Genomic DNA, 64,871 nt, shown 5'->3' with positions numbered 1-64,871 from the left:
CATTAAACATCACCTACATATACAATGGCTTAATATGAGATGATGTTTTCTAAATATATTCTCACATTCCTTCTTTTCTAGGTGTAATAACATTCTAATAATCCGATATTTTAATCAGTTGCTGGTGCAAAGCTAGCTTAAAGCAAAAAGGAGTCAAAAGGAGGAATGCTACTAGTTTCATTCTGTAAAACTGATCTCCACCCCATATCATTTTGAGGTGCCATTTTCATCTTCCTTTTTTGTGTTTTCTTTGTTACTCTCTTGATGTGTGTGCAATCCCAACCATGTCTACTCAGAAGTCAGTTCCACACGCTAGCTAACTAAAAAGCATGCACAAGCAATGAATGAGCTCTGTGCTCATCTTCAATCTCCCTATCCAACTCTAGCTCCATATACCAGGCAAAATACTTTTATTATAAAGAATAAATGACTTCACTTCCTAACCAGTGCAACAGTCTCTCATGTCATGTAAGCGGAAGATCAGGGAAAAAATAAACTATTTTGCAATACAGTGGTACCTCGGGTTAAGAACTTAATTCATTCTGGAGGTCCGTTCTTAACCTGAAACTGTTCTTAACCTGAGGTACCACTTTAGTGAATGGGACCTCCCCCTGCTGCCACGCCACTGCTGCGCAATTTCTGTTCTCATCCTGAAGCAAAGTTCTTAACCCGAGGTACTATTTCTGGGTTAGCGGAGTCTGTAACCTGAAGCATCTGTAACCTGAAGCATCTGTAACCCAAGGTACCACTGTAATAAATCATCGGTGTGTGTGTGTGTGTGTGTTAAAAAAAACCCTCTTTGCCTAATACAATCTGAATCAGGGTTAAGAATCTACATGAAAAAATTCTGTACAGTGGTACTTCGGGTTACAGACACTTCAGGATGAATTAAGTTCTTAACCTGAGTTACCATTGTATTGGATCTTTCTGTTTCTCAGACTCTAGTGGAAAAAACATTAATGTGTCATTTGTTTTTGCTCTCCCAATTGGCATTCCATTTGTTTTACAAAAAATCACTAGGAAACAAATATTTGTGGTGATATATTTATTGAATTATGCTACATAAAATGTGGAATTATGATTACCATTATTGTTTGGTTTTGAATGTGGAATGTGGATTGAACCCTGCCATACGCCACTCATTTGTTTTTTATTGGTGTAGCCACCAATGCTTTCAGTTTGGGGTTTCCCACACCTTTATTGACTGATTGCGGAGCTGATATTCTCCTCACACAAAAATACACTAGTTTTTACAAATAGTCATCCAATGCAATTAATGAATTATAAAATCTCATTATTATTATTTTACAAACACTATTTATTAAAAAATATTTTTATACTATACACTCATCTAAAATAAAGAGGGTGGACAACAATATATAGAAATACAGTAAAACACACAAAAATAAGAATAAAATAAATAATAAGAATGACTGGATTATTTAAACAAGGTCATGATTTTCAATAAAATGTATTATTAATCCTGGAAATGGATGGATTGATGCATCCTTTCAGAGACTGAACTGTATAACACCCCCCTCCAAAAGAGAGAGAGAGAAATGCCACAGAAAATGCTCAGGTTGCTTCTATTACATATTAAGTTGCTTCACCTCACAAGTTTCCTAATATTATTCCTCAGTGAATTTTTTACCTCCTTGTTCCTTAGGCTGTATATAAATGGGTTGGCCAGAGGCGACAGAGCTGTGTACAAGAGAGAAGAAATCTTTTGCATCTCTTTGTTCTCTGTTGACTTCGGTATCATATACTCAATCATGAGTGTGCCATAAAAAATTGAAACCACAATCAAGTGAGAGGAGCAGGTGGAAAAGGCCTTTTGCCTCCCAGTGGCAGAGGGGATCCTTAAAATGGCAGCAATAATGTATACATAGGAAGTTATAGTTAGAACAAATGGAGGGACTGTAAATATGACAGCCACAATGTAACTTGCCATTTCCAACACACTGGTGTCGCTGCAAGAGAGTCTGAGAAGAGGGAAGTATTCACAGAAGTAATGATCCATTTCACTAGGGCCACAAAACATTAACTGTAATATCAAAATGAGTAATATCAAGCAAGCTATAAATCCACTGAACCAAGATGCAGCTGCTAAATGGATAGAAGTCTGGGTTTTCATAGTTGTTGCATAGTGCAATGGTTTACAGATTGCTAGGTACCTGTCATAAGACATCACACAGAGTAAAAAGCATTCTGTAGCTTCCAAGGAACCAAAGAGATACCACTGTGTTAAGCAGCTGTTGTAGGAAATCCTTCTGTCTCCAGTAATGAGAGCCAAAAGCATCCGTGGGAATATATTGGAGCTACAGCAGGCCTCCAGGAAGGAGAGATTCCCCAGGAAAAAGTACATGGGGGTATGAAGGTGCTGATCAAAGACAATAAGGGCAAACGTAAGAATATTTCCAGTTATGGTCACAACATAAATTACCAGAAATGTCAGGAAAAGAAGTGTCTGCAATTCGTAGAATTCCCGAAATCCCAGGAGAATAAATTCTGGCATCTTTGTCTGGTTTCCCAACATTGAGACAAATGAAATCTTTGTGAAAAGAACAATGCAGAGAGAGGAGTCATATGATATACCACTTCATATTTCAGCAGAATTCTTCAAATAGTTTACAGGATTGAGCATGATTAAGAGTGTGAATGATGGTTCATTAATAAAAAGGAAAATCACAGATTTTTTGTATAAGATTTTATCAAAGATCATGAATACAGTTCAAAGATCCTCACGAAGGTTTTTATTTTCCTTTCAATGTAAAACTAATTTCAAAAGTGTTTTTTTTTGGGGGGGGGGCATCTGTTGAAGGCAACTCTAGTCCTTGACACCTGCTGCCATAATGAATTAATCAGCCATTAACAGGTTGCAAAAAAGAGAAGAAAAAATGTAATTCTTTTCCTGCAACAGATTATCATGGTCATAGCTTTGGAAGAATAGTTTGTGGGACATGTTTATCTTATAACTTAGGGACTTAACTGAATTTATATTACTTTGTTATACCTTTTACCTTTACCTTTGATATGACTGTCTATAGTAAAAGTTCCCTGGGCAAGTCTAAAAAAACAAAAAAAAAATGTCACATACAAATTTAATAATAAGAGGAAAGTTAAAATATAATGGAAACAAGTAGAAACCTCAATTTAAACACATGCTAAAAGTAAGCACCAGACTATGAGACATAAGTTAAAGATCTGGGTAAATATATTCACCTGGCACTGAACAGATCACAAAAATAGTGTTGAAGAAACCTCCCTCAGCCATTTCTGAAAAGACCATACTTCCTGATAGTTACCCACCTCTCTTCATTTATGATTTGTCTATAGCTCTACTTCTATTGCTGTTATTCAGCGCAGAGAAATTTTATGATAACAAATGGATCAGTTCCTAGGTCCTTTTCTTTCCCTCATCTCATTCAGAGTCCTTGTGTCTTTCAGTGCTACGAACTAAACACCAATACAACCAGTGATAATGTGTCCTCTGGGTTTTTTTAAAGCAACGAACGGAACCTACTGTTCAACCATTAGGGACATAATATATTGCTAAAACCATGAACGGGGAGTGAGGGAATTCATTACAGCAAATCAAATGTCATAACATTCTGCAACACTCTGAACCCACAGAGCATATGACACCCCTCCAATATTTCCATAGCCCTTATCAATTTTCTTCCCCGGAAAACTTAATTAGATGTCATCTTTATTACTGGACCTGACAGTGGAGTTTAGAGAAATAGGTTTGGTTTTGTTGAATATCCCTTAGTGGATTGGAAGGGACTGGACATGACCTGTGGAGTTGTCATGAAGGAGATGGCTTGGTGCTTAGGAAGAATGGAATGAGTTCAGATAGTTGGAGATAGATGATCCGAGAGCAGGGCCGGATTTAGATGAAGAGAGGCCCTAGGCTACTACACTTGTGAGCCGCCCCTCACAACTAGAAGAAAATGGAAGAGTTTTCCTACTTTGTCATTCCTTTGAATTATTCCTTTCTCCACATTAACAGCAACACCTGGAGCTGCAACCCACCTTCATCCTCCTTGCCCTACTTATGTGTGCCTGTGAGTTTCATAGAATCAGAATTCTAGAGCACTCTCTCCTTGCTACCTTGATGTTCAAGATGGAATGATGATCCTTTATGGTAACTGAGATATTTCCATAGTCATCCCTTTTCTCCACTGAGCCTTCCCTCTCTACTTGCAGGTTAATTCATAGGAGGGGGTGGAAAGCTTTATAATGCTTCCCCTTCTGGAGTTTGGGGTCATTTCACCCCACAAGCTTCCCACCTGCCAATCCATGGGTTAGTGTATTCACTGAGCTATTTGGGTTGCTGATTGACAGGGCCAGAAAGTATCCCCCCCCCAATCTGATTTAAATTTGGTTGGATTCCCCACCACCACCTTTCTTTCAACTCTGGTTTTGAAGCGGACAATTTTGCACAGTCGTTAGAAGATTGTTGTTGCACCTTTTTAAATATCTACATTTTCTCCCCAGACATACCACCATATATCATACCAGAAAGGTAAAATTACAACACACAGAAAATACCTTTGCCTGTATTTGCACGCTGCTCTTTCTCCTTTGCCACCATCACTTTTAATGATTTGGATTAAACTAAATATTTTAAAGGCAACTAAATGCACTTTATGCTTGAGGGGGAAATTGTATAGTGTGCATAGGTTTACTTCACAATACATTGATGATTTGGGAGGGGGGTAAAATTGGGCTGGCCAAACTATGTATGCTGCTCTTACTTTAGGGCTCGTGGATAAGGTCAGCAAAAAGTTACCTGCTGTTTACAGATCCATTATCGTCAGAAAAACTGGGGAGGTCCTTGGGAACATTATTGCATCCTGCACTTTTCTAATGTTAATTTGTACAAGGTTTTTTCAAAGGTTTTTTTCAATGTTTTTTGTTAATTTGTACAAGATTAAGGTGCTCTAAAGGCCTTAATCTTCCTGGAGGATCTAACCAGTTTCATTATGACTTCTGCTATTTCCTTCAAAAGCTCTCTGATGTTTTGTCCAAGGATAAACCTCCAAATTGCATTCCAAATTTTACCATAGATGAAATTCTGTGGCCACATTAATCCTTTCCATTCTTCTTCTAGTGCATCTTTAAAAGACATGATTATGTTACGCCAAGGATCACCCCACCTCATACGGGCACACTTGATGCCTTAGAACAGGGTCAGATTTGGTCTATTAAATTTCATCAGCATCTTGTGTGAGGCCCAAATTTGATGCCCCCTGCCTTCCATTCTGCATGTGCACTATGTCATAGTCATGGCATCCTGCGGTACCCCCTTGGCTTGGTGCCCTAAATTCAACTCTGATTAGAAATTTGGAACTGGCACTTTTACAAGTGCCACATAATGCTCATTCCACACTTACAATAAATCAATCATTTCATGCAGCAGGACATACATTTTGGAACTTCCTGCTTTTGATATTAGACAGGAGCCTTCATGGTATTGTTTCCAGTGCTTGCTAAGCCATTTTGTTCTAGAATGCCTTCTCAGGCATGTAATGTGCTTTTGGCATGTATTTTTAGTAAGTGTTTTAAATTTCTGTTTAATATGTGTTTTCATTTGTATTTTTAAAGACTGATTTAGATTCTGTTGCAAGGCACATAGAAGTATTTTGTCCTAGCAAGTGGTATATAAATGCTGTTAAACAAATAAATAATGTGCTACCACCCAGTTTTCCTATTTCTGTTTCCATAAGCAACAATATATGGTGTTCTGTTCTGTTTGTTTTAACAGGGGGCTGCTTCTGTATCAGAAATGTCCAATCAGACTTCCGTGGGTGAATTCTTGCTTCTGGTATTTTCAAACACATGGGAGCTGCAGCTCCTACATTTTGCCACATTTCTTCTTATATACTTGACAACTCTGGTAGGAAACCTTCTGATCATTACAACTGTAGGCCTTGATCACAACCTCCACTCCCCTGTGTACTTCTTCCTTGCAAACCTTTCCTTTCTTTACATCTCCTACATCTCCGTCACCATCCCCAAATCCATGGTGAACTCTTTGATCAACTCCAGACAGATTTCCTACTCAGGGTGTGTTGCTCAGGTCTACCTGGTCATCACTTTTGCAGATGCAGAATTGTTCTTACAGCAATGGCTTATGATCGCTATGCTGCAATCTGTCACCCCTTGTATTACAGGGTACTCATGAGCTGGTGTGTGTGTGTAGAAATGGCAGCTGGTTGCTGTATTGGTAGCATGCTTTATTCTGTTGTGCATACAGCTAATACCTTCAGGTTATCCTTCTGCAAATCTAACATCATTGGAGAGTTTTTCTGTGATCAAAATGCCTGGAAAAGATCAACATAATCACAGATGACCTATATTCTATGTACTTAAATATATACAGTGGAACCTCTACTTACCACCATAATCCATTCTGGTGACCCGTCCTTTAGGCATAATGGGTCGCTGGTAGAAGCGGCGTTGTGTGCAGGCGCATTCAGCGGCAGCACACTTCTGCGCATGTGTAGACTGCGGCAGCTGCTTCTGCATGTGCGCAAACGGCAGAAGCCGCTTCTGTGCGTGCATGAATCACGGCAAACCTGGTATTTACTTCCGGGTTTGTTGTGGTCGCAACTTGGATCGGGCCCAAGTAGAGGCGGCCGTAGGTAGAGGTTCGACTGTATACTAAATAAAAAATATATATAATAATATGTTCTGTGTGTTTTATTCCTGTATTTGTATGTGTGTATCTGGAGAAGGTATCTATAGATTATATTTATTTAAGTCAGATTGATTTCCTTTGACAACCATGTCCATCTACCGTATTTTTCCGTGTATAACACGCCCCTGTGTATAAAACAACCTCTATTTTTTGGACAAATGGGGGAAGATTGCCCAGACTTGTTGAGCTTTTTTGGGGGAGGGGGGAGTGCCAACAATCATTCACCTGCCTGACTTGATTGCCGCAGCAGCCAATCACCAGCAGACCTTGCCACAGCCACCATTCAACCCCCCCCTCCCCAAATGCCGCTGACAATCTCCTGCTTGCAGCAGTCACAAATCACCCGTCCCATCTCAGCACTATCCATGTATAAGATGACCCCAAATTTGTAGCATTTTTAAAAAATGAAAAACCTCGTCTTATACACGGAAAAATACAGTACTTTCTTAAAGGTCTCTGCCCCCAAAGTGGAGAACAGTGTAATTTCTTAAAGATGGATAGGATGCTGTTTCAGGAAATGCACCTTCTCTACCACGGGGATCATTATGCACTGTCTGAAATAAAAGCTGGCTAAAAAAAAAAATCAACAAATCCCATTTCTGTGTATTTTTCATTCCTTACAACCATACCCATAATGCTCAACATTAACCAAAGAGAAGGAACCAAAAATCATGAACTATTATAACTACTGTTAGAGTTAAAAATAACATTTAAGTATGATGATGCTTAACTATTAAAAGTATTTAGGGTGCCACAAGATTCTTCAATGCAAGAATCTAGCATGGCTGCTCTGTGTTACGTGACCTGTGTTGGGAAAGCATGTAGGTGTCCCTAAACAGGGTTGAACTGATGGGAGCTGAATTAATGCAGCATGTACATGGGATCTGTTATGCAGCTAATCTGCATAACAGGCACAAGAGGGCGGTAGAAGATAACAGATAGCAACACTGAGTGTGGCACAGACAGGTGGACTACATTTTTAGTTGGTACTCATAATGAACACCAGGGTGCAGAAAGTCATATACTGATGCGACTGTATGTTCTCCACTTCATGTAACAGATCAGTTAGGTGTTAATGAAATATGCCTAAACTGTACAGTGAAATGTGGGGGTTTCTTTTCATGCATAATAATCTAAGAATGTAAAGGAAAGCCAAAAGGATTTTAACAAAGGCTAGCAATTTTTTGTGGGGAGGCAAGGAAGTTCAATACAACCGAAAACATATATCCAAACGGGGTGAATGGGTATTAACATGTCGAATGTTTTTTAGTTTAAGCAAGTGTACACTGGGGCAAAAAAAATGCTAACTTCATACAATAGTCATTTGTTGGTGACTGACCTGGAAAGAGATTTTGGGATCATGGTGGACAGCTACATTAAAATGCTGACTCAATGTGAAAGTTGTGAAAAAGGTGAATTCTGTGTTAGGGAACATTGGGGAAAGGGATCAAAAATAAAACTGCCGACATCATAATCTCATTATATATGTCTGTGATGCAAGTGCCAGACTTAATTTAGGCAGCTCGCAGCTGGGGGGGTTTTAATCCCCACCATTTTTAATGTTTGTTTTGTAATCTTTGCTCTTGATTTCTGACAACCAGCAATAAAAATATAAAGAAAATAAATATATCAGGCACATTAATGCCTCTCAGGCCTTTAAACAAATAAATAATCAAATCATTGATCTCAACAGGAATGGAGTTCCACAGAACTGAACACAACTCCTGATGTCTATGATCTATCTGTCTGAACCATGGGGGACTACAGACAGTGAATGAAGACCACTAAACACTTCAGTGAGTGGGCAGGGATATAAGGCATCTATTGCTCCTTATATCAATCTGTGATGCCCCAGTTTATCTGCTACTGACAGAGGCCTCCAATTAGTTCCAGATATCAACCATGGCCACTGATGTGCTGAAAGGAAGCAGACTGCACTTCTGGAAGTGCACTTCTGGTGCAGTGCCAACTTCTGGAAGTATGTCAGTAGCCACGGTGGAGGTTGGTGGCGGCAGTGAACTTCATCAGGCCTCAAGGCAGTGGCTCAGTTTGCTGGGCCTTACAGCAGTGGCGGGCCTCATAGGGCTTCATAGTGGTACAGCAGACCTCAAAGAACTTCATGGCAGTGGACAGTGGTAGCGGGCCTCATCAGGTCTCACAGTGGCAAGGCAGCGGTAGACCTTGCCGTGATAGTGGCCTTGTTGCAGCGGCGGTGGAAGTAATGAGGGAGGCCAGACAACAAAGATAGGCAGTGGAGGGTGCGCCAGTGATGGTGGGACAAAACTGGATGGGGGAATAAGTGGTGAAATCATGTGGGGGGCCTGAACACATGCGGGTGGCAGCATGTGGGGGGGGGGAGTGCCCAGGCTTTTGGCTCAAAGACGTTGGAGGGTATGGAGCTATGAGCTGGCAGTAGTCTGCCCCCACCAACAGTTTGGCCATAGCCTTTTGCAGCAGCTTGAGCTTCCTCAACTGGTCCTAAGATAGCCCCAAATAGAGCACGTTCATTACACATTGATGAATTAGAACATCTGTATAGTTCTGTTCAGGTATTATTATATATAATGTTCGTAAATCTTGGACATTGAAGATTTGTCCTGGTCAGGTGCATGTAATGTCTTTTGTTTTGTAGCTGTGTGTTTCGTGCTCGTACTGTATTGTGCTGACCATTGACTATAAACAATAAAACTGATTGTCTTATTGATGTGAACAACAGCATTAGACCTCAGGCCTTTGTTTTGTGCCATTAAAAAATCATTTGGCATAACATTTGTCTCTCACTCTGTCTCTTTTCCACCTGCCTGTCACACAATCAATGCTGTACCTTGGAGACTCCAAGTTCAACTCCAAACTTTGGTTCCAGAAGGCTTTGTTCCCTCCCTCATCAACAAGGCCTCAAGAGTTTTGCCAAGTTATAATTAGGGCTTTTGTGTTTGCTCAAAGCCCTCAGAGAAACTGACAGAACTCTCACTCCCAGAGGGAGAAGGCTGAGAGACATTTATTCCTATAATTACTTTGGGTAAAACTTTTTAATGACCTGGTTGCTGCTAACTACTAAATACGAAGCACCTTGTTAACCAGGCTGCACATTAATGACATAAGGTTGTCAAGGGGAATAAGAGTAATTTTTAAAAAATCATTGCTCATCAGCAGATGCCTGTGTCATGGTCTGCTTTATGAAAGGGCCTAGGAATTATGTTCAGGATGTGATCTAAAGATAGATTTACACTTCAACACTATTAATTTCAGTGCAGCAATTCCAATTTAGCACCAAGATGTATAGGAAGACAGCCCTACCAAATTCATTTGGCTTAAGCTTAAATTGCCTTATATACTGCCTTCCTAATTGGCAGGCACCGTGCATATATTACATTTCCTCCAACCTGCTTCTCCCAGCTCTGCTTGCCCACCATTATACACAAACATTTTGGAGAAATATTGGGGATACCTTTGCAAAATTATATTGTGAACACTTACTGTCCTTCCAATTTCAATACCCTACTCTGTACCTCCAGACATAAAATATATTGTGTAGTTGGTAGGATGCATCTTTTATACAGAACAGTGAGAAATTAAACACTGCAACCTTTCCTATCCAGTTTCTGTGGAGGGGAATGGAAGGAAGGAAGTGCTTGGGAATGTGTGTCCATTTGCAACCACACAGGAAATAAGGAGGCAAAACACAATCTTGGGTGACTATTAATTTCAACACAATAGATTTGCAGTAGGGGACAATGGTGCAGGATACTAACTGTTCATAACAAACTGTGGTGAATCTAACTAGCCAAGGGTAAAGGGTAGTGTTACATCCAACCCTTTGCTTAAGCCCCACCTGGAGAGGCCTTCCTGCTTCACCCTTTCCTGTTTCACCCTACAGGAATTCACCTGCACTGATTAAAAGGTGGAGGAATGAGTGATTGAAGGCTGTAGGAGACGCAAGTTTCCCTCATGTCAGCCATTCCCTCCAACCTGAGGCAGAGCAAGGTGGGTGTGGTGGGGGCGTTCCACCCCGGGTGTCATTCCTGAGGGGGGTGACATCGCTGCAGGCCCCCGGGACTCTCTCTGCCGCCAGTGCACCCTCTTGGGATGTGTGCTGATGCACCTCAGGATGTGCTCAGACAACAACACACACACACGGGATGCGCGCTGACACTGATGCACCCCCTGGGGCGCACACCGACGCTGCTAGCTCCACCTTTGCCCGCCCCATGGGCATTGGCCCCACCCTTGGGTGCAACGCCCCAGGTGCCCAACAGGCTTCCTCTGTCACTACCTCCAACATTGGCATAACAAACCCTCTAACATCCTGTAGACGAAAATTGGGACGTATGTCTTTCAGGGCCAGGCTCCCGCAGAAGTTATATGAGAGCTTGGCCTCTCAAAACATGTCTTTGGGGGCTGTTCTTTTGCAGGAGCCAGGTGATTTGCTTGAGAGCACCGCCCCCACAAAATGGGTGTCTCTGGGGGGCCACACTCTCTCGGGAGCCAAAACAGTGTATCCCACGATCCAATCTGAAGTCAGGGCAGCTTCTGTAATTCTGGTATATCCCACTCAAAGCAGGGGAGTTGATGGGTATGGCACAGTGTGTGGATGTATGCTGACACCAACACCAGGTCACCCATTCTCTAAGTGGCTGCAATGGCTACACATTTCCACAGCGACACCATACATTTAAAACAATCTCATACCACTTTAAGAGGCATAGCTTTCTCCAAAGAGTCCTGGGAACTATAGCTTAATAAAGGTATCTGGAATCGTTCGGGGACCCATAGCAAAGTTCCGCTACCCAGATTCTTTGGAGGAAACCATGACTCCTAAAGTGTGCTTTAAATGCATGGTGTGGATGTGACCTACATGTGTAGTCTTGCATATGTAAAGGGATCTCCCATTTCCTTTGTGTCAGGAGTGAACCTGCCATAGTAATGACCGGAGGCACCAACTTGGGCCCCAGAGCATGGGTGCCCAGTGGCGTGTGTGCACAACATGTCATGACGTCACCCTAACGTCATGGTGTGCGCACACCACTCTCCAGGGCCATGGTGGCAACTGCACAGGGGCCTCTGCCTCTGCCTCTGCCACGGGGCCTCTGATGGGACCCGTGGTGGCTGTGGCTGTGCTTCCACAGCAGCAGTGGGGTGGAGCATGGGTGCCCTGGCCCAGTTGCCATGGCGGCACCAGTGGTGGAAAGAGGCCAGGCATTCACAGTGATAATTTTGTGTGTGCCCAGGCCCCCAAGACCACCTGGAAATGGTGCCAGGTGTAATAACAGTCCCCTTCTCAACACACACATGGAAATCTCTTACATCAAGAGCCCTAACTTACAGCAGAAAGTCTACATGTATGGCAAGGTGATGCCCCCTTCCATACAAGAGTTTCTGGCCTTTGCTGAACATGGTTTCTGTCTCTCAATGCAAGCTATAATTTGACATAGTTATATGTTCTATTCCCATTTATTGCCGCCTATCTGGTATTGGTTTTCAAAGGACATGATTACTTCCTCCCAAGGCTCCCTGAATTTTCACGTCATTGATCAGTTCCTTCCTGTTGGTGAGGACCAAGTTCAAGAGAGATGACACCCTTGTTGCTTCTGCCGCCTTCTGGGAGATGAAATTGACATAGAGGAATTTGTTGGACCTTACATTCTTGGCAGATTTTGAGTTCCAGCAGATGTCGGAGTTGTTTAAGACTCTCATGAATATTGCATCTCTCCTTTTTGAATGTTTGGTAAGCTGCTTTAGGAAGGCATCATCCATGCCCTTGTGTATTTTTTTAAAACCCACCTCTTTCTTATTTAAGAATCTATAATCTATACATTCATAAAATATAGCAAGTTGAAATGCAACATATAAAAATAATTAGAACCATCAAGAAATACTGGCTGGTTAATTGAGAGAAAAGTCAGGTCGCAAAGTCCCATCTAAACAACAACAGCAAAAGTTTGCAAATGACATCCCAAGGAAGGGAAGGATCAATGGTTCTTGCCAAATCTCTGCTGGTAGGAAATTCCACAGGGTGAGGCCTACACCCTCAATCCCTAGTGAATGCCAATTGAACCTTGAGGCCATGGGGATCCATCAGAATTGCCCCATCAGAGGATTTGAGCAATCAAGTTGAACCATAAGGAATTAGGTGGTCCCTTAGGAAATTGGGCCAAAGATGAACTTGGCTTGGTAGTGAATTGGTAAAAAGTTCAGCTCTCTCAGAAGTGGAGTAACCAGTTGCTATTAATCTGCTCCCGTGAGTAGTCTAGCTGCTGCAGCCTGAAAAAGTTGAAACCTCTAGGCTAGAATCAAGGGAAGTTCCAAATAAAATGTGTTAAGTAATCAAATCTTGAGGTTACCAGTGCTTGAACCACTGTTGTCAGGTTGTCATGGTCCAGGAACGGTCATAGCTTTATACCAATCAGAGCTGGTAAAAAGCACTCCTGGCCACTGAGGTCATTTTGGCCTTGGTGACAGTGACAGAGCAAGGAATATCCCCCCCCTGCATATATTTTCCTTAAGAGGGAGTGCCACCCTGTCAGAATAGGCAGCTGACCTATCTCTGAGACATAGGAACCACCCACCCAAAAGTCTTCCATCTTTCCATATTCAAGTTTGGTTTACTGACCCTCATTTATTTCACCATGCATTTATGCACCAGCCCCGGGTTTGCACACACTTGACTGATTCAGATATAACGGAGAAATAGTCTTGGGTATCGTCAACTTATTGATGATACCTTGCTTCAAAACACTTAATGGCCACTTCCACAGCTTCATTGGGAAAATCATTGGAACAAAATAGTGCTTGTGGCACAACATGTTATAGACACCAGAGAGCCAAAGAACACTCTCCCACTGTTACTGTCTGGACATGACCCTGCATATAGGAATAGAGACAGTGCATCACAAAACCATCAGTACCCATCCCACAGATTTAGTCAAGGAGAATACCATAGTTAATGGAGTTGATATCCACTGTGAGATTGAGCAGAAGTAGCAGGGTTTCATTGCCCCCTCCCTCTCTATATAAAGCTCATCTATCAGGGGCCCCAAGGCTGATTCAGTTGCAAACCCAGGCCTGAGTCCAGACTGCCATGGATCCAGATAGTCAGTTTCATCTAAGAATGCCACAACCAGCTCAACCACCTTCTCCAGAAAGGAAATATTTGCAACCAGGTGATAGATGTTAAAATAAACTGGGTCCAGAGATGGGTTTTTTTAGTAGTAGTTGCACCAATACTTCCTTTAAGGTGGCAGTTACCTGGACCTACCTATTAAACACCCTCCCCAACTCAATTTCATCAGCCATGATGAGCAGGAATTAAGAAGGCATGTAGTTGAACGCATCTCTCTGCAAGCACCCTGCCACATAATCAGGCCTCATAAACAGAAATTGATCCCATGAAGTTGGAGAAGACGTAGCAGTGAACACTTTATCTGGGACGGAACCAAAATGGTTGCGTCTAAATCACTGTGGAGGTGAAATACTTTATCTTCACAGCAGGCCTCTGTTGCTTCCAGCGTCCTATTCACACCACACCAGGTAAGACCAGATTCTGGATGAGCCAGAAGAGCTCTGTGGGACAGTCACAAGCATACCTCCGATATATTGCAGGTTCAGTTCCAGGTCACCGCAATAAAGTGAATATTGCAATAAAGAAAGTTACACACCTACCCACCCCCAAAAAATATATATAAGTTACCTTTACAGTGGTACCTCGGGTTAAGTACTTAATTCGTTCCGGAGGTCTGTTCTTAACCTGAAACTGTTCTTAACCTGGAGGAACACTTTAGCTAATGGGGCCTTCCGCTTCTGCCATGCCGCCAGAACACAATTTCTGTTCTCATCCTGAAGCAAAGTTCTTAACCGGAGGTACTATTTCTGGGTTAGCGGAGTCTGTAACCTGAAACATATGTAACCTGAAGCGTATGTAACCCGGGCTACCACTGTACACTATACTGCAGACTATTAAATGTGAAATAGAATTTTGTTTTTGTTTGTTTGAAAAATGTACATACTTTAATTTAAAATAAAAATAATACTAGATTGCTAAAAAATACTAACCACCACCTGAGCCTTTCAGTGAGTCATAATTTTTCTGCTGATGGAGGGTCTTGCCTCAATGTTGATGGCTGCTGAATGATCAGAGTTGTGGTTGCTGAAGGCTGGGGTGGCTGTGGCAATTTCTTAAAATAAAACAGCAATGAAGTTTGCTGCATTGATTGACTGTCTGCAGCTACACCTGCATCCTTGTAAGGAGCAGCAGGAGTCACTGTGATGCAAGACAGGCACCAGCAGCTTAGTCTCCAACTCAGTAGCTGCAGCAACCCTTCAAAACCAGATTGTCTCTGAAGCTCAGTAAATCAAAACACAATGAAATGAGATATGCCTGTACTTGAGGAGGCAGTAGAGACTATGAAGTAAGATTTATTCACTGCTCTTATTGCCACATTGTTGATGCGATTGTGTGCTGTAACCCATGCTCAGTTGGCCTCGAGCAAGATCTAAACAGCCAGTGCTCTAGTTGACATCCATATCTTATCACATGCAACAATAGAATACCAGGGGGCATTATGGGCACTCGGGAGTGATGATGTTAGTAGCCTTCTACATCTCACCGTTCCACAGTGAGATGGGTGCCACAACAGGATCACCTGCTCTATCCACTGGAAAGTCCCCCAGAGCATTCAGGGATACATTAGGATCCATAAATCTTGAAGGGCAGACCATCTTCATCAGTCCCCCACTCTTGTCATGGCGGATAACTGTCATGAGTCCAAACTTCACCAGGAAGTAGTCTATCTAAAATATTAGATAGTCCGTGTTACAATGATACGTATAGATGGACACTTAATATATTTTAATGGTCAGTGAAAAAGCAAAGCAGTTCTACCTGTGTTTGAGCAACAGATTGTTCAGACAATCCGTTAGCAGCCATTCTAGGCCGAATTCAATTGCTCCTTTCGTCACCTGACATCTTCTGAGTTGGTAGCTGTAATACCACCTTCTGGACATCTCCAGTGCCAGTGGCGCAGCGTGGGGGGTGCCAGGGGTGCCGGCCGCACCGGCCGCAACATCTGGGGGGGCGAGTCCAGAGGGAAGGGACAAGCAATCGAGGCTTGTTTGGGGTGGGGGGTCGTCGTCTTCGTTTGGCCGGCCCCCCTCGAGGAAACGGGAACCTCTCCAAGGCGCAGCGCGCTGTCGGTGGAGGGAAAAGAGCCGCGCAGCAGCAGCAGCAAAGCTGGGAGGAGGAGGAGGTGGAGGCGCCGCCTGCCGCAGGATCCGATCCGAGCCTGCTAATCGCTTGCTGGGAATTAAGTGGCTCAAAGAGGCAAAGGAAGAGGTGGAGCCGCTGGCCCGGCCGGGAGGAAGCTGGAGAGAGCAGCGTGCCTGGGCGTGGCGAGGTTGGGTAGGTGCGCCCTGGCTGGCTACCCGCCTCCCGGGCTCAGTGCCTCCATGACCCCTCCAGCAGCGATGGGAGAGATGGGGGGGGTCTGGAGCAGCCCTGGCTGGCTTGCTCCTGCTTCTCCCCCGCCTCCTTCCCGTTGCCGGTGCCTTGATCTCATCCGGATCAGGGACGAAACATGCCCATCCTTCGCTACTCCTTGTCGGGTCACTGCTTCATTTCTCCAGGGAGAGAGAGAGGAGAGGAGAGGTGCCGGGGATTGCCAAGCGCGCGTGACGCAAAGGGCCTGCCCATGCGCAGGCTGAGCTCCGCGTGGCGGGGGCGGAGGGAGGCGCTCTGCACATGCTTAGGAGGCGCTCGCCAGTGGCGTAGCATGGGGGTGCAGGGGGGCCGGCTGCACCGGGGGCAACATCTGGGGGTTAGGGTTAGGGGGCGCATATCCACGGGTTAGGGGGCGCAAATTACTTGCCTTGCCCCGGGTGCTGACAACCCACGCTACGCCACTGTACAGTGCAAAAGGGTGGCACTAAAAAGTACCACGAACAATTGTTCAACTGAGTGAGGAATCTCACGGTGACTGTTTGATATGTGTATGTGTGATGTTATGTAGATGTCCCAACAGCATGAAGAGGCCAGTCTCAGCACAACTCATGTTACTGTTACCATTTTTAAGGATGATTCATGGAAGTTGTTTGATATCATAGCACTAAAAAAGGATCAAGGTATAATCCAGGCAACTGACACCAAAGGATAAATGGATAACATTTACATTAAATGGAGATTCATTAAAAGATCATGATCTGCATCCATTTTTTTTTTAATTCCCACAGTATACAGTATGTCCAATGGGGGGGGAGAGCTTATTTATCAAATTTAGGGTCCAGATGTTTTAATGTTTCAAGTGGTATAGGTATGTGTGTTGGGGAACTAGCTGGCTTTTAGGACAACCCTGTGGTGTGCTGTACTTTTTCCTTTTTTAAACAGGTTTCTAGGTACAGTGTAGTGGTTCTCACTACCTTCAAGAGGAAACAGAAAATATAGCTTCCTGTGTTGTACAGTTTAGACCCCAATTGTGAAAATGATTAATATTTATCATTTCTAACGGAAGAAGTACTTTCTTCTCCCAAATTATGATTCAACGTGCAACTTCCATGATGTTGCCTATACACCTTTCATATTCCTTTGCTTCAAAGCATTCTTATGCGAACATTCCTGTGATTATTCTCTAGCTTGTGCTTCCATCTAGTGGTTGTTTTAAAGAAAGCATTAATGGGATGCTATCACAGAATCGCAACTAGACACTCTGATAGTATATGTAGTATTCATCACAAATTTGTTGCACAATAATCTCTTATTTTTCATGGTCTTATAAAATAAAATAGTAAGTTTAATTTAGAACTGCCACCACTGAGTCCCACTTAAGGTGGAAAGTTTATGGTCAGAGGCAGCAGAGGAGAATGGCTGCTGGGTGGGTAGAGATCTCTCTTCAGACATTTTGTTGGGCTCCTGTGGCAATTGAAGGAGTGGGACTTTTCATATTCAAATTATAACCTGAAGATAAACTGGAAATTAAAATAATGCTTTACTCCTAATCCTGTTTACTCAAAAGTAAACTTCATAAAAGTTAAAAATAACAAAGATCTCTTTGGAGGAAAAAGTGGTATATAATTGCAATAAGCGCATGTCAGTACCAGGGGCTTCTGGAAGAAAGAAATTACAGTGGTACCTCGGGTCACAAACACCTCGGGTTACAAGCACTTCGGGTTACAGACTCCGCTAACCCAGAAGTAGAACCTCGGGTTAAGAACTTTACCTCGGGATGAGAACAGAAATCGTGCGGCGGCAGCGGCAGCGGGAGGCCGCATTAGCTAAAGTGGTACCTCAGGTTTCAGATTAAGAATGGACCTCCAGAATGAATTAAGTTCATAACCAGAGATACCACTGTATCTAGATCCATTTCAATCTGGTTTCAGGTCTGGTTATGGGACAGATGGCTTTGGTCACCATGATTGATGAATTACACCAGGAATTAGATGCAGAGAGTATGTTCCTGCTAGTTCTGTTGGACCTCTCAGTGGTTTTCAGTACCGTCAGCCATGCTATCCTTCTGGGCCACTTTCCTGAAATGGGACTTGGAGGCACTGTTTGGGGACAAAACCCTGTGTTTTTGTTACTCTGTAAAAGTAACAAGTAAGAAGCCAGGAATAAGAAAGCCAAGAGTCCGAGGGTCAGGAAGCAAGGAGTCACAAAGTCAGGGGTCCGAGGATCAAGAAGCAAGGAGTCAAGGAGTCAAAAGCAGCAAGGCAGGGAAAGTGTTGCTGTGGCAAAGAGCTGAAGGGAAAATGCTGACCTTATATCCCTTCCCAGCTCTTGTCACCAGGTGCTGTGAGTTACCAATTGGCCTCTCCTGTGTGGCTGCACCTTGCCTCTTCAGAACAAACTTAGGAAGGCCCCTAGTCCTGCAGAGTCCTATTGGTCACAGGGCCTGGCTCCTGCACACACACCTGACAAAAAGCTCCATCCAACTGGAACCCCAGCAACTTAAAATCATGTGGATGAACAGGAAGTAAATGGAAGACAGCTTCTACATCACACTTTGCCAAAAGTGCACCCTTCCCAAAGGTCCTGATCAACTTGACTGCTTGGTCAAAGGTGGCATACTTAACAGAACACAAGTCAGGAGGGATGGCATCATTTACTGATGAACCCTGCGGGTAAGATAAATTGTGAATTAAGCAAAATTCACCTGGGGCCTTTTGAGGCAACACACCCAAAGGAGAAAGGTGCAAATCTAGGTAAGGAGGGTGCGCAAATGGGCCAGCCATCCTACCCAAAGCCAATTGCTCCCTGATCTTTCTCCTAGCAACCTCAGGCAACTCCCTGACAGATTTTTGATTTTCAACTTTGGTAGCCCTAGGTGGGAACACCACTGGGATACGAAAGCCTTGAGAAAATCCAATCCAAATAGGAAGCAGAAGCTGCATCATGATAGCTGTGCACCCCCGCCCTCAAGGCGGGCAACATAATGGGAGTATGAGCTAGGGTCAATAAGCCCTCACTTAACAACACAGGCTGCTAAAGGAGAGGATCCTTTCCGATCCTGCTGAGAACCTGTCCTTGCCCCACAAAAAGGCCGCTTAACTCCACAGGAAGCGGTGGATTGGCTCCCAAAACATTTATCACAAATGTGTGAAAACCTGCAACCCTGATGCTTTTGTATACATATACAATGTATACAAAATCAATGGAGTATAAGATACCATAAAAACATAGGTTCATCTAAAAATAAATAAATGACTGAATAGGCCTCTCAGCATAAAAAGGAATTGAGCAGTAAGGATCATTGTTGGAAAAACCATCTCATAGCATTGCACCAGTGACAATAAATGACCAACTTCTATCTGAAGCAAGTCAGCCCTCAGAAACATAACAGGCAGAGGCAAAGATCCACACCTGACCTGAAAGTTTGGTGATTCCCATCCCTTGAAAAGTAATACAATATTTTGAGGGCATTTTTACCTCTTCCCACAAAATCCAGTGAAGACTTCTGTAAAGACCCCCAACTGGAAAAAAGCAAAAACAAAACATAACCCTCCCTCAACTTTATCACCTGCTAATGGGGCTATACAACCAAAGGGGGATTTTTCAAATTATTAATCAAATTTTAAAACAACTGAATCGTTTTCTTATTCACAATTTTTTTTTGAGCATAATTTGATAGCAAATGAAAACATCCCTATATAATGCACAAGGGAAGGGTAAGGGAGAATCTTATCTGTGTTTTGCTCCTGAGAATTGCTCACATTTTTTTAGAAAATTGCAGGAGGGAAATAATACATAGTAACAGTGCACATTTGCAGTGACGTCTTTAGGTAAAGGGTACAGAATATATGGTCTCACTGTAGAACCCTGGGGATTGCTACCCCTGTGTCCTATAGTTAGGTTATGAAGCTAATCCTATAGGACCACAGCTAAGCTTAAGGAAACAAAAAAACCTGAAGAAAGCTTCTTCAGAAGAAACCTTCTTCAAAGAAAGCACAGGGAAGCCAATTCTTCATCTCTAACTGTAATGATGTCAAGATGGTTGTAAGAAAAAGCAGAAATACCGTAATAAAGCTTTATCTAGTGGTATGTATCTGAATTAATATCTGGTTACATCAGGGGTTGTCAACCTGGTCCCAACCACCCACTAGTGGGCATTTCAGGATTCTAGGTGGGTGATAGGGGCTTCTACGGCACAAGCTGAATCCTCCTTCCATCAAGCACTGGTGGGCAGTAAGGAAATTTTACCATCAAGAAAGATGCATTAGTAGGTACTAAAAGTTGACTACCCCTGAGTTACATAGTGTGATAGATTGATAGGTAAGTCATATTTTGTTAACTAAAAACAAGGAAGCAAACTCAAATGCTTCATGGAGTTTCAGTTGCTTGATTATTTTTGTTGCCCTTTTCTGCACATTTTTCAATCGTGCGGAATCTGAAGGACCTCCTCCTATTGCCTTAACCTGCCTCAACCCTTTATTCCTCATCAGCATTATTCTCCATCCGATCCCGTCCAAACACACCCGTGTGTGCATATTATCTCAGTTGGCCAGGTTTCTGTCTGACCATGAAATCCACATGTGGAAAGCTCTCCTTGGAAAAGTTTGCTTGGTTCCAAGCCTGTTTTTTTCCTTAGGGTCTGGCAAACGTTTTTAAAAATTGCACAGGCATTCTTGTTTGTTTCGCAGATGAATTTAATTGTATCTTTATGACTTTTCCTGAGCTTTATCTGCTGCAAGTGCTCCCACCCCAGAACCTGTACAAACCATAGGTTACTTTTATATGCAACAATGTGTGAGAATTACCCTTAAGAGTACAATAATAATAATAATAATAATAATAATAATAATAATAATAATAATAATTTATTTATATCCCGCCCTCCCCAGCCAAAGCCGGGCCCAGAGCAGATAACAACAGTAAAATGATACAACATTCTAAAATCATTTCATTATAAAATCAGTTCAAATCAGATTAATGGCAACCATTGGGCAAGAGTTCTGGAGCATACCAGGGGAGGCGGTCCTGTAGGTACGAGGGCTTTGAAGGTTAAAACCAGCACCTTAAACCTGATCCTGTACTCCACCGGGAGCCAGTGCAGCTGGTATAGCACTGGGTGAATGTGATCCCGCAGCGAGGACCCCGTAAGGAGTCTCGCCGCTGGAGTTTCTGGGTCAGCCTCAAGGGCATCCCCATGTAGAGCAAGTTACAATAATCCAGTCTGGAGGTGACCGTTGCGTGGATCACAGTGGCTAGGTCAGGGCAAGAGAGGTAAGGGGCCAACTGCTTAGCTTGCCAGAAATGAAAAAATGTCGCTGTGCTGGTCCCGGGGGGAAGGTCACCGTTATCGTAGTCAAAGTTCAGTCCTGAGTCACTAGCCTGGAAACAGTTCACAAGGAGCGAGGCGAGGTCCGAAGCAGGAAGCCGGGCGGGAACAGGAACGCTGGAAGGTCAGAAGCAGGAAGCCGGGCGGGGAACAGGAACACTGGAAGGTCAGGTCTGGGTCCGGGTAGGAGCAGGTACTCAACAACAACGTTGCTTCCGCAACCTGGGACCGGGCTGACTGGCCTTTATCTTCTCTGAGGCCAGGGGCGGTCCCGGCCCCGGCCCCCAGGAGACCCGCCTCTCCTGGCCTTAAGGCGAGCACTCCTCCTGGGAGAAACCAGTTCCCTTCGCCTCTCTGCCCTGAGCCTCTGCAGTTCAGGAGAGGCTGAAGGGTTACTGGGCCCAGGGGGAGACTCACCTGTAGGCACTGAGTCCTCAACCATCTCTGGAGCCAGAATGGATTCACCTGGTGCCTGCTGCTGAGGATCTGGCACAGGTGTAGGTGCCTCAGAATCAAGGCCCTGCCCCAGTTCAGCCGGCCCTGGAGGCAGGGACTCCTGTGCAGGCTGGGATTCCTCTGGTTCATCCTCTGAATCGGAATCCCAGGCCATCACAGTTGCCTTTGTTATAGCTGCAATCTGCGTCTCCATGGAAAGGGAAGTGTCAAGATTAAACACAAACTTTTAATGGACGGTGCTGGCACTAATTGCGCCCCTGCAAGAGATGGGAGCTGCCCCCCCATCCCATATCATCTCGACCCAGCCAAAGGACCTCTGTCTTCGAAGGATTTAACTTGAACAGGCTCCCATGTAACCATCCAGCCACAGCTTTCAAACATCTGATCAGTGTGTCTGGGGCTGAGTCAGGATGGCCATCCATCAACAGATAGAGTTTGGCGTCATCAGCATACTAATGGCAGCCCAACCCAAAACTCCAGACAAGCTGGGCGAGGGGGCGCATAAAGATGTTGAAAAGCATCGGGGAGACTATCGCACCCTGCGGCACTCCACACACCAAGGAGTGGCGCGACGACAGTTCCCCCCCCCAAGCGCCACCCTCTGTCCCCGACCAGAGAGAAACGAGCGCAGCCATTGAAGGAATGTGCCCTGGATCCCCACGTCGGTGAGGCGGGGGTCCAGGAGTTCGTGATTGACCATGTCGAAGGCTGCTGACAGGTCTAAAAGAATCATCAGCCCCGACCCGCCTTGATCCAGCTGCCTACGGAGATCATCTGTTAGGGCAACCAGAGTCGTCTCAGTCCCATGACCAGAGCGGAAGCTGGATTGGAATGGGTCCTTTGGTGATGTTAATCAAGGAGTTTTCAAAACTGCTTTTATGGTTGCATTGTTCTTATTTATTGGTTTTATTATTCTAAATTACGCATCACCTTTGGAGTCTTCCACTGTAGTTTATACATTCACAAAAAAATGCCCCCCCCCGTGACTCACATTTCCCCCACAGCTATTGCATGCTGAGTCAATGTTTTCTTCATGACACATATCTCAGCTATGATGGTAGATTATTTCCTGGTTAGTCACTGCCAGCTTAGGCCCCATTGGTATATATTAATGTTAGGACTTTTTGCCCTGACGTGGATGCAACCCATGCATAAATTATCTATGTCTCCCAGTTGGACTGGGGGAAAGTTTCTTCAAATCTTACAAAACACATATAAAACACTTTTTTGTTTTTTGTTTTTTTCCTGTGCTTTCTACAGGAGGAAACACTTTGCACATATGGATAATCAAACCCACATCACTGAGTTCATCCCCTTAGGCTTCTCCAGTGATCCAAAGCTCCAGATCTTACTCTTTCCAATCTTCCTGTTGATTTATTTGATAACTCTGTCTGGCAACCTAGCCATCATTTTGGCTATAAGAATGGATGCTAATCTTCACACTCCCATGTATGTCTTCCTTTCTCATTTGGCTTCCCTTGATATTGCTTTTTCTTCTGTTACAGTTCCTAAAATGTTAGAAGACTTCCTTTCGGCCAGAAAAGCAATCACGGTTGATTGTTGTTTTACCCAGGTCTTCTTTGCCATGGCACTTTCAGTGGGAGAGGGTCTCCTCTTCTCTGTGATGGCGTATGATCGGTACATAGTCATCTGTCACCCCTTGCATTATAACGTGATGATGAGCAAACGGGTCTGTTCGCAGCTGGTGTGCAGTGTGTTGCTCACTGGCTTTCTCTATGCTCTACTGAACACCCTTCTGCTAACAACTCTGCATTTCTGCAGGGCCAATGCAATCCATCACTTCAGCTGTGAAGCCCCACAACTGTTCAAACTTTCCTGTAGCAGCACTTTTGCAAACCAAATGGTGATTTTCACCCTTGGTTCATTTTTAGGGATGGGGGCTCTCTTCATAACACTGGCTTCCTATATTCACATCATCTCCGCTGTCTTGAGGATATGCTCCATAGAAGGGAAACGCAAGGCTTTTTCCACTTGCACATCTCACGTGACAGTTGTTGTGCTGTACTATGGAACAATTTTCTTCAGGTACTTGAAGCCAACCTCAAAGAACTCTCAGGATCAGGAAATGGCTCCCTCTGTCATTTACTTTATTGTGATACCCATGTTAAACCCCATCATCTACGTAACCAAGAAGTGAAGAGAGCGCTACACAATATGGTGTGCAGAAAATTTAACAAATGAAGATATTTAATTCTTTTTCAAAGTTCATGTAGTTGGTGTTTTCAAATGACAAACTGGCATTTGCTCACCAAATACATTTTGAGAAGCACCTTCTGTCTTCTACCTGTAGCGTAGAGCAATCCCTGGCATCACCAGGTGAGGCTGGGAGAGCCTTCAGTCTTATATGCAAAGTATACATATAAATCAGTATAAGAATGTAAACAAAAATGCATTATTGCACAGGGAAATGCTTTGCGGGGAGGGGAAATAAGTCTGTATTTGAGAAAATCACATATAACAATTATATAGGGAGAGATTTATGCTACCATGCTGGTGAATTTTCATGAGGCACTGTTGTTGTTTTTCCATCAAAAACTGATGTGACTATCTGCATAACAAAATCAAAGTTTGGAGAAAATGAGAAACTGGTAGAAACTGAATTTTATGTATTCCCTCATTCCTAGCTGCTAGTCAAGGTATAAAATACTAAACTAGATTAAGCTCCCTTGCACATAATCTGATTATGAATGAGAAGTGTTATCTACTCTGTCAGTGAGATCTGGTGGGTGAGCAGGGTGGAGTTAGTCTTACTGAGCTGTGCCCCCCTGAGTACTCAGTGCAGCTTCAGGATTGGGGAAGGGGAGTTGCTGTAGTCTATAGAGATTCCATCTCTCCCACCAGGCTCCCTGTCCAGTTTCGGAGCAGGCAGGGGGAACCTAGCATGTGTGTTCCTGATATTGGGCAATTAGGACAGATTATGGATTATGCTGGTTTACTGGTCAACTCACTGCCCAGCAGTTTTCCTGCCTGTGCTGACAAAGCTGGTCTCAGAGGTGGTGTTGAGTTCTGCTGGTTCTGGGGGACTTTAGCATCCATAACGAGGCAGCTGGCTCTGTAGTGGCTCAGGACTTAATGGCTGCTATGATGACGATGGGACTGTCCCAACATGTCACTTGCCCAACACAAGTGGCAGGCCACACTCTGGACCTTTTTGGTCAACTGGGCAGCTAGAGTGAGATCTGAAAGTGGGGAACATTGACATCAGTCCCTTTCCATGGTCAGATCATTTCCTGTTGAGCCTTAGGCTTCCTGCACCTTTCCCCCTTTGCATAGGCAGAGGACCTAAATGGATGGACTTCCCTCAGAGGCCAGTGGATCCAGTAGGCTTCCAGATGAGACTGGGGAATTTTCTGGCTGATATGACTGGCACTACTGTTGAAATCCTGGCCAACCTCTGGAATATCGGGCCATTGACACAATCATTCCTGAGCACCCGCTCCCTATTATACTCCAGAGTTTAGGGCAAGGAAACAAGCTGGGAGATGGCTCTCATGCAAGGGGAGGAAAGATCTGGCTGAATGCAAGATGGTGTGAGCATATTACACTGATTCTGGCCCAACTGCACTGGCTGCTGATTAGTTTCTGGGCCGAATTCTAAGTGCTGGTTTTGACCTATAAACCTTAAATGGTTCAGGATTGCAATACCTCAAGGACCACCTCTCTCCCATGAACTGACCTAGACCCTATTATAGTCATCTGAGGCCCTTTTTCATGCACCTTCTCCATGAGAAGTCTAGAGGGTGGCAAGGCAAGAATGGGCCTTTTCTTTGGTGGTTACCCGTTTGTGGAATTTTGCATCAGAAAAATACTATATAAGCAGATAAAACCAACACCCAACACCCACTGACAGGAACAGTGAATTCATTTCTCCTTCAGCCTATTTTTGTTTCATGCCCGTTTCAAATGTGCTCTACCATAGGTCTGTCCAGTCCTAGATTTTGTGGATGCTTTTTAAGTGTTTTTATGTACACATGCGTGCATTCACACACACACAAATACGGTTTGTACACACTTTTCTCTAAAGTATTTATTTTGTATACACCCTCCCACTAAAATACACATTTTTGTATGCTTTAAAAAACAAACAAACCTGAGACTGTATTTCTAAATTTAGAGAAGTACATAACTCGCTTGATAGATGTTTACAAGTCTGGGACCAGCAAAAGCCTCTTTGTTTTAAACTGCAGATGGAACAATTCCCCCCTCCATTTCTTTTCCTACTAGATCTGTCCGTACCATGTTCATAAATTACAGAAAGAGGCTCCTACTTAAGCTTCAGCAGGAGGAGCACACAGGGAAGAACATGCTCATAGCACAATAAGAATCTAAATAAAGGAGCTATGCTCATCCCTAACACAATAGAACTTAATCATGTTCCTGACATGATGCAAGTGACAAGAACTAATTCTAGATAATAATAAAAAGAAAAAGTGGTTGGTTATGCTACTCAATTCTGTAGATGCTGGGCAAAGGGTTACAATTTACCCTTTCCCCATCACGTAAAAATGAACATGTATGTGTTCATTGTCATCAACTTTTGAATATTTATTTGGTTCTTATCAAAATAGAAATTGATTATTTAATCTTCACTAAAGGAACGATATTTGGGCTTTCTGCCTCAGACATCAAAATAAATTGGGAGAAAAAAATGTTATCTAAGAATGCTTTTTCACACATATCATACTCTCCAATGCAACATGGCCCCAAACTGGGACATCTCCTGGGTCTGCACTCCTGCTTCAGTCATGGACCTGGAAAAATTATTATTTTCAGGCACAGCATCTCAAAATGCACATTTTGGAGCACTGAGATCATGGACCTGAAAAACACACATTTGGGGGCACTGTGTGAGATTGTGGACTAGAAAAAATGTTGTTTGGCTGGAGGAGATCTCGGCTCTAAATTGCGCAAGAGTGTGGCGCCCAAAATGGCCACATGCTCTTCTGGAGGAAAATGGGATGTCCCAGTTTTCAGGGACAGTTGATGGGTATGACACTCTCTCTGACATACTTCTTCCAGCAAATGAAAATTGAAAAGGTCCAAGGATATTTCTCAATGAGAAAAAAATAAATAAATCTATCTGTGCCATTCAGCATTAGTGAGGGGTGCTGAGATTTTGGGGAGGGCACTTGTGCTACAGAAAGCTTTTCTTAAAGCTCCCTTGACCTCTTGATTTCTCAGACAGTAAATGAATGGGTTCAGCATTGGAGTGACAATGGTGTATATGACAGAAACCAATTTGTTTAGATCAAAAGGGTGGATCCTCTTTGGTCTTGCATACATGAAGAGAGTGGCTGAGAAGAAGATGGTGACCACAGTGAGGTGAGCAGCACAAGTAGAGAAGGCCTTCTTCCTGCCTTGGACAGTTGGGATACGCAAAATGGTACCAATGATACACACATAGGAAACTGTTGTAACTGAGAGTGGGACCAGCAGAATTATCAATGCCAAGACAAAGTCCACTATTTCAGCCACTGTCATATCCTCACATGCCATATTTAGCAAAGGTGAAATGTCACAGAAGAAGTGGTTGATGATGTTAGGGCCACAAAAGGGTAGGCGAGATATAAATACAACCTTCAGCATTGAGGCGAAGAAACCAGTTAGCCACGAACCCACAGCTAACTGCAAGCAAAGGCGCTGGGTCATGATGGTTGGATAGCGCAGTGGATTGCAGATGGCCACATATCTATCATATGCCATTACAGCAAGAAGGATACACTCTGTACATATGAGAGAGCTGAAAAAGTAGAGCTGTGTCATGCATCCTTCAAATGAGATGGACTTGTCTTCCACCAGGCAGTTAACCAATAGTTTTGGGACAATAACACAGATGTACCATGTCTCCAGGAAGGAGAGGTTGCTGAGGAAGAAATACATAGGTTTGTTAAGCTGAGGGTTGATTTTGATCACAACAATGATAATTGTGTTCTCCAGGAGTGTCAGGATGTAGGCCACAAGGAATATCACAAACAGAAGCACTTGCAGTTCCATGGTGGTTGGAAATCCAAGTAGGATGAATTCCCGGACAACACTCTTATTCTTATGGTCCATGGATCTACAGCAATAGAAAAGAAAATAGGAAGGATGAGAGGGAAAACAGAAAAAAATAGGCATGATGCATCCTTTTCACTTTGACATCCACAGAGCTCAACTGCCTTGTTTCGCAATTTCTTTTACTCTGAAGCTTTGTAGCTCATTCTAGAGTCTTCCAAGATTGGTTACATTACAAAATTATTTGGAGATTCATCAGAAGAGCACTAAATTATGCTTCAGTTTTTAGCATTCTTGCCTTTAATTTCCTGAATAATTTTCAGAAAATATCTGTCTCATCTTGTTCAATTATTTTGGACTAAATTGGTGTTTAGGGGTTGATGCTGTTAAATAGGTTGATTTGATTAATTTTGTTTCATGGTTAAGTTGGTCACATTGTTGACAGGGAGGTGCAGGAAAGGTCAAGGTTAGATAAGGTATCAGGTGGGCACCTTTGACCATGAAGGGCGTTTGCAGAGGCCAGTTGTTGTAGGTTGTGAGGCCCTTAAACTGGCTGTGAAGCATTCTTTTTAAAAAAATAGTTTTTGTTTCATTTTAATACACCACATACAAAAAGAAAATATGAAGATACACTGATATCCATCACCTAACAACTAAGAAAGAAAGAAGAAAAGAAAAATACAAAACAACAATAGCAACAACACCAATTCATTGAATATTGCTCACAATACATTTAACATAGAAATGACTTTTTCCTGTGTAGCTGACTTCCCGTCTACTCCTTACTTCTATTTCTCATCTGTTATTCAGTGCCATATTATAGCATATTTTGGCTTTAATGTTATTTATTCTATCCTAGGTTTTCCATCAGATTTAAAACTCCTACTGAAGTTATTCAAATGCTGCTGCAGACTTCAAACTGTCATTGCTATTTTTCAAATAAATTTTAAAGACTTCCCATTTTGTGGTAAATACTTCCTTTGATTTATTTTTTATTCTTTCTGATAACTAGTCTAATTCTGCATATTCGGTCACTTTTTGAATCCACTCTGATCTAGAAGGGACTTTATCACTTTTACAATTTGTTTCAATGAGCATTCTTGCTGCAACTGTAGCATAGAGAAAAAGTTCTTTTGCTTTTTAAGGGGTATCCAAATCTATGATTCCTAGTAGGTAAGCTTCTGGTTTTTTGCTGAAAGATATTTTTAACGTTTTTTCCAGTTCAGAATGGATATCCTCCCAGAACACCTTGATTTCTTTACATTGCCACCACATGTGATATAGATTACCTGGTTTTTCTTTACACCTCTAACGATTGCTTGGTACACTTTTATACATTTTGGAGAGCTTCCAAGGGGATATATACCAACAATGTTGCATTTTAAGGAAGTTCTCTCTTAAAGTGGAAGCAACTGTAAATTTCCAATCTGTTTTCCACAAATGTTCCCACTGTCTCATGGTTATTGTGTACCTAAAGCCTTGCACCCATTTAACCATGGCTGCAGTGACCTCCTGGATATGAAGCATTCTTGAAGCTCACCTGCCACATCTGCACAGAGTTCTGAAGCACAGGAGTGAGGAAGGAAGATCCCCCTACTGACCATAAGGTGTGTCCCAGTCTTTGGGGCCTAGCCTTCTTATGCCCCTTAGAATTGGCAGGGTTTGTCTCACCCAATGCTGAAGTTAGAATCCCATTCTTCTCATTTGCTCTATAGATATAGTTTAAATAAAATGTGGCCCTAGTCCAACCCATCACTTATATCTCACTTCATTTGAAATGCTTGTTCTGTGCTTGTACCTTATTAATTTGAGATGGGCCATCAGCACAAATCTTACATGCCACTTTTGAAGGAACCTTATATTTTATATTATATTTTAAACAAAGCCTGAGTTGCTTCTAGACAGCAGATTTTCAAAACCAGTGGACCTTTAAGCACATGTCAGTAGAAGAGTAACACCTCTTAGTGGTGCTAAGATCTACTTCTGTTTTCATCCCACAATATTATGTGTCATGTGGAAGGCAGAGGACGGATTTAACTTTAAAGCTGAAATCCTATACAAGGCTGTAGTCCCATTCATTGGAAGTAAGTCCCAATGAATTCAGTGGGACTTATTTCTGAGTAAATCAACATAGGATTGCACTGTCAGTATCCTATTTGCACATTGTTTCTTGTAAATGTTTGTTGTTTCGTATTAAGTGAGTCTTAAAAGTCTCTAGTCATGGAAGCTTAAAATTGAAGTTGAATTTTACATTACAACATAAATTATGAAGCGGCTCACAAATATAATAAATAACTTAAAAATCATGGGAATGTTCTCTCGCATTTTTTGATGGCTATATCATCACCATCAACATCATCATCAGTTTATTTATACCCCACCTTTCCCCCCTGATGGGACTCAAGGCAGATTACATATAAAAACAACATCCACTAAAAATAGGAAAAAATCAAGTTAAAATATCAATTAAACATTGATAGCATTAATATATATATTTATATACATCTAAAAAATCTGTTTAACGCATACCAGTAATTACACTAAAAACAGCACAGCACCTTACATGTAATAACACCTTTAGAAACTCTTCTCCCAAACTCTGTTCATTAATTTTGATTGCATTTTATGGCTGCAAGTCTTCCACATGAGAATTTACCAAACCTTGATTATTATTATTTAATTCTATGAAAATGCATTCTTTTTAAAAAAAAAAAAATCACTCAAATTTGAACATGCCATACAGTTTGTATGAGATTTGTGTTCATTAAAATATCCATCTTTCCACATTGTTAAATGTGGGACAAATAATGCATTTCCTGAAATCTAGAGGTATATTATAATTGTTGAAGAAACCATCTTCTTTCAGATATACAAAAACTGAAACTAAGAAATGCAATGGAATGTGAAGTTCCTCGTTTCCGACCTTACTGCACGAGTTTTTTCTCTATTACTACTTGCAGATAAAATTTCTGCTATATTTCAGTAACATAACTGTTTCAGAAGTGGAAGACAAGAGGGCTTTAATTTCTGCAGTGATATGAAAAGTTATATTTAAGGATATTAATTCCAGCAGAGAGAGATACTGATTGCTTTCCAGAGTTCTGTAGCTGAAAGATCCGCACACATCTCCCCTAAAAGAGTACAGTAGCAATCTTACATCACATTTGAAAGCAGAGTTTGTACTATTTAGGAAATGTTTTCAAAAGCTTCACTGTGTATGCCAATATTCTTGTGCAGAGATTAATTACCTCACAGAATTGGGGCGAATTTATATGTGCATTTCCCGTTTTAGCATTACTTTCCTCATCAACATCATTTAATGCATATAAAGTGGTTTACAAAGTATAAAAACCAATTGCACAGAGATTAAAATGTGAAATACATTTCCCCTTAAACATACTTCCTTTTTAAAGTGCTAAAACTAATGCAGGACATTTCTATTTTTTAAAACAAACAAACAAACAAAAAACCCTGAAATAAACAAAATAAGCCAGTTACATCATTTACCTGATCTACATGTGAACTTCAGTGAATATTTCATCATATGCTGGATGGTATCTTTTTGGTTAAATTTTGAGCAAGTCAAATTTCTGTTTTTCTTTTAATTTAGAGCTTCTGTGAAGACAAATTGGAACTGTGCTGGATCAAAGAAAAGGCTAATCCAACAAGAAGTTATGCTGAAAAATTTATGCAGCCTTACCAAAATCATCAGAATTCTCAGAGGAGCAATGCTGCTTGAACTGCCTTGATGTATAAGTTATCCTGCTAACAAGGGATATCAAGGGAGCTAAATACTCAGGAACTGGCTTGTAGAATGCCTTCGCAAATGCAGCTGACAGGATAATAGCTCAGAGTTATACAGTACTTTATTATTTGACGTCTACACACCATGAAATGTGTAAACAAAACGTTATTGTAATTTATACTGTTCTGAAGCATGAATGTACTTTAAGAAATTCAAACCTGTGTCCATTCACATGGTCAAAACTGTGGAAATTAAGGATTCAAGATTTTTATTCTTGATCTACAGCTCTTATTTATATAAGTTCATAAGCTCAAGGTATTTGCAGCATGTAGCCTTGTTCCCTACATCCAGTGGAGCACATAAAGTTAATGGAGTCAATACCATAATAGGCAAACTGTAGGCCAAGCTCCGTTTCTCCAAAATGATGTCTACTTCTCTATCCCACAACTTGTTTATGCCCCCTGTTTTCCTGGTGTCCTAAGTTTTTTAAAAAAGGTACAGAATCTATCTCTCGCACACACACAACTTTCAACAGTTATACCACCTACGATTTCTGGTTGTCCCGCCAATAAGTACGTTACAGGCAGTGACTTAAGACAGGGCCTTTCATGCTTTTATCCTGCATGCTGTGAACCACGCTGAGATCTTCAGATAAAGGGTGGATATAAATTTAATATAAAAATAAATAATGATTTCTGTGGTGACACCATGGCTAAGAGACTCCCTCCTGTGAGAAATACGACTTGAGTTTCGGACATCTCTTTTTGCCAGGTTTTTTGAAGGCAGTTAATCCTTGTTGTCTATTTGGAAACAGGGAGTGCCTTCTGCTATTGGTTTGGTGCAGATTTTAATTGTGGTTTTAATAAGCTATATTGTACTTTATAATTTTAATTATTCATCCTATGTCTGTCTTGTGGGTATTTATGATGATGGGTGGCGTGTACATTTTTATTGAATTAATTAATTAATTAATTAATTAAAGAGCTAGCCCTTGCTGGGGAAACCCTCTCTCCTATACTTGCTTTTGATCCTGTGGGGAGCTGTTTACAGCCATCTATCTGGCTATGCCTCATTCTGAGTCTCATGGCCACTGGACTCCATGCTACCTCCTGCTAGGATACCTGTAATGTTACCAGAGCTTCTTCGCCACCATGAAAAGGGAAGGGAGGGAGGGGAGGGGAGGAATACACACTGTGGTGGGAAGCTTTTCCTGTCCAACAAAGTACAGTAAGGAACCACACTATCAATACCTTGTTATAACAACCTCTCAGTCTTCTCAGTGAAGAAGTTACATTAAGTACCGCATTTTGCCGTGTATAAGACGAGGGTTTTTTTTACAGTAAAATAATGTTAAAAACCGTGCCTCATCTTATACACGGATAGCAAATGGTGTGGGGGGGAGGGGGACTGCTTGTAGCCGCGAGCAGGAGCTTGTCAGCGGCAATTTGGTGGGCGATTGGTGGCTGCTTCAAGGGCTGTTTTGGATTGGCAGCTGCTGTGCTAATTGAGTGGGTGATTGGTTGCTTCAGCAAAGGCTATAGTGGATTGGCTGTTGCTGCAGTTCGTTGATGTGATCAATTGGCAGCAGCCTGCGTTTAGTGATTTTTGGCATTACCCCCCCCCCCCAAAAAAAAAGCTCAACAACTCCAGACAAGCCTTCCCCCAAAAAGCTCTGGACAACTCTGGACCATTTCCCCCCATTTTCTTAAATTAGACTCCACATGTTATATGTGTGAATAGAAAAAACACCATTAGATGTACTGCTAGATAAGCTTTTTTATATTTGTAATTGTTAAAAAAAAAATGTTTTAAAAGAAAGCTATCATCATCATCATCTCACCTTTTCCCAGTCTAGGACTCAATATGGCTTATACATATGAAAACAGCACAGTAAAATACAGAAGGCTAAAAACAGATGAATATTAATGACAAATACTAAAGCACTTTAAAACTTTTTTAAAAAAAACCCCCACACACCATCATTTCAGATTAGGAAATAAAGTGTCATCAAATGAACTCATTGAACACTTAACATTTGAAAACAATGATACATTACTTCAAGGAAAACAACCAGATGAATGATATTTATAAATTGAAATTTCTTATTTTCCTTTCCCTTTTAATATACACATTTTAACATTAGTGAATAGTATTAGTGATTATCCAGCATAATTTCAGAATTAAACTTGAAATTGTCACATATCAGATTAAAATTTGTTATTCCATACATATAGACTATATTATCACTACCACTGCCACCACCACAATTATTTCAAGTGTATAACCTGCCCTTCCTACCCAAAGTGAGTCCAGGGCAACTAACAAACAAAACCATATATAACTCTATATTAGCAGTGTAAAACATTCATAAAACTATGTTTCAAACTCTGGACAATTAAAAACATAATTTAAACAAAATTAGAAACAGAAAGAAAATGTGCAAGCATAATACGTTAAGTTGAATTTGCTTTAAAATGTACATTTTCTGTCTTGTTCCCAATTATGGTAAGAGATAAAAAGGAGATTTTTTTATTTAAAAAAATCATTTCAAAACTGAGTTAAGTAGTCAGTGTCAAAGACGAATTCCATATAAAATTGTGTGCTTCCACATTTTTGTTCATTCTTTGACAGCAATCACTATTTCCCTGTGCACATTTTCATCAGCCCTCTGACTCCAAACCAAATTTACTAGTGTATGAATTGGATAATGTGCTTCTGACCATGCAGCATTTTGAATCACTGTGAGCAAGTGTTCACATTAGAGAGATTATCATAAAGAGGAGGATCAAAGGGTCTGACTGGAGGTCTGATCTGTATTTGTGAGTCATTTCTTATATTTGAGAATATAAGGGATTCTTTTCTGTCTGGTGTGAGTCTAATGGTCACTGGTGGTAACCGTGGTTTCAGCATTCCTGCTACAAAATATCTTTTTCATGGCTTCCTTCACATCTTGATTCCTGAGGCAGTAAATGCATGGATTCAACATCGGGGTGACAATAGTGTATACAATGGACACGAGCTTATTGAGATTAAAAGAATGGATTCTTCTTGGTCGGGCATACATGAAGAGAGTGGCTGAGTAGAAAATAATAACCACAGTGAGGTGTGAGGCACAGGTGGAAAAGGCTTTTCTTTTCCCCTTGGCTGTGGGGATACGCAAAATGGTGCCTATTATGCACACATAGGAACCAATAGTGACAGACAGTGGGATTATGAGGATAAGGAGGGCAAATACAAAGTCCACCATCTCAGCTACAGTTCTGTCCGTGCAGGAGAGGTTCAGCAGAGGTGAGATGTCACAGAAGAAATGGTTGATGATGTTGGGTCCACAGAAACTCAAGCGGGAAATGAAGAAGACTTTCAGCATTGAGATTAGGAAACCAGCAAGCCAAGATCCCACAGCTAACTGCAAACAGAGCCGGGAATTCATAATGACTGGGTAGCGCAGTGGGTTGCAGATGGCGATGTAGCGATCATAAGCCATGACAGCCAAGAGGACACACTCAGTGCAGACTAGGGATATGAAAAAGTAGAGCTGGGCCATGCAGCCTTCAAAGGAAATGCTTTTGTTCTTTGCTAGGAAGTTAACCAGGAGCTTGGGAACAGTCACAGAAATGTACCAGGTCTCCAGGAAAGACAGGTGGCTAAGGAAAAAGTACATAGGTTTTTGGAGATGGCTGTTTGTCCTGATCAGAGTGATGATCACAATGTTCTCGAGGAGGGTCAGGATGTAAATAACAAGGAATATTACAAAGAGCAGTATTTGAAATTCTATGGCAGTAGGGAAACCAAGGAGAATAAACTCCTGGACTCTGGTCTGGTTTTCCAGCTTCATGCCTGATCTAATGACCTGAAGAACAGTGAGTAAACAAAAGCATGCCAAGATGTGGATGGTGATTATGCTAGCAAAACAACACATCATTTTAATGTATTAAAAATACAAGGCAGAATACATGAAAGAACAGGACAAACAACATTGTGATGACATACCTCACAACAAATACAGTGGCAAAAGTTGAACGTACTTCTGCTCTTTCCCTCCACATCTGCATCCACTTCCCAAAATGTGGTTCCATAGGCTAAGAGGGCATTTAAACCTGCTTTTGGAAGTGGATTCAGGGGGCTGCAGTTGAGGAATGGTGGGAATTTGAGTCTGATGACATTTCCCACAACAACAACATGGGAATGGGTCATCACAGATCCACTGGAAGGGTCACCACAACTGAACGGTAGAACATCTGCTTTGCTTGGAGAAAGTTGATTTGCATGATATGTGACCAAGTCATGCCAGATCAAATTCCATAGCCAGAACTATTCTATCAAATCACATTACCTCAAACACCATGATTCCGCAGCCAGTCCACACATTCAATCACCATGTCTGCAAGTGCAGAGTAATTAAGCATGTGCAAACCAGCCCAATGGTGGACACGAGAAATGTATGCAACCATTGCACCAAGTACAGTGAAACAATGTTTATGCCAAGTTGTGCATACTTTACTTTTAGATCACATTACACTTTCAGTTTACAGTTTGATCTCAGGATCAAGTCAAGTGTTTAGGCAGCATGGCATTTTCATAGTTATGGGCAATGATCTGATCTAATATGCAATAGTCCTGTTGAGTTCAGAGTGCACATACTTCAGTGCCTGTGCTTGGATGGATTTTGCTCCACATGTTCTTGTGCATGAGACTGGCAATGAGGTGCATCTCACTTGCTTAGTTATTTGACATTTAACATTACAAGCCTAACAATATCTGCTTGGGCTTACTCCCAAGTAAGTGGGGCTAGGATTGCAGCCTAAAGGCTGTATCCAATTAAGTTGTTCTGTTAGCATAAGCCAGGGGTGCCCAAACTTTTTTCAAAGAGATTTGATGAAGTGAACATGTGTGAGGGCCAACCAAAGTTGTTGAGCCTGGCATAAGTACTTCTGGATGCAGTGAGAGACAAGTGGATGTCCTTGTGCTAATAGGATAACTTCATTGGATACAACCACACGTTACTGTTTTGACAAGTCCTTACTTTTTCCCAAGTTATCATTAAAAATATATTTCTTAACTAGTAAACCAGGAGCAGGGAAACTTCACCCCTCCAGATGTTTCTGGACTACAGACCCCACCATCCCTGACCATTAGCCATGTTGGCTGGGGCTGATGGGATGTGGAGTCCAATGACATCTGGAAGGCCACAGGTTTCTCAGCACAACATAAAAAAAATATAAATAAGCACATGCCACACAAAAATTAACATTTGTCTAGGCTTCACAAACAAACTACGTCAAATTCAGGAAATAAAAGTTTGTACTCACAACATGCAGTGGACAAGAATGTCTGGAATTTCTGACGGAGTATTTGAATGGAGCTTCCACTATAGTGCTTTCTTAAGGGTGGTGAGAGAGAGAGAAAATACAGGATATAAAGTAGAGCAAACAAGTAGAAGTTTGGAATATAACATGCAAACATGAACAGGCTTCAGCTACAAACTATCAAAACCTCTGGTCTGTTGTTTGGCCTGCCCTTTATTCTTTCAGTAACATAGAACGTTTAATTCTGCTCAGTCCAGAAACTGTGGGAGGATTTTCACCTGCTTGGAATTGGCCGAGCTCTGTCATAGCTTGATATATTCATGTAAACAGCACCTGAAGTCTCATCAGAACCTTGTCCCTCAGAGCTTCTTAACTTGGTAGAACCCCTGTCTATTACTCCCCTCCCCATAATCTAAATTAGACGTTAACAATGGGAAAAGAGCGAGAGGAAGAATAAACTCCCTTGGATGTTGTAATCAGACGCTCTGAAGCACCCTTTCCAGTGAGACAAAGTAAACTCTATTTTAGAGCTCACCTACTTGGGACTAACAGTTTGTAAGAAAGCAATTAGACACAAGTACCACTTAATGGAATTGATGTCTATTGATTTAGTACTTTATGTTTCAATTTCATATTGTTTTAACTGAATATTAGTTTAGGGTTTGCTATGAGGATTTGGGTCCTAAAATGTGAGGTATAAATGACTAAAATGAATGAATGACTATTATGAGTCATGTTAAATGCATTGGCTTCAGTATAAATGGTTTGCCTAGTGAAATTTTCTTGAATATTCAGAAGTAGGTCACCTTGTTGGCAGTTGCTTCTGCTTTATGATGGCTTAAATTGCATGGATTCCATTAATCTATTCCAGTGAACAGGCAAATCTAGGACTTGGGTTCAGCAGTTTGACTCCAATATAGTGATGAAGTTGGAACAAATCATGGGGTACGATACAATACGATACCATATCAATACTAACTAAGTAATGGACTTGTTAAGGGGTTGTTCCTTAATAGCTATAATTTTGTGATATTTTGGAGCATGGATAGACAAACTAAGGCATGGGGGCCAAATCCGGCCCAATCGCCTTCTAAATCCGGCCCGTGGGCGGTCCAGGAATCAGCGTGTTTTTACATGAGTAGAATGTGTGCTTTTATTTAAAATGCATCTCTGGGTTATTTGTGGGACATAGGAATTCGTTCATTTCCCTCCCCCCCCAAAAAAAAATATAGTCCGACCCCCCACAAGGTCTGAGGGACAGTGGACCGGCCCCATGCTGAAAAAGTTTGCTGATCCCTGGAGCTTGATTAAACACAGAAAGCTCAATGTGTTAAACTTAACATTTTGTTTTGTTTATTGAATTTGATTAGGTTTTGAGAAGGCTAGGCCCATAACTCTCCCAGCAGGAAAGCTTAAAATTGAAAATGAGAAATTGGAGAAAAGAAAGGAAGCCTTCCATTGGCCACAATGGGGGAGGGGGGAATTACTATGCCATGCCAGGTCTGGCATAGTTTAAGACCTGAACTGAAGGGGAATGCCAGGGTTTAGGGCTCTAAAGATCCTTGGGTAATGGTGATTGACTATAATAACCACGATTCTTGGGGGCGGGGTGGGTGGGTTGAAATAATAATTTTAAAATTTGAACTTTTAAAACATGGTTGTACAATCTTTGTGAAAGACCCTATTCTGGACACCCCTCTGCCCAGAAGATTAGGAGAAAGCAGGTGACTTACAGGGATGGAGCATTTTCTGTGATGTCATCCCATTTCCTGAACTCTCTTTATGTATCTATTCGCTGTACAGGTGAAGATGGGGGGTAGGGTGGACTGGGGGCTATCAGTCTGGGCACAGTTTTTTTGGGTGGCACAGGGCATCGTGAGCTGTCCTTCTCAGCCCCCCTCTAGCTGTGAGGAGGAAGGAAAGCTGGAAGGTGCCAGAGAAGGACACAACAGCTCACGGCATCCTGTGAACCCAGCGCTATTTTTGCAAATCTCAGAAAATGACACTGGGCTTGCAGGGTGCCACAAATGTACCCCTCAAAACTGGCCGGCCAGTGGGCCATTCCCTAGACAACTAGCTCCCTCTCCAGGCTCAGGCACCTCTTAGTGTCCTTCAATCAATTTGTCCATGCCACAGGACCAGCACTTGCAGCTAAAGGCAAAAAAGTGGCATGTCCCCCACCCTGCAACCATCTCCATAGCCCCCTGAATCTGCTCAGCCACCCTTCTGTGGTCATCAGGCTTGGAGGGAGTGGGGAACATTAAGTGCAGCTTATTGAAGCTAAATCCTGCTCCCCACCTAAAAACTCTCCCTTCTCCTTCAGTGTGCACTCCCCACCCCTCAGGTGCAGCTTTCAGTCTTGCAGACTCTTAACAGAAGTGTATAACTTGAGATGACAGTTGGGGTGGCAGCTGGGAAAGAATCAATTTTAAGAGGGAGACATGATTATCTTACAAATGAGAGGAAAACCATTTTCAGCCTGAGATGCATGTTTGTTTGTTTATTTATTTTATATACCAATTAATTGCCAAAATCGCTAAGTAGTGTTCCCAATAGGCTGCCTTCTATAGGTTGTATACAAATTGCGGACGAAGCAGAAGTGGGTATGGTCACACAGAGACCACTCTTCATCCAGGCAAGCAAGAAGTCTCTTCACAACTCAAGGGATGGTCATAGTTCTGAAGGCCAAGTGGAGAGGATTGAAGGGTTTGAGGTTCCCCACTACGATGCCAGAAGAATTATTGGTGGTGGGGAGGTAACCTGAAACCAACTGCTGGGACTCAGGCTGAAAACAAGCCTTGTTGGACATGAGTCAGTAGCTGATGAGGATCAAGCTGAGGAGCATGGAATGCTGAATTAAAACAAACCCTGCTCACTGCCAGTTTCAAAAGAAGCTGCCAATAACCTGATTGCTCTGACTTGATGTAAGATGTCCCCTTTAAGCAACTGAGTTTTATTTTATGAATGTGTTTTATTCTTTTTTAGATGTGGAGGAACTGAGAACACTGCAGTCTTAAAAATCCACCATTTTTATAAAGTTGTCAATATCTTAGATTATTTTTATTTAGACAATGCATTTTTATGATATGTCCTTGTGTTAAATCAGTGCTATCTTTTCCATGGTCTAGTTGTATCCCCCCCCCCCCCTTACAGCTGTGATCTCTAAACTCAGTTATAAATTACAAGGAAGGAAGCAAAAGGAAAGAATATGACTGGAATGAGGGAGTGGTGGGGAGATATCTTCTGAGGCTACTACCCTTGGGAGGGAACTGCTGATTTTCAGGCCTAGTCCCAAGGTGGGACATGCATATGGCCACAGTGGAAGAAATCTATTTAATAGAAGTTCTTTGTATGCAGCTTCATATGAACACGGAGGCAAAAAACTTACCTGGAGACATAATAGGTGAATTGCATTCTTTACTTCTACAAATCTGTGCATAATGTTTTGATTGGTTATTAAATATAAGCTACAGGAAATTTATACCTGCATATGCATATATTAAGATAGTTCAGGCACAGATAGGCTAGGGAAGCTAAACACAGTAAATGCATTTGCTTAGTATTTTTATGCCCATGCAAATAATGTCTGCTGATGTCGATGCAGTTTAGCTGGTATAGTGTAGTGTAGGAATGGTGAACCCATGACCTTTCAGATATTGTTGGGTTCCAACTCCCATCAGTCCCAGTCAACATGGCTGGTGGTTGTTGTTAAGCAAAAGCCTGAATATCCACAGATATTCAGATACTTGGTGTACACATTTGGAACAAGGCCAAGTAATAGAAACTCTGGAATCTGGGGAGAAATTTGGATGAGATTTATTTTGTTGTGGGCAACAACAACAAAGCACATTTTTCCCTCTGAAATTCTCCTTGGTTCTATAGTAAACTGTGATGGGGCTTGACTAAAAACTGATTTATGAATGCAACAGAGCCAGTTCCAACTTTGCACTCAGAGACAGACTTACGAGGGAGAAAATCCTGATGGTTTCAACGTAATTTATTCCAAAAGAAAGGTAACTTTCAGATGACCTGTTTATTAAGCATTCATCCCCTTCTCCCCGCCACAAAATTTGCCTGGAGTTTTGATTGCATCAGCAATTTGCTGAGCTTTGATTCTGATTTGTTTGTGGGGATGCTATGCCACATTGCCTCAAACAAGTCTTATTCCACAATTCTGAGTGCATTTTCCCGCTGCTTTCCTTATTGCAGCAAGTCTGATCTTGGAGGCTAGGAGGCTTGTTGTGCAGCAGTGCAACCGCATATCCATTTCAATTGTACAACCTGAGTATGTTGGTTTGTCATTGAATGCCAACCCAAAACAACAACAGGCTGTAAGTGCCCTAAGTTTTACAGTATTAGGCTGCAATCCAAACCCCCACACACATACATATATCAAACGAGTACAGTGTGGGAGCCAGTGTGGTATATCAGGGACTAGGCTCTGGGAAACCAGGTTTCATATCCCACCTTGGGCATGAAGTGCTTTGGGTGATGTTCAGCCATGACCTGCCTCTCAGCCTTACCTTCCTCACAGTCCTTCAAAATGATATAGAAATGTGGAGAATTAAAGTGGAGTGGGTGGGAGAAAAGATAGGTAAATTTAAATTGAGAGATTTATCTACCCCCACTTCCCAGTATAAGTAATAAATAAATACACAGCAGAATTATTTACCAGCTTTTATTACTTTTTTGTTTTTAATCAAAATGGGTTATATTCACGAAAGGTTTAAATTCATTTTTAAATATTATTGAAATCATCAATGTGTTTTTTCCCCCCAGGGGGTACTCAAGGGTACGCAGTACTGACAACTCTTTTTATTGTTAAAAAGTGTGGCACTTACTGTAACAACTTCATGGTGAGTACTGGCACCTATTTTTCTAGAGAAAAAGCACTGATCATCATCATTATGTATTTTTAAGGTGCAAAAAAGGGGGTTAATAGATGCTGTATGACATCTCTTCCTTCTTGTTCTTGCAAGTACCCTGCATTCAAGAATGGAAGAAACCAACCAGACAAATGTCCCCTATTTCATCCTTCTGGGATTTCCCAGTGCTGCAGAGCTTCAGATTCTTCTTTTTGTCCTATTCATACTTAGCTACCTGCTGACCCTACTGGAAAATCTCATCATCATCATAGTTGTTCGGCTGAACAACAGCCTTCACAAGCCCATGTACTACTTTCTGTGCAACCTCTCTTTCCTTGAATTCTGGTATGTCACAATCATTGTCCCTAAGATGCTGGCAGATTTCCTCACACAAGACAAGCGTATCTCCTTCCAAGGCTGCCTGACACAACTGTATTTCTTTGTCACATTTGTGTGCACTGAATACATCCTTCTGGCTGTTATGGCTTATGACCGGTATTTGGCCATCTGCTACCCACTGCGGTATCCAGCTATCATGAGTAATAGTTTATGTGCTCGGCTCTCAGCGGGATGCTGGACGTGCGGCTTAATTACCTCTGCAATCAAGCTTAGCTTCATCGGTCGGCTGAAATACTGCGGCACTGACAAGATCAACCACTATTTCTGTGACATTTCACCTCTCTTGAATGTATCCTGCACAGATTCTTCCATGGCTGAGCTGGCAGATTTTATCCTAGCTCTTATGGTTATCATGGTCCCACTCTGTGTTGTTGTGCTGTCCTACATCTATATCATCTCAACGGTGTTGAAGATCCCTTCAGCTCAAGGCAGAAAGAAAGCTTTCTCCACCTGCAGTTCCCATCTCACCGTTGTGGTGCTGTTCTACTCTACCACACTCTTCACCTACGCACGGCCCAAAGCAATGTATGCCTACAACTCCAACAAAGTGGTGTCGGTGCTGTACACTGTAGTAGTGCCCCTTCTGAACCCTCTAATATATTGCCTCAGGAATAAGGAAGTAAAAGATGCACTGAGGAAGACTCTATCAGTTTAAGGAACTGATGAAGTTGGCAGTTGGAATACAGGACACCATAAACTGTTGGATAGTGGAAAACAAAAGAAGGCTGCAGTCCTATACCCATCTAGGGGATTTCTTTTTAATCTACTTGATATGGGGATCTGATTGATTTTAAGTTTTGATCATTTGCCATTCTGAAAACTCTTCTGTCAAACTTACTCTTGGTTTGTCTCATTTATGCTGTTTCATTATTTACAATGTTGTGGCCATTGACTATACCAACTTACCTGAGAGTTAGCCCCACTGAACACAGTAGGACTTACAAGGAGAAATGTATGGATTGCATCATAATGCCTTATGTGGGTGTTCAGCCTGATCACATAAGGACTAAATGTGTATGTGGGACATAGGAATACATCGCAACCCTTAAGCCCTAATACTAGGCATGTTGTTGTACCCAATCTTTGTGTGTTGGCTGGAAAGGTATGAAGGTTGCCCTAAGTATAATCAGCTGAATTCACTTTTAAGCCTCTTTACAACTGGAAATTGTAATGAGGAGGTTTCTAAGAAAATTCAGCTGAACATATTTAGAAGCACTGTTAAGATCTTTGAAAGTCAGGGGTAAAGGCGGTACACCTGGCAGTGCAAGGGAAATGGGGACAGGTGTGGTGTCCCCCTGCATGCACTTTGCCTTTGCACAATCAGGCTGAATGCCTGAACAGTGCTCCAGTGTTTTTGAATTTGGGTTACACACTTCAGAGTCTTATAGCGGAGAAATTTAATTAAATGAACATGCTTGAAATAAAATAGCAAAATCAGTAATGCTGGATATATTCTGCACCTCCTTGAAAGACAAATCCCAGCAATTGTGGTATGTCAACAAAAAAAGAAACAGTGAGTTTTAGCTAAGCAAGTTTTACCTATGTTAACCATGTCCATTAGTTTCAATGGGTCTACTCTGAGTATCACTAAGCACAGAATTCAGTCCATGTTTTCCCCTTTTGATAATCTGACACACCTGAAATGTATGTTTTTTAGAACCTTTGGAAGTTGTTTTAAGCTGTTTTTAACAATGTGTTTTAATTGTTGCAATCTGCCTTGTGATCTCAGGTTGATGGGTTAATAATAATAATAATAATAATAATAATAATAACAACAACACTATTGTCCATCTTATTTCCAGTGAATAAATTTTTGACGTTCATGTATGTGTTTATTTATTTAATGGATGGGGGGATGCTCACAAGAATTAAAATCAAGTCAGTAAAATCTTCTGTGCAATGTATAGTGAAAGAAAAATATAATAGCAAGCTGCCTTATATTAAGTTAGAGCACCAGTACAACTAGCTCATATTGTCTATTATTATTATTATTATTATTATTATTATTATTATTATTATTACGCCACCAATCCTGCTGGGATTCCCCAGCTACTCTGGGTGGCTTTCAGCAAAAGTTTAAAAGTACATTAAAACATCAACAGGGCTGCCTTCAGATGTCGTCTAAACATCAGGTAGTTGTTTATTTCTTTGACATCTGATCGGAAGGCGTTCCACAGGGCGGGCACCACTACCGAGAAGGCCCTCTGCCTGGTTCCCTGTAACTTTTCTTCTTGCAGTGAGGGAACCGCTAGAAGACCCTCGGCACTGGACGTCAGTGTCCAGGCAGAATGATGGGGGTGGAGATGCTCCTTCAGGTATACTGGGCTGAAGCCATTTAGGGCTTTAAAGGTCATCACCAACACTTTGAATTGTGCTCAGAAACATACTGGGAGCCAATGTACGTCTTTCAAGACCGGTGTTATGTGGTCTCGATGGCTGCTCCCAGTCACCAGTCTAGCTGCCGCATTCTGGATTAGTTGTAGTTTCCGGGTCACCTTCAAAGGTAGTCCCACGTAGAGTGCATTGCAGTAGTCCAAGCGGGAGATAACCAAAGCATGTACCACTCTGCCCAACTTCCAGAACATGCACTCAGAGAACTGGGTCTTCCCAATAGGTTGCCCGGAGGCAGGGATAGTCTTCAAACAATGACTAAACCTGCCTCCTCGATAATGACGTGGTCTGGTCTTAGCATAATTCCTCCTACCTGAGATCACGGAGATCGGGTGTCCCAGTGCATTCCCCCCCCCCCCGCCCCGTGGAACCTGCCTCAGCCATTCTGTTGGCTGAGGCCCACTCCCAGGCAGCCCTTACCCTCTCCCTTTAAGACAGAACTATACAAAACTACACAAACTATTCAAAAAGGGGGGAAAAGATTTTTTTAAATAATAATAAAAAATTACTATACTAAAATTAAACCAATCCCCACTGACCAGCAGAAGCTCTTCAGGGTTTCAGAGAAGTGTCTTTTTTGCACATGTTCTGCAGTGAGGTTAGATGACATCATTGCACATGTATTTATTTCACATTCATGCCAATTTATTTGCAGGGAGGTTATAAGACATTGCACCCAGCAATTGTTATCCCACACTTTCCAGTATGTTTTCCTGTCACTCTCCTTGCGTGCTGAGGTCCTCCAAACCATCCCTACCCCAATAACTCACACATCACACATAATTTTTGTTTAAGGTTTTTGGCATAATTTTGGCCACAACTTTTATTATCATACAAAATTGTGAGTGGTTGCGTAGGCATTGGTTATGACTAGCTATCCCCCCCGCCCCGCCTTGGGGATAGCACTGACTCCCGGATTCCAGCGTAAGTCAGTGTGGAGGAACAAGCAGGGCAACTGGGGCTGCGTTACAGACCCTTCAGTTCCTCCCTGCCTGCGCCTTGGGGTCTTACACGGCCCGCACCCGATTCCAGGGGTTTGGACAAGGGGGATGGTAAGCCCCAGAATTCCTTTAACGGAATTCCCATTGGAGCAGCATTGGAGGGGTAGGCACAGCCAATCCATACCCCTCCACCAACCAATTTAACCAATGCCTAACCGCCAACCTTACAAGTTGTGACGATTTGCTATGTAGTAGGCAAAACCCAATTGGCACACACTAATCAGCCAAAAGGAAAAATTCCTACTAGGCCCCCGCACCAAGGCGGACGACCCCATGACAGGCAATAGCAAGGTCAAAGCGAAGCCCCTTCAAGGGAGGGCGGGCGGGTGATCCGGTGTCCACAGCGAAAGAGAAAGGAACAAGCTGTGGACCCAGTATAAATAACCTCTGACTCCACCCCTTAATTGGTAACATCCAATTTACCCCAGTAACAACAATCACCAATCAATTCACAACCCTTGCAACAGCCTGGCTGGCAACTGAGGATGTTTTGTCTGGCCCCATCCGCAACACGTGCTCTCTCTTTAATGAGAACACGCTTTATCAGAAAAAGTCCTTTTAAAAAACCAAAACAAAAGTGAGTTCATTGCAAAGAACATCAAATGAACTTTAATTGAACTTTAATAGTGACAGCTGGAAGTGCCCTAATTGCATATTTCCATGCGCCATATCTTTGAAAAAAACTTTACAAGCTTTCCTGGAAACCCAAAAAATGTTTTTGCCTATGTTTAGTAAATGTCATTTGCCTTTCCCCCAGTGATCTAATACAGCATCTTAGACTAGTACAGGATAAAAGTGTTTTACACTATATACTATCTACTCCACCAGGAAAAGATTTGCATTCATCTGTAATGCAGACTGCAGACTGTTGGTGAAAACAGTCAAGTCTTGTCAGTCAGAAAACATTTTTTGCCAGTGCAGAATTAATTTTGGTGCAATGATTTATTTACAATCTATCCTCCAAAAAGGAAAAGGGTTTCTCATTATTCAACTGTTGCCATGCAAAATCTGGATTTGGTAGGATCCTTCAAAGGAAAGCATGGTAAGTCCTTGTGTGCTGATATGGATCTTTGTTACTTAGAAGTACAATTAGAGAAAATAAAGTGAAATGCAAATATGATATAAAATGCTTCAACTATGCTGTTTGTTATTATGTATATTTACTAGGAAGTGGGTTCTATGGAGTTCAGTAGAACTTTCTCCCAATTTAGCAACCTTCATATCTATCTATTCCAATATAGAGGCCATATGGCACTATTTACACTGATTAGAACAAGATTTAAAAATTTGTAATAAAACTGCTGAAAATAAAGGGGGGAAAGTATATTTGTTTTCTGGGAAGAATAGAACAAAAATATATAATAAATTCAATACTTTTGCAGCACACCATTAACACCATTGTACTCACCAAATTATAAATAATTAGTTTTTTTATGCTTTTAAATAAATAACAAACATTTTTCACTTGTTTGCGGCTGAAAATTATGAGAAGCTATTTGGAAAGCAGATTTATTTATCTATTTAGGAAAGGGCATTTATACAAATTATGAAATAAAACTTTGCTCTTATCTATCAGGGCTTTTAAAAACACTTTTATGATTCAGAAGATCTTTCTGTGGATCTAACCTATTGACATTGCAACCTTTAGTTCATAACTACAAAAAAACACACACCCAGTAGGGCTTAATTCAGAGTAAACACAAATAGAATGATGAAAGACTTTTCACCATCAAGCGTTATATTTTATCCAATGTGATCTATTGGGGGCCACTGAACATTAGCACTAAAGCAGTGAATAGACTTAAACAAGATGGAAGCAATTCTAGTCATTACATCAAGTTAAATGAATGTACTCAGATACAAATATATGGAAATGCTGGAGTGCTGGTACTGTCCCATAGAAAGGCTGAATTAAAAACAGAGCAATAACATCTTTTTTTTCCTGGAGAAGCATGGGCTTTTAATTTTATTCTTAAATGCTAGTCCCTCCTGGAGCACAAGGGGCTTTTTAACTTGTGAAGTACAATCATACAATCATATGCATGTTAATTTGGAAGTAAATCATGCTATGTGTTCTGTAGGGCTTTCTTCCAAGTCATAGGATTACACTAACAGTGTTATTCAAAAATATTTTCCTTATTCCCCAGAAAATAAATGATGCTATTGATTGATTGATTGATTGATTGATTGATTATTATTTATTTTATCATGTTGCATCTAGTTGGTACCTCCGGCTGGTATTTGATCCAGTGGGGTGAGAAAGAGCCAATTTTCAGTGACTGCCCCTTTCCTTTGCACCCTGCTGCACTACATCCCACAACATTTTGAAGCTCTGCCAACTCTCTGGAGCATATATTTGGAAGTGCAGGGATTTGGGAGAGATGAGAAGTGACCAACAAAAATGTTTAAATATAAGGGAGGGGAGAGAAGGTTTGCTCTTCTGCCGACTGGACTGAGGGAGTCAGGCACAGGTGGCTTTTATGCATGGCTCGCTGGCTTTTCACTTTGCATCGATGACACTGATCCTCATTTTGGGCCAGGGCTGTGTGGCCACCCTATGAGTTGTGAAATTAGGATTTGTTTGTCTCAAGCTGCATCACTTTTTGCTTAAGCTGCACTAAGGTGGGGGCTAGGGAAGCTTGCTATAACTACTGGATGTCCCAGAAAATTAGATTGTAAAAAAACCCTCATACTTTGAAACAAACAAAACTAATTTGGGTGCTGGGTTCTTTTTCTAATCACTGTAAGTGTTTTTTCTATGCAGAACAGGCATTCAGTCACGGAGAGACAGAACCAATCCAGTGTTAGAGATTTCATTCTTCTGGGCTTCCCAACACCCGTGGAATTCCAAATCTTGCTCTTCACATTGTTCCTCATTGTCTACATTTTGGTTTTGTCTGAGAACGTCATAATAATGCTGACAGTCTGGGTGAACAACAACCTCCACACTCCCATGTACTTCTTTCTGTGGAACTTGTCCTTCTTAGAGATCTGGTACATCACCGTCACCCTGCCAAAGGCTATGGTGAACTTTGTGATAGAGAGCAATCTGATCTCCTTTGTGGGATGCATGATGCAACTCTATTTCTTCCTGGCATTGGGCTGCACTGAGTGTGTCCTCCTTGCCGTCATGGCCTATGACCGCTACGTTGCCATCTGCTACCCTTTGCGCTACCATGTAATCATGACACGAACTCTCTGTATCCAGCTGGCAGCTGGATCATGGATGAGTGGCTTTTTCATCTCAACGTGGAAAGTCCTCCTAATATCTCAGTTGACATACTGTGGCCCCAATATCATAAATCACTTCTTCTGTGATGTATCCCCACTTCTGAACTTGTCTTGCACTGATATGTCCATGTCTGAGCTGACAGATTTCATATTAGCTTTGTTTATCCTACTGACTCCCCTTTGTGTCACTATCATGTCCTACATTTATATCATCTCCACCATCCTACGCATTCCCTCAGCCAAAGGCCGCCAGAAAGCATTCTCCACTTGTGCATCTCACCTCACTGTGGTAGTGATCTTCTACTCTGCCAGTATTTTCATCTATGCCCGCCCCAGGGCCATCAGCTCCCTCAATTCGAGCAAACTTGTTTCACTTCTTTATGCTGTCATAGTCCCCCTTTGCAACCCAATTATTTACTGTCTCAGGAACAATGAAGTGAAACAGGCACTGAAGAAAACCCTGTTGCGGAAGCCATAAGGAAGCCTTTTTATAGCCAGGGCAGATTTAGATTTCATGAGGCCCTAAGCTGCTGAAGATAATGGGACCCTTTATATTTTATATTTATATATCTTAAATATCCTAAAAATATCCTAATGTCCAGCTGTCCTTTGTCAACAACAAATTGTTGCTGTTTTTTATGTTGAATATATGCTATATGGTAATTTATGGACCTAATAGGTATCTAAAGCCATTTGCCACTGTTGCTGTATGTAGGTTTTATTTTATTTCTTTTTTTAATCTTATATTTTGGAAATGTACATCCAGTTTTTTTCCTTTAACTTTTTTTGGGTCCCCAAGAGAGTGGGGCCCTAAGCTATAGCTTGCTTAGCTTATACGTAAATCCAGCACTGCTTTTGACTGATATGGAGACTGCTATTAGCACAGAATACCATAGCCTGAGTGGTGCTCCTTACTAGACACATGTCACACCTGTGCTAAGGGAACTTCACAGGTTGTCTATTAAGTACCAAGCCAGATTTAAAGTTATGTTACTAAAATATAAAGCCCCAAACAGCTCTGGACTATGTTATCTGAAAGAACCAATTGCCCTCCATTAAGCTCAGCAAATGGAACAAATTTAGCCTTTCCATGAACTTCTGGTTATCAACTTCTGGTGATGCAGAGACAGACCTTGTGTCTGGTGGCACTGGTGTTATGGAAAGCACTCCCTGCTGAAATACAAGAGGGCACACCTATATTGGCATTGCACTGGGCTTTGAAGACACAGACATTCCCTTGGTCTCTCAAAATGTTTCAAGCACTGTATTGTTTTAATGGGATTGTTTTACTGCATGTTTTAATGATGGAGGTCTATGTTTCAATGTTTTATTGTGTGTGTAACAACAACAGCAACAATTTATTTATACTCCACCCATCTGGCTGGGTTATGGATTAATTATGGATGTTTATATTTTAATATTTGTGCAATTGGTTTTTATATTTGTAAACCACTTAGAAATCTATTTTGGCATTCGGTTCTATACAAATTTAACAAAAGCAACAACAGTAATCCAGGGAAGAGTTCAGATTTAATGTTACAGAGAAGTAAGTAGCAGGCTGCTCTTGCCTATTAGAAAGACAAGCACAGCTGTTTTTTGAAGCAGCCAGGGAGCGGAGAAGCCTTTTTGGATTAAGGGTCACATTCCAAAGCTTAAATGCTGGTAGTGTGCAGGGCCAAATCTAAAAGTTGGGGGGGGGGGGAGGAAGCCACCTACAAAGCCCATAGAGACATCCATACACTTCTCCCCTTCAATCACACCAATATTCCATTAATTCACACACATTTAGATGTTTAACGTATCCTGAAACAATGATAAAGGGGCACTGCTAAGAGTACTGCATGCCCTACAGGTATGCTTAATATGTAGAAGAAAACAGGCTTTTATTTTTGCATCTCCAGCCCTCTGGAACAAGTAGCCAGTAGCTTTTAACTTCAAGTAAAATGCCTTCCAGAAACTTTCTAACAAACCAAGATACTCATAAGACATTTCCAAAATCAAATTTAGTGTGTGTGTGCACGTGTGCGTGCGTGCGTGTGTGCACGTGCACACACACGTTAACATCTGACTGCAGCAATAACAAGACTGTCCTAAGGGCTATGGTGCTGAGTACTTAAACTGGTGTGTAGCCAGATGCTCTGCATGACTCAAATCCTACAAAGTTCATTGAAATCAATGAAATTGAAGTAGACGTATTTGTTAATTTCATTGGGTCTCCTCTGAGTAGTATTAACTAATATATAAATTCCTCTAATATAATGCATTTTATATTGCTGGTATATACAATTTAATGCATACCTCCCCCAATGTATACAATATAAACATTGTTTTGTTGGAGAACTGCATTGCAAAATTCAGGGAAGAGAAAATTTTTGAAGCAATAGCTGCATTGAGTTGCTGCATTCTGGATCAGCTGAATTTCTTTTGCATCCCTATTCTGAATATGACTCAGTTTTATACCACTCAGAAGTTAGTTCAGGGGGGGCTGACTCCCTGGTATGTTTGCAATGGATGGTGGTCTTAATTTCACTGAACTCAGTTTCCAGAGAGCCACAGCCTTAGATTTTGAGAAACAAAGATGTCTTTTTCATGTGTGTCTTTTTCATGTGTGTCTTCAAAAGGTTAGCTACCTTCTGGAAGGAAGTCACGTGGAAATTACATATAGCTAAGAATAGAAGTTGAGGAGGTTTCATTCACAAACCACAGTATATTCTCATGTTACTGTATGTCTCCTGTGTAACATATGTGTATCCTAACATAACCTACAGGGGGAATCCCGAACTATGCAAGGAATGGGATTTAACTATTGGGTTAAAATGTTTGTATATCTTATCTCAATTTAGTCTTGTCTTTTTTCTTTTTTCTTTTAGGGAAAGCTATAAAAAGGGAGCAGACAAGTTTTTTTTTTTTAAAAAAAAGGGTTTCAGAGGAAAAGAACCTTAACAATAAATATATTTTATTGGATAATCTGAATTTTTTGTCTGCAAGATTCATTTGTTATGGCATGTTAGCATATGTTAAGTGACATTACATTTATGCTATTATTTATTTATAGAAGAAGAAGAAGAAGAAGAAGAAGAAGAAGAAGAAGAAGAAGAATGACAACAACAATGACAACAGCAACAACAATTTATTTGTACCCCACCCATCTGACTGGGTTGCCCCAGCAACTCTGGGCAGCTTCCAATATATATTGCTTGATTAATAAAACCTCAAAGTGGTTTACAAAAATTCATCAGTAGACAACATTCTAAAACAGGTGTTTTATGTATTCAAAAATATTTTAAATCAACAATGGGCTAAAGCCAGATTAAGGCACCCATTAGCTTTTACATATTTGAATAGGCTTGCCAAAAAAGAAACGAAAAAAGAAAAGAAATGGTAGGCACTGGAATGAAGGGGCCTGCTGAGGTGAACAGTGTGAACAAAAAGGAAATTCCAAAGCTTGGGTGCTGCCACACCGAAAGATCAATTTCTTGCAAGTGCTCGAAGAAGTAAAGTGAGTATATATGGGGTAATGCAATCTCGCCTATAAACTGGTCCCAGTCTTTTAGGGGCTTTATGTACTAATAGTAACACCCTGAACTTGACCCAGTAACTGATTGGCAACTAGCGCAGGTCTCTGAGCAGAGGTGCTACATGTTGGCCACAGCATTCCACACTTACTGCAGATTTCAGATCCAGGGCAAGAGAAGCCCCACATAGTAATCCATTCACTTATCAAAATTTATGAAAAGATTTTATGTGTACAAGACAACTGCTATGTAAAGAAACTCTCCAAACCCTTCTAGTACCTTGGTTTACAACCATAATCCGTTCTGGAGGTCCGCTTTCACCAACGGGGCCTCCAAAATAAAAAAGGGTTGTAATCCCCACCAAATGAGTTGTAATCCAAAAAAGGGACACACACTTCGGGGTTTGACGTGGTTGTAATCCAGAACGGTTGTAATCCAAAACGGCTACAAACCAAGGTACAACTATATGTTGCTAATACATCAGAACATTGCTGTTCCATCATGTTCAGTAGACACAGTATGTTTCCAAGAGTTCACAAGATGTTTATACGAGGTTCACAAGCAGTACATTAAAGCAACTGACCAGCTGCAGGCGCTGTGATGAGCTTTTCATACCTGCTTAAGAGCTATCTGTTCATTCAGACTTTTATTGGTTGCTCTTTGCGTGTCGAGGTCCCCAGGTCCATCCCAATAACTCACACATCACACAGAATTTTTTGTTTAAGATTTTTGGCATAATTCTGGCCACAACTTTATTAAAATACAAATTTGTGAGTGGTTGCGTAGGCATTGGTTGCGACTATCTGCCCCCACCAGTGGGGACAGACTGACATTCCGCATGATGCGAAAGTCAGAATAGAGGAATACACCTGGGGGTAACAACGGAGCAGGGAACCTGCCCTCACCCCAAATGCAAACAGGAGCTCATTGCTATGGCCCGAGCCCCCTTGACAGAGTGGACAAGCAATAGTTAGCCCCCAGTTCCTTTAATGGAATCCCTTGCAGCAGCAGCATTAGAGGGGCAGGCACAGCCAATCCATGCCCCTCAACCAACCAAACCATAAACCAATGCCTAACCGTGAACCTTACAAGTTGTGACGATTTGCTATGCAGTAGGCAAAAACCAACTAGCCCAGCTAATCAGCCAGATGGACAAAATTCCTACCAGGCCCCCGCTCCAAACCAGACGACCCCATGACAGGCATAGCAAGGTCAAAGCGAACAACCCTATTCTAGGGAGGGTGGGACGGGCAATCCGATGCACGGGCGAGAAGAGGAAGCCCTAGCCTCGTGCAAGGAGTTTTAGTATTTCTGGCTGTCAATCAATAAATGGCAACATTCCCAACAACAAGGGAAGCCCCAATCACATCAGTGGCCAACAATCAATTAGCCCGCCCCCCAAGTTTGGAGTGTCCTGGCGGCCCCCACCGCAACACGTGCTTTCCATGAAGGAGAACACGCTTTCCCAGCTTGAAAGGATGTGTGTTCCTGGCTTCAGTGGGTAGAATTTTATAACAAATAAAATAAAACCTACATATAGTAACAGTGTAGGCTCCTATGATGTAAGTAATGGATCCCACCTGCTAGCCTGCTCCCTAAAATATCACTGATTTGCTCATTTCTATATATAAGGTGCCTACATTCTGCATGGACTGGTTGCATGGCAACATGTGCAAATGGCTTTAGATACCTATTAGGTCCATAAATTACGATATAGCATATATTCAACACACAAAAAACAGCAACAATTTGTTGTTGACCAAGGACAGCTGAACATATAAAGGGCCCCATTACCTTCAGTAACTTAGGGCCTCATCAAACCTAAATCCAGCCCTGATTTTATCTCATCATGTTTCCCTTCATTTTTGGAGGGGGAAAAGTGTGTCGTATAGGGCGAAAAATACAGTATATATATTGGTATATTGGTATATATCAATATGATCAGCTATTTGGAGCACCTTTTCTACACTGAAAAGATGGGTTTTGTTTTGCTGACAAATATAAAAGTGGGGAGATTGATAGAAATTAGAAAACTACAGGTTGCATCCTATGCTAGTCCTACTCAGAGTAGATTTATTGATGCTGATGTACATGACTAACTTAGGTTAATCCATTTCAGTGACTCTGCTGCGTGCATAACTTACTTAGACACAACGTACAGATCAGTGTGGATAGAGTGGGTATGGATACATTTAACTTCCTGTAATACATAATTAACGTAGAATAGTCACTGCCACTGAGTATGAATAGCGTTTATAGGATTGAATCATATGTCAATTTCCCTGGATTTAAACCCCTTTGAATTCAATGACACTTATGAGCAAACTTGCATATAATTGTGTTGTTAGAACTATTTCCCTAAAATGATTATTACAACCTTCTTTAGCTCTTCATGATTCCCTGGGGCATTTGGCTCACCATTGCTTCAGACAGAATATTGAGTCGAATAGATAATCTTTTAGTATGATCAAGGAATGCATAATTGCATTCTTACTTTGTAATCATAGAATGCTGCCTGGTAAGTTTTCTGGGGTAGCCAACAATTTGGGCTAATGGAAATTGTAGTTCCACAACCTCAGAAGGTATCCCTTATATTCAATGAAGAAGGAATAAAACAGGAAGAGTGTATAGCTCAGGGGTACAGTACTGTCTCTTCAGGCAGATGCCCCATTATTTTTAATCCCTTTCCATTCTGGGAAGTTAAAATGATCAGGTAGCAGATGATAGGAGACATCTGGAGGCAGCCCTATTTCTAACCCAGAAATAGTGCTTCAGGTTAAGAACTTTGCTTCAGGATGAGAACAGAAATCGGGCTCCGGTGGCGCGGCAGCAGTAGGAGGCCCCATTAGCTAAAGTTGTGCTTCAGGTTAAGAACAGTTTCAGGTTAAGTACCGACCTCCGGAACAAATTAAGTACTTAACATGAGGTACTACTGTATTTTTAATCTTTTGTTGGAAGCCACCCAGAGTGGCTGGGGAAACCCAGCCAGATGGGCAGGGTATATTATTATTATTATTATTATTATTATTATTATTATTATTATTATTATTATTATTATTATCGTCATCATCTCTGCCTGAGGCTCTGGAAGCCATTACCAGTCATAATAGGCACTGTAGCTACTTCTGATATGTGCTCATGAATCCTCTTTTAAATAATCCCATTCTTCTTAAAGAAAGAAGACAACATCTGTGTAGCTGTTTTCGTGTGGAAATATGTAGGTGAAAATAACATTTGTTGAATATATCACTGAACAGATCTTTCTTTACTTGGGATGCAGCTTTCAAAAAATGCACAGGTCATTAATTCTTGGATGGGTAATTGCGTGTCGAGGTCCCCAGGGCCACCCCAATAACTCACACATCACACAGAATTTTTTGTTTAAGATTTTTGGCATAATTTTGGCCACAACTTTATTAAAATACAAAAATGTGAGTGGTTGCTTAGGCATTGGTTGCGACTATCTGCCCCCACCATGGGGGACAGACTGACATTCCGCACAATGCGAAAGTCAGAATAGGGAAATACACTTGGGGGTAACGCAGAGCAGGGAACCTGCCCTCACCCCAAATGCAAACAGGAGCTCATTGCTATGGCCCGAGCCCCCTTGACAGAGTGGACAAGCAATAGTTAGCCCCCAATTCCTTTAACGGAATCCCTTCAGCAGCAGCATTAGAGGGGCAGGCACAGCCAATCCATGCCCCTCAACCAACCAAACCATAAACTAATGCCTAACCGCAGCCTTACAAGTTGTGACGATTTGCTTCGCAGTAGACAAAAACCAAATGGCCCCAGCCAATCAGTCAGATGGACAAAATTCCTACCGGGCCCCTGCCCCAAGAGCAGATGACCCCATGACAGGCATAGCAAGGTCAAAGTGAACAACCCTAATTCTAGGGAGGGTGGGACGTGCAATCCAATGCACGGTTGAAAAGAGGAAGCCCTAGCCTCGTGCAAGGAGTTTTAGCATTTCTGGCTGTCAATCAATAAATGGCAACATTAACTTCTTCCCAAGAACAAGGGAAGCCCCAATCACATCAGTGGCCAACGAACAATTAGCCCGCCCCCAACTTTGGAGTGTCCTGGCGGCCCCCACCGCAACACGTGCTCTCCATGAAGGAGAACACGCTTTCCCACATGACATGGAAAAAGATTTGAATAAACAGAGTAGACCCATTGCAATTAATGGTGTTAAGTTAGTCATATCCATACAGCCTGCCAAGACTGGGGAAATACCTGCACATGTACTCTTGCAGGAATTTGCCATGATCTAGAGTTGGCAATCATGTTCATCATGGATGCCCCTATGTTACATTAGTTTTTCCCATCAACTACATGAAGTATAAAGTGTAGATGGATGTACATTCCTCAACATTTAGGGATATAGATAGAGAAGTATGGAAGGATACATTTGGTTCTCCATTCCTGTTCATCACATTCATCACATTTCTGACATTCCTAATAACAAATGTAAATAAATGTTCTTAAATATAGCACATTAATCTTTCCCCTTTTTGTTCCCTTTTTGTTCCTTCTCCACAACTTTGCTAACCAGAGAGAATGTCGACATGGAATCTTCTAACAGGAGTGTGGTAAAGGCATTTGTCATCTTGGGGTTCTCAGCTTCTCCACAGCTTTCTATGCTGTTCTTCACCCTAGCCTTGGCCACCTATGTTCTCACTGTTACTGCCAACATCGTCATCATCTCAGTCATTAAGGCAAACCCAAAACTGCAGCGACCCATGTACTACTTCCTAGGCAACTTCTCCTTCATGGAGATCTGGTATACCACCTCCACTGTGCCGAAGATGCTGGAAAGTTTCCTGGCTGGTGGGAGTACAATCACTGTGGCGGGTTGCATTGCCCAGCTCTATCTTTTCTTCGCCTTGGGCTCCACTGAATGCTTCCTCCTGGCTACTATGGCTTATGACCGCTACTTGGCCATCTGCCGTCCTCTTCATTATCCAGCTCTTATGACTCTGCAAGTAACTACATGGCTGGTGACAGCAGCCTGGGTGGGTGGATTTCTAGCTCCTTTGCTCCCCATTGTCCTCATCGCCCAGCTCTCATTCTGTGAGCCTAAGGAGATTCACCATTTCTTTTGTGACGCTGGGCCCCTGTTGAGGCGCTCATGTGGCAATGCCTTTGTCAGATCTACCCTAGTCACAGTTCTGGCCTCCTTTGTCATCCTCAGCACCTGCTTGCTCACCATGTTATCCTATACCTTTATAATCTCAACCATACTTAGGATCCCCTTAGCCAGTGGGAGACAAAAGGCCTTTTCCACCTGTGGTTCACACCTTACTGTGGTGGTGATTTACTATGCCACAGTTATCTTCATATATACAAGACCCATTTCCCCTTCTCCTACTAAGCTAGACACAGTGGCATCAGTTTTTTATGCAGTAGTCACCCCACTGCTCAATCCAATGATTTATAGCTTAAGGAATAAGGAGGTAAAGGATGCTTTGAAGAAGTTGATGAGCAGGAACCGGGTCTTTGTTAAAAATATTGGAGCTATGATCATGGTTTGCTGGTAGAAAAGACAATATGTGGGCAAAATGCTCATTAGCTCTGATGTGCCAAACAGCGGTGGAGCAAGCCGATTGGGCGCCTGGGGTGGCGCACATGCCCTGTGCCCAGGGCCAGGGCCAGCCATCCGTGGGGATGGGGTGAGCTGGGGCAGGATGCTCCATGGGGCCTCTGAGGAGTCTGCCTGCCTCCTCCCACTTAGCTACCCTATAACTGAGGGGGAGGTGGTTGGTGGACCATTTGGGGCAGCGCATTTGTCACCCCCCTCAGTGGTGATATCCGGGGCAAACCACCTCCTTCCTCCACCCCGGTGCCAAAATCTCTCTTTCTCCTCCCTCCTTTATTCTCTTATTCTCCCTTATTCCCCCCCTCCTTCCCTAAAAGGCTTAAAATCATTCCCTTGCTCCAACCACAGGAAGTGTAGTTTGGTGGTAACTACACCAAACTTTGCAGTTTGCAGTTGGATGAATCTGTCAAAATTTGGTTTCTCGCAATTTTTCCTTTTTACAGTCATAGTCCAATTCACCCAATTTCTGCCCCCATTTGTCTTTCATTTTTAAATTCTCACGAAAATTCTTACATTTTTTGCACACTTTTCTCTGCATATGCAAATTTTTGTACAAAGTTTTGCCTAACTTTTTGCAAGCAGTTTTCATTTCACAGAATGCAATTTTGTTTGCTATTTTCACTTCTGTACACTTCTTTTGCCTGCATTTTTTGAATTTTTGTACATGTTCTCAGCTGCATCACAAACTTTGTAAAGTGCAACTTTCAAAGAACATGTATTTCTTGGTTCATGTATTGATTTAGGAAGTGCAAATTTGGTAATGGAAATTAATTTCTCTCCCACATCAGCTCAGAAATCCCAGGATCCCTTATGGAAAGACTTGACAGAGTGATATAAACCCTATATATTATATATGCCTATAATGGAACTAAACCTTTCTTCATACACACCTTTTTTGATTGTACAGTGGTACCTCAGGTTAAGTACTTAATTCATTCCGGAAGTCCGTACTTAACCTGAAACTGTTCTTAACCTGAAGCACCACTTTAGCTAATGGGGCCTCCTGCTGCTGCCGTGCCGCCAGAGCCTGATTTCTGTTCTTATCAAAGTTCTTGACCTGAAACACTATTTCTAGGTTAGCAGAGTGTGTAACCTGAAGCGTATGTAACCTGAAGTGTATGTAACCCGAGGAACCACTGTACACTTCTTGATTTGTACAGCTCAAGCAATTGTTACTGAGGGATTTTTCATTAGTATGATTTGGCGAAGAGCATGAGAGGACAGTCCCCTGGCCATGTCATGTTTTAAGTTTGCTGCGGCCATTCCTCCCACCAGCGATGATTGGACAGCAGGGCTGCCCATGGGCAGGGCCCCGCCCAGTGCCAACAACACAGCCAGATGGCTACGAGGAGGGTGTCGGTCTACACCCCCAGCTGGATCACTGAGGGACCTGATGCCCAGCTGCAACGCTGCCCACCATAAAGGGTAGGTGGACTTTCTCTCCCCCAGCCCCTAGTTGTGGGGACTCAAATTTTTGTGGGTTGTTTTTTTTGGGGGGGGACTTGATGGTTCATAGACTATTAAAGAGCATCAGTTTAACTGAAAGGCCATAGGGGTAGGGTTGTTGTTGTTGTTGTTGTTAAGAGCTGGTTGTGCAGTTGAAAAGATGACTCCTCAGGTGAAATGGCTTCAACTTGACAATTTGGCAATTGACAACATCAGACCAGAAAGCAAACCTGACTCAGAAGCTTTTAAAAAGGTCATGTGCCATCAGTCAAACCACTCCAGGCAGTTATTATAGTTTTCTCACTGGTGTGTCTGGTTTCCCTAGAATGTTGTCTTTTATCCTGAGTTGGCTTCTAATTCACAGAATGGTTTTCTGATCGTTATTTTTAGCTACGGGATAAAGATGAGGGGGATTTACTAATTCAGTCCCAAATTCTGAAGGTCATGTCTCGTTTAATTATATATATGACAAGGTCTCATCCAAAAGAGAAAGAGGCTACAATTATTCTCACAGTGTCTGTCTTTCAGAGTTCTCTGCTCTGGCATCTGTTAATAATAATAATAATAATAATAATAATAATAATAATAATAATAATTTATTTGTACCCCGCCCATCTGGCTGGGTTTCCCCAGCCACTCTGGGCAGCTTCCAACAAAGATTAAAAATACATTAAAATGTCACACATTAAAAACTTCCCTGAACTTCCAATAGCAACAGGGTAAATTATTGGGCAAGTGTCTGATCTTTGGTCCTACTCATCACTAACTCTTGCTTTCATTAAATGGGGCCATATGCTCCCTTCATATCATGGTAGAGAAGCGCCAGATAATAAGAGCTCCGCTGATTCCCCAGGTCATATCATAAGGAATGCCCAGGAGAACAAAATAATAATAATCTCTTGAGAGAAAGTGCCACCTTGTAGAAAATAAAACCCTTATGAAGTTGTTAGATGTAGTTCTCTTTATTTCAGAGCATTGTCATGTTGCTGAGAGACATAGTGGATTATGGTGTCAGTGGATGCGGTAAGTATACAGAAACATAGGACACAATATCCCAGGCTATAGTCATTGGAATACATATCTTACACCAATGGTCAAATCCTTTTCAGATTGTTAGATCATTGTTTGCAGTTATGCAGAGGAACTGCAGTTGGTAGCCCTTGCATCTGATTATCTATTTGATCTTCTCAATCTTCTACCAAAATCAGTTATTCCCACAGGATTTTTAATCGTTTTAATTCAGTTTCATTTGAGACATAAATATAAATGAGTAGCCATGTGTAAGTGATTGTTATACCATGGGTACTATATGTAGTAGGCTAGGCTATTGAGTCCAATGCCCTGTTGCAATGCAGTGTTCCATACCTAGATGTTGTTGTTGTTTTGTCATTTAGTCGTGTCTGACTCTTCGTGACCCCATGGACCAGAGTACGCCAGGCACTTCTGTCTTCCACTGCCTCCCGCAGTTTGGTCAAACTCATGCTGGTAGCTTCGAGAACACTATCCAGCCATCTCGTCCTCTGTCGTCCCCTTCTCCTTGTGCCCTCCATCTTTCCCAACATCAGGCTCTTTTCCATGGAGTCTTATCTTCTCATGTGGCCAAAGTATTGGAGCCTCAGCTTCAGGATCTGTTCTTCCAGTGATCACTCAGGGCTGATTTCCTTAAGAATGGATAGGTTTGATCTTCTTGCAGTCCATGGCACTCTCAAGAGTCTCCTCCAGCATCATAATTCAAAAGCATCAATTCTTCGGCGATCAGCCTTCTCTATGGTCCAGCTCTCACTTCCATACATCACTACTGGGAAAACCATAGCTTTAACTATACAAACCTTTGTTGGCAAGGTGATGTCTCTACTTTTTAAGATGTTGTCTAGGTTTGTCATTGCTTTTCTCCCAAGAAGCAGGCATCTTTTAATTACATGGCTGCTGTCACCATCTACAGTGATCATGGAGCCCAAGAAAGTAAAATCTCTCACTGCCTAGATAACACTATGCAATTTTAACTCCAGAGTGCATCCAGCAGAAAAAAACATGTCCAGACATATGCAGGGATCAGGTTGGATTAGAACTTTATTATGCATTTGCACATGAGCTGGTCTGAAGGTTGACCTTTAAAAAATGTAATTTCATTTGCATAAGCGCAAATGTAATTTCATTTGCATAAGCGCAGTTAGTCACTCACAGGGCTCCTGCCTCTGCACATTTTGAAATCAGTGCAGCAAGTCCCATGGGGAGCAATGAGTACTGATGACGTGTTATCAATCTCACATGGAATTTTTATGTATCATATGTACATTTTATGTATTTTATGTTCAATTACTCCTAAGACTCTAAGAATAAACTATATGTCAAAGCATGTAAATTGTACATAAAATACGTACATAAAATTGCACATAAGAATAATGACATGTCATTAGTAGGAATATACAAATGTGCCTCAATCCATCCCAACATTTATTTTCACATTATTCTGGTATTTAAATTTAAAACAAAGTTTTATGGGATGGGTGGGGAAAGATGAGCTAAGCTCGATGTGCATTGTGAAAAGGAAACTGCACACTACCTAGTTGCTATTAAGCAACTGGAAGCATTTTAAAAAATACAACTCAGCTTGGATCACCTCGTGTTTTGCCACCCTTGGAATTCTTACATAAAAGGTGCAGATTTTTATGAAGGGTTGCCATATTTTGAAGACCAAAAAAGAGGAAATTTGGCGTATGGATATATGTGAACTGATCCTTAAAACCTGCACAGAAATGGGATGGAAAAGACTTCAGTCTTATTTGGTGGTGAACTAGGCCCAAAACTGATTTTGTCCTTGAACTTATCCCTATTTGTGATTCATGGATCAATCGCTCCATTCAGAAAGTGCCTTGGTTCATGCATGCCAAACGATAGCTACCATTTTGCCTAGCTCCATTTATCTTATCAATTCACACTGAAATAAAATGTGTAAAGAGCTCTGAACAATATAAAGGTTAAGCAGATTGTTAATTTGTTTATCAGGTGTGTGTCATTATTACATTTTCCTCTTAAGAATACCATAGCTGCCATGATGGTCTTTCCATTGCTATTTTCCTCTTAGGTAGCCACCTCAATAAATCAAACTGCCATCACAGAATTCATCCTCCTGGGATTTGGACATCATCCTGAACTACAGATTCTGTTCTTCTTGATATTTCTGAGCATCTACATTCTAACCTTAATGGGGAACCTTCTCATTGTTGTGTTAGTTGTGAATGATAGACAGCTTCATACGCCCATGTATTTCTTCCTAGGGAATTTGTCCTGTTTGGAGATTTTCTATACCTCAACTATTCTGCCCAGAATGCTAACAGAGAATAGAACCATTTCCTTTTCTGGCTGCTTTATACAATTATATTTATTTGGTTTTCTGGTGACTGCAGAGACATGTCTCTTATCTGTGATGTCATATGATCGGTATTTAGCAATTTGCAAACCACTGCAATACTCATTTCATATGAACAGCAAGGTCTGTATCTCTTTAGCAGCAGCATCCTGGATAAGTGGTTGTTTCTCTGTCTCTGTGGTAGTCATATGGATGACACAATTAACTTACTGTGGTTTCAACGGAATTGACCATTTCTTTTGTGATTTTATACCTCTCAGTAAGTTGGCCTGTACTGACACTTCATTAATTATGGCGATAGCCCTTATGTTATCTTCCTTATTCACTTTCCCTTTATTTATGTTGACCATAACATCTTACATTTGCATAATCTCAGCCATTTTGAGGATTTCCACCACATCTGGGAGGCAAAAGGCATTTTCTACTTGCTCCTCTCATCTTATTGTAGTCACCATTTTCTACGGGTCCTTAATGATTGTTTATGTCCTCCCAGATGACCCCAAACTGAGAGGCTTAACCAAAGTGCTCTCTACTTTCTACACGATCCTTACACCAATGATCAATCCCCTCATATACAGTTTAAGGAACAAGGAGGTTAAGGTGGCTTTGGGAAAACTGGGCCAGACATGCATGTTGTCCCTTAGAATTTAGAAAACCAAATTATCTAAGTAGGACTAGATATGTAAAAATACAAACACAGAAACAAGTTCTTCTTTTAATTGACTGTATAAATAATGAGAAATAAAATGTGATGGATATTGAAATAATGAAACACATCATAGGATTTGATTTTCTTTGAATTTTGTCTCTTTGAACCAGAGTAGGCAACACAATTTCTTCCAGATGTTGCTAGACTACAACTCACATCTTCCCTGCTACGTTAACAATAACTAAGACTATTGTTCTTCGAAGTCTAACAATATTTGGAGGACACCACCTGGCTATCCCTCGTATAAATTATTCATTCAAGCTCAACCATATGTTGTAACTTTTATTACCATTGTATATATGCCTAATTAACACACATATCTAAATTCCAAATTATGGCAAATATGTACTTCATGAATACTAGATCAATTGATACGATAGTTGTATTGAAATCAATATGACATAGGTTATCATCAACCTAAGTCACATTGATTTCAATGTTTCTGCTCTAAGCATGGTTAAATCTGGAACCAACTCATTCTGTACAATACTTTTATCCAGATTCTGTCAGAATGTGGATGGAATGTTTGAAAATTAATTTTAATCCAGAGCTATGTAAAAATTAAAAATACATTGGCACTTGCAACAGCAGCAGCAAGATTACTCATCGTGAAATATTGGAAGACACAGGAGCTACCCACACTGGAGGAATGGCAGATGAAGGTCATGGACTACATGGAATTGGCAGAGATGACTGGCAGAATCCGTGACCAGGGAGAAGAGTCGGTGGAGGAGGACTGGAAGAAATTTAAAGATTACCTGCAGAAGCACTGTAAAATTAAGGAATGTTGAAATGACGTTTGGTTGAAAATAAGTGGTACTGGTAAAGAGATGCTTAAGAAAATGTAAATAGGGATTGATAATTGAAAATGCATATTTATAATAATCGGTTAATATATGGAGTAAGGATAAATGTTAGAGGGTAAGGATTTGCTGAATTTAATATTTGAATTGGAATACAAAATGGGAGGTGTGAGGAGGTCAAGAAACTAGTGAAGAAAATATAAGATTTGAAAATATTAATCTACTTTTTGTTTTTAGCTTTGAACTTTGGTGTTTTTCTTTGTCTTTATTCTTTATTCTTTATTTTTCTTTCCTTTCTTCTATCAACTGTTTCTTTATTGTGTATTTTTACTTGTTTTGTTTTTGTAGTTTAAATGTTGGAATTGGTTTTTATTGTCTGTGAAACATTAATAAATATCATTTTTTAAAAAAAATAAAAAATAAATAAAAATACATTGGCACTTATATGTTAACACACTTTCTAAAGGATATAACAGCCAAATGGGATCAGACCAAAGGTCATCAAGCCCAATCATCTGTTCTCACAGTGGCTAACCAAATGCCTATGGCAGGGAG

At 41.6% G+C, this 64,871-nt stretch overlaps 7 protein-coding genes and 1 pseudogene across 8 annotated transcripts; 5 read left to right on the top strand and 3 right to left on the bottom strand.

Annotated features, from left to right (window-relative positions):
- Positions 1–1,606: 1,606 nt before the first annotated feature.
- LOC310691680 (olfactory receptor 6C4-like) lies at positions 1,607–2,515 on the bottom strand (the record flags this gene model as incomplete). Its single annotated transcript, XM_083471545.1, has 1 exon — positions 1,607–2,515. The coding sequence occupies one exon, from the start codon at positions 2,513–2,515 to the stop codon at positions 1,607–1,609; it is 909 nt and encodes a 302-aa protein (XP_083327671.1).
- A 3,276-nt stretch (positions 2,516–5,791) lies between these two features.
- Positions 5,792–6,348, top strand: LOC310691679 (olfactory receptor 14C36-like; annotated as a pseudogene). The gene has a single exon. The product of its transcript is annotated as an olfactory receptor 14C36-like (transcript).
- Positions 6,349–27,018: 20,670 nt separating this feature from the next.
- On the bottom strand, positions 27,019–27,996 carry LOC310691678 (olfactory receptor 6B1-like; the record flags this gene model as incomplete). The annotated part of the gene is made up of 1 exon (XM_083471544.1): positions 27,019–27,996. The coding sequence occupies one exon, from the start codon at positions 27,994–27,996 to the stop codon at positions 27,019–27,021; it is 978 nt and encodes a 325-aa protein (XP_083327670.1).
- A 6,560-nt stretch (positions 27,997–34,556) lies between these two features.
- Positions 34,557–37,078, bottom strand: LOC310691039 (olfactory receptor 6B1-like; the record flags this gene model as incomplete). The annotated part of the gene is made up of 2 exons (XM_083470634.1): positions 36,991–37,078; positions 34,557–35,531 (listed from the first exon to the last, which is right to left on the bottom strand). Exon 2 carries the CDS (start codon positions 35,514–35,516, stop codon positions 34,557–34,559), a length of 960 nt encoding a protein of 319 aa, XP_083326760.1. The 5' UTR covers positions 35,517–35,531; positions 36,991–37,078.
- Positions 37,079–41,982: 4,904 nt separating this feature from the next.
- Positions 41,983–42,906, top strand: LOC310691086 (olfactory receptor 6Y1-like; the record flags this gene model as incomplete). Its single annotated transcript, XM_083470684.1, has 1 exon — positions 41,983–42,906. The coding sequence occupies one exon, from the start codon at positions 41,983–41,985 to the stop codon at positions 42,904–42,906; it is 924 nt and encodes a 307-aa protein (XP_083326810.1).
- Positions 42,907–48,401: 5,495 nt separating this feature from the next.
- LOC310691677 (olfactory receptor 6A2-like) lies at positions 48,402–49,352 on the top strand (the record flags this gene model as incomplete). Its single annotated transcript, XM_083471543.1, has 1 exon — positions 48,402–49,352. One exon carries the CDS (start codon positions 48,402–48,404, stop codon positions 49,350–49,352), a length of 951 nt encoding a protein of 316 aa, XP_083327669.1.
- A 7,605-nt stretch (positions 49,353–56,957) lies between these two features.
- On the top strand, positions 56,958–57,929 carry LOC310691034 (olfactory receptor 6F1-like; the record flags this gene model as incomplete). Its single annotated transcript, XM_083470628.1, has 1 exon — positions 56,958–57,929. The coding sequence occupies one exon, from the start codon at positions 56,958–56,960 to the stop codon at positions 57,927–57,929; it is 972 nt and encodes a 323-aa protein (XP_083326754.1).
- A 2,510-nt stretch (positions 57,930–60,439) lies between these two features.
- LOC310691676 (olfactory receptor 8I2-like) lies at positions 60,440–63,455 on the top strand (the record flags this gene model as incomplete). The annotated part of the gene is made up of 2 exons (XM_083471542.1): positions 60,440–60,457; positions 62,520–63,455. The coding sequence occupies 2 exons, from the start codon at positions 60,440–60,442 to the stop codon at positions 63,453–63,455; spliced, it is 954 nt and encodes a 317-aa protein (XP_083327668.1).
- Between the last annotated feature and the right edge of the window lie 1,416 nt (positions 63,456–64,871).

Source organism: Podarcis liolepis (assembly GCF_965112155.1).
Source record: "Podarcis liolepis genome assembly, chromosome: 13".
NCBI classification, from domain to species: domain Eukaryota; kingdom Metazoa; phylum Chordata; class Lepidosauria; order Squamata; family Lacertidae; genus Podarcis; species Podarcis liolepis.
This window is presented reverse-complemented; position numbering and strand designations above follow the sequence as displayed.